At 41.0% G+C, this 57,090-nt stretch overlaps 2 protein-coding genes across 2 annotated transcripts; one reads left to right on the forward strand and one right to left on the reverse strand.

The window, feature by feature from the left end:
- Nucleotides 1-8,952: 8,952 nt before the first annotated feature.
- On the reverse strand, nt 8,953-19,520 carry LOC121297127 (proline dehydrogenase 1, mitochondrial-like). Its single transcript, XM_041223191.1, has 14 exons — nt 19,067-19,520; nt 18,067-18,275; nt 15,366-15,400; nt 14,710-14,859; nt 14,372-14,436; nt 14,124-14,240; nt 13,751-13,830; nt 13,538-13,619; nt 13,072-13,164; nt 12,261-12,407; nt 11,819-11,994; nt 11,570-11,668; nt 11,319-11,407; nt 8,953-11,205 (listed from the first exon to the last, which is right to left on the reverse strand). The coding sequence occupies exons 1-14, from the start codon at nt 19,412-19,414 to the stop codon at nt 11,015-11,017; spliced, it is 1,881 nt and encodes a 626-aa protein (XP_041079125.1). The 5' UTR covers nt 19,415-19,520; the 3' UTR covers nt 8,953-11,014.
- Nucleotides 19,521-21,391: 1,871 nt separating this feature from the next.
- scarf2 (scavenger receptor class F, member 2) lies at nt 21,392-43,614 on the forward strand. The gene is made up of 11 exons (XM_041222932.1): nt 21,392-22,302; nt 27,871-27,923; nt 28,788-28,889; nt 29,209-29,728; nt 31,160-31,378; nt 31,538-31,666; nt 32,726-32,829; nt 34,098-34,212; nt 34,655-34,779; nt 39,736-39,888; nt 40,353-43,614. Exons 1-11 carry the CDS (start codon nt 22,148-22,150, stop codon nt 41,495-41,497), a joined length of 2,820 nt encoding a protein of 939 aa, XP_041078866.1. The 5' UTR covers nt 21,392-22,147; the 3' UTR covers nt 41,498-43,614.
- Nucleotides 43,615-57,090: the final 13,476 nt, after the last annotated feature.

The raw sequence follows: 57,090 nt of genomic DNA on the forward strand, positions 1-57,090 counted from the left end.
TATTTGGATCTACAGTACTCTGTAACTGCAATGTCTCAGGGAATGCAGAGGTATTTGGATCTACAGTACTCTGTAACTGCAATGTCCCAGGGAATGCAGAGGTATTTGGATCTACAGTACTCTGTAACTGCAATGTCCCAGGGAATGCAGAGGTATTTGGATCTACAGTACTCTGTAACTGCAATGTCCCAGGGAATGCAGAGGTATTTGGATCTACAGTACTCTGTAACTGCAATGTCCCAGGGAATGCAGAGGTATTTGGACCTACAGTACTCTGTAACTGCAATGTCCCAGGGAATGCAGAGGTATTTGGACCTACAGTACTCTGTAACTGCAATGTCCCAGGGAATGCAGAGGTATTTGGATCTACAGTACTCTGTAACTGCAATGTCCCAGGGAATGCAGAGGTATTTGGACCTACAGTACTCTGTAACTGCAATGTCCCAGGGAATGCAGAGGTATTTGGACCTACAGTACTCTGTAGCTGGCCAGACTTGTGGAAAATAAACAGAGCTCAAAATGACGTCTTTGACCCCAGACTGGCTTGAAAACCAAAATTGGAGGACATTTTTAGTTACACAGATCTAATGTTACAGCAAGGTTGCATAGACAGGTTTCAAGTGCAATGCGACAGAGCAGATCTGCAGTCAAGCAGTAAATAATTAGTTTCGATAAAGGGCACAGTCAACTATCAGAAACGTGATGTTTCAAGCCAGTTATGCACCAAATAGACAAGCTTGACAATCATCATTTCTGTAAAGAAATATATATTGGTTGTGAAAATGTAGGATACAAGTACGACATGAAAAGGACTTTATTATTCATAGATACCTGTAAAAGTGTTTTTGTATTTCTATGACAGAAACTCCTGAACTGATTAGGAAAGCACTGGGGACAACTATTGCGGCGAATGTGTTTGGACCATGGTGAAAAGTAAATGTCTCTTTGCAGTTAGCCGTCTCAGTTTACCGTGCAGCTGTAAAAGAAAAGTTATTTCTGTTATGTTCACTGCATTCTCACTGGGGGAAACACTAAGACTTCCTCATCCTTCTGCAGGCTCCCTCATGCATTCTGTGTATTTATACTGGACATGTAGAGTTCCTGTCAGCAGTTAACATGCCATAGCAATTAAACTCTGCTGACCTTCCTGGCCAGATTCAAACCAGGCCCTAGCATTAAGATTAGTTTAGTGCTGGAATATTTACACAGAGATGCCCACGTCTTCCTGAGCCATTGCTTGATTCCTCTATAAAAACAAGATACAAATGTCAATAGTCCTACACACAGATTATTAAGAATACAGCAGGCTTTCCCAATTCAGTTTTCTGTAGAAATCTTTATAAATATTTGAAGAAGAAAATACCTTTATGTTTTCCTAGCTACTTTGGCAAACTCTCTTGTGAATGGAAATGAAAAGTAGGTTTAAACACAGCTGTGCTGGGCACTGTTAAAAACTGATTACAAATCTTCAAAGGCATAAAAACTTTCAGGCAAGTTTGGACAAAACCAGTTGTTGGTGACATTTTCAAGCAATCTATCCTAAAAACAAAAAACAGCTTGTCACCATTCATTTATTTCCAATAACAAAAGATAGCGAATTCATTATCTTTAATATTGTATAGGTTTAACATAAATCAATAAAATAGATTGTGTCAAAATTCCAGAACATCTTATACATAAATTAATATTTAAAAGAAAACTCAGAAAATAAGTTTCACACAGTACTGTATATGTATGTGCCTAACTTTACATTTTAATAAATTTGTATATTACAGTAAGAAAAAAACAAACAAACAAACATAAAAAGCCACTGGTTAAGTGAACCTCATGGTTTATTTTAAAATTGCAATCATTCATTCATTAACATTCAGGTAACTGCCTTGGGGCTTATAAATATACAAAATTCATGGAAGCTTTGCTTGCTGTTGGGCATTACAAAGCATACTGATGAGGCACTTATCTGAATTTATTTTCCCCAGATCTCTGCTCTGGTGTTGTAGAGAGCAATATTAGTCAGCTTTGACTCTTGGGACAGACTGGGCCTTACAGCGTTGCATCCCCAAACAACCTGAGCGATTTGAAATTGCTTCTACTAATAAAATACAATAACATCCTTTCCAGATGATCTTCAGTGTCAGTGATGAGGGTTCTGTGCCAAAGCGGATCCAATGGAACGAGCTTTCAGCTGGTAAACGATTGCTCTTTCACATCAGTAGGAGTGTATCGTTTTTGTTTCGAATTCACTGTGATGGTCTTTCCGATAATGTCTGTTCATGGTTTCTTCACAGTGGTACACTGGTTTATGAGAACATGAGAAGGCTTGGTTTTCCACTATGGGCAAATGTCTCATGTAATACATTTACTATGTTGTCGCCATCACAATCCAGAAAGTTTTAGGAACATGACAAAGTCTGTTGGTCGAAATCTTGGCTGGTTTCACAGACTCTGATAAGCACTATTATTGGATTATATTACCTACTGTGCTAATCTGGGTGTGTACTGTAAAAACCAGTCGCTGCTTTCAATATGAGTGGAGCTTCCTTAAACTTAGAAAGCAGTAGTGTAGGTGAGTCTGAAATGCGTCTGGACAACTTGTTGTGTTACCCAGAAAAAGGTTCCTATTACTGTCGGCAACTGTTTCTTTCCTGGAATCTGCATTCCAACAAGCAGAACCTCGCATTACTGCTTTTCAGACAGAAATACAGTGCAAGGTTTATCAAGCTGTGTTTATTAAAAAAAAAAAAAAAAAACTTTTTAGTGTTCACACACACCAAAAAACTCTTCACATTCCCTACAGCCTCTTTACTCTCACGTCACTTCACATCACACAGAACACGGGGCATCAGATGAGAAAAGCGAGAGCTTCACCTGCAAGCTAGCATGGTGCAAAGACTGCTGGGTGAAGCTTTGGCACAGGGCTGAGATAAGAACATGACCTTCATGACACTTGCCGTTTTGTTTTTGTTTGTTAGTTTGCATTGTATCCTTCATAATTAATGTATCAATGCAGGGGGGTGAATAAAACATGTTCATAGTTGCAATAGCTGATGTTACCAATAATATTGTACAAATTTTAAAAAATCTAAGAAAAAAATGAACAGCAATTTTAAGTAATGCAGCATGTAGAGTTAAAATTGGATTTAACTGGGCAGCACATATAAAAAATAACCCTTTTTTTTTTCAATCTGCAGAATTAAAAAGATTATAAAAAGCTACAACATACAGCTTGGCAGCGTGTTACAACAGCATGTTGCTGCCAAAATGCATCAACTCTCATTCCATATTTATACCTCCAATAGACTATTCAGCACTAATTAACCTTTTTCACTATATACATATTTTTTAAAAAACCAGGATGCAAAGGACTGAACATGCATTTAATTAACCACCTTAAAAAATAAAAAAACACAATTGAAAAGATAAAGAAAATCGCAGACTCACACACCTCAAACTGGAGAAACCTTTTGCCCTATCTGTTCTTTTTCAGAATGCATTGATGTGTCACGCTTGCATAAGTGCCAAACTCGCCCAATAGGGTATCGCTGCAGTCTCTCTCAGAACTCCAGTCATTTTGTATTGCTTTTTAACACTGAAAGCAAAGCTGGCGAATGTATAAATAGAATAGTATTTTTTGTGGTTAAATGCAGGAGTTAGTATATAAAAATGTATTTTCACTTATAACGATGCAGTGTGGTTAGTTTTTATACAAATGTCTATTATTTAAAATTGGCAGTGCCGCTGTTTATAAAAAAAATTCTAAATATAAATATGCAACAAGTACACTTCCAGTGAATATTTATTTTATTACTGTTTGAATGTGGTGCGTTGTACTGTATATGACTATTTCTGGTGCTTCCCTTACAAATGTGTGTAGATAACCCATAAGAGTCTGAGACAATTCATATCTCCAATTTCAATACTTTTTATGTCAACCATTCTAGGATTTCACTGAAAAGCTTCTCCTACCTACTTAAGTTTAAGCACCTTGTAATTACTTATTTGTGAACCCTGTAGTTACGCTCTACTGCAGTGTGTGACAATGATGAGAGCCATGGAACCAAAGCAATGGGACTTCGTCATAATCACATCTACTTACTACACATGCTAACTGTGTGCATTACCCCAGGGAGATAGAGCCTAGATACAAACAAGCAGAAACAATGCACAAAAAAAGACTATTCCAGCATGCCTTTTTACACTGCCAGTTTTTACTGCTTTGTGTAACACTGTGGTTGGTAAGATGTTTTTAGATAAAACTTCATTCAGCGGCTGTGCTAACTGAACTCTGCAGGTTCGTTGCAAACCAAATAAATAAACTACAAATTACAGTAAAGGCACTCTCTGTCCAATTAGGAACACAGGTTCCGTGCTCTCCTAATGTTCATACACCAATGCAGAAAGAAACTAACTATCAATTTCCTGCTTGTTAATCCAGTTAATGGGGCTATGGAACAGTGTCATTACGCTATTGTACCGCAGCCAAAATCATCTGCCACAAAGAATAAAAAGTTCATTTTGAGCTCTCAGGTAGTGAGGAAACAGTCATAACAAGTTATATTGCCTGTTTCACTAATGGAAGACCAATATGAAAAAAATGGGCTCCGCCCCTAGCAATAGTTATAATCTAGTGCCCTTTACTGCCTACATAAGTAGCTTGGGCACTGATGACCTGGAGAGGGGATTACTTATTTATTGGATCCACAGTCCAGGTCTGCAGGCATTTTCATCAATTTGAAATGGATTCACATACAGCAGTGAAATGGCTTGTAGGTATCATGTCAGACATCAGCATTATTGATTTATGAGCAGCTACCTTGTTAAGTTGGGTGTATCCTTCGGTCCTAGGGAGCATTTTCATGAACGAAGACGGCCACATTGAAAATGGTTGATAAGCATTATATGTGTCCTATAGGAAGAGTAATTTAGAATCTTCTTGGTGGATAGCCTTACATATTTAAACACAATAAAATTCACCACTAGAGGGAGTCTATCACAAAACCATGAGCCATTAGCTACGGTGTAAATCTAAACTATCCTATCTAAAGCGAAGGAAAGCCCATTAATTTAGGGGCAAATAGAAAAGAAGGAAGGGGATTTAAAATGCTAATGCACCATAATCCCTGTATATAAGTGGTGATAAGTAGCCACTCTATCTATCAGTTTGTCTGGTAAACTATGAATAATGTTCATTGCATGCATGCTGTTGGAATTCTAAGTGTGCAATTGTTGCTGCTAATATGTCTTGATGGGGACAAGGATCACAATTAGAACTAAAGAGAAGGGTGACACCTTCAAAGCGAGTCCTTTTCTTTTTTCTTTGTTTCTTTGTTGTACATTGTGTGGAAGTACAGCACTGCAGATGCCTCCATCATATCAAAGTACAAAATAAAAGGTGGATTTTGTTCCTCTGTGACATTGACCCGTCACTGTCCATCAGCACTAAATTCATCATCACAAGCACAAAGGAATGAGAAACAAGATCTAGAGCTGGCTAACCCGCTGACTCTCCAGTATCTGCAGGCACTTGCTTCAGGCCACAGGGACGAGCTTCATTGCTCACATGAAAAGCTGTCAGTATTGTGGGGATTTCCTTTACAATCAGAACTAGGAGCTACTCTTTAAAATATGATTGCTTTTATATTCTAAATGTAGCTGTACTGAGACTTACAGCTCAGATGTTATGCTCTGTGTATGTGTGCATGTATGGGTAATTTAAACACGTACTATATGTATGCATGCATGGGTCCTTTATTAGGACCGGTCTACCTGATTGTATTTGGCATCTCCCTGGGTAGTGCATGTACCCTGGACCCCTTGATTACAAGGACGGAAATAAGATTCTGATTGCATAGCAGTTTGATCCATTCCTGGTTTTCCTATGAGCTGAATAAGACACCCCTGAGCGTGTTAACTATACACACAGTGGCTAATCAAGCTTGTATTGAAACCTGGAATGGGTGAAACTGCATTGCAATAAGAATCTTATTGCCATCCCTGGATCCATCTGCAAGGTGAACGAATGTTCAATAAGTTCTAATGGAAGCTAAAGAAGGTTCCCGGCGATCTCAGCTTATGAAAGCTTTATGAGGCTTGCAGGCACTCTGATGGTTCCATGAAGTAAACACAATCGGACAGGTAGCTTCTAAATCCAGGAATGCATTCTTCTTGCTGTGTGGTTGATGAATTTTATGAGTCCATAAAAAAAAAAAAAAATTGCTTTAAAAAAATGTTCCCAACACTTGTATCTCAGACAGACAGTCCCCTGGTGCCCGCGTTGAAATTGTCATTGTGGAATTCATTCAGAGCCGATGACAGGGCGAACCGCATTGCTAAGAAGATGGCCTGAGTTCAGCTGTTTATTTTTCTGTCTTTTCCACACATTGCTTGTATTCTGTGAGCATTCTCTTCGGGACAGCCTCATTCGTGGAATAATGCTCCAGGAGAATCCCAGGTGTATTTGTTATTTGGGATTGATACTGAAAACGTCCACCTTCTAGAATATATGACTTGCACACTGATTTCATCCTCATAACTACTTCAGCAATAGTGACAGAACACATAAACTGTTCATTTTACAGTCACATGTATCATTGCCTAAACTGGCCTTGGCTAACGCTGGTTTATCAAGTATGATGCTTCTACTATAGTGCATTCCAAGCTCTTTCGTCCTCCTTGAAGAGACATGCTGTTCTGTACAGGGTAAAGTCCTCCTGGTGGAGACGGTGGGTAGTGGATAAAGCAACAGCGCCATCTAGTGAAAAGAAAATTAAATTACATTTCCAGAGCTGAAAACTGCTGCCGGCCTGCTGTACAAGGAAGCAACAAAACAATGAGAAAGAAAAAAATAAGTGATAGTATCTTATGTAATATAATAGTGAAAAATATATATTTCGGGGACTATCCACAAGTCAGGCAACCAAAAACTGATTTAGAGTGTGGAATAAACATTTCACTTATTGAAGTCAAATGCAAACAATACTTTCACAGTAGAAACATTTTTGTTATAAAAGTCAAGACCTGTAGTTCCATACACCACCAACAGGAGTCACTGTGCAGCAGGATAACAACCTCATAGCAAGTGTGGCCGGTAACTGGTACTGGAGATTGTGTTATGTAAGACTGTTTCAGGTAAACACTTGATAGCAGCTTCCAAAGATATGAATCTACGATTCTCAGACTTTATATAAATGTAATGATGCTGTAATAAAAAATTTAAAAAAAGGTCAAAACAGATTGTGATTGTAATGCCTCAGCATTAAAGCAAGATTATGTGTCACTGTAGCAACTGATTTTGAAAAGGGTTTTAATAGTCTCATCAGCTCCCACTGAAAAGCAGGCACACAAGAAGGGATAGACAATTAATTATTAATAAATCTGTGTACTGTGTGCGCCTCTGTCACCATCCTTCTAACTAATGACCGTTTTGCTGCGATCAATAGATAGACAGACAGACAGACTCACAGCCCTGCTAAGAAACCCTGCATTGTTTGCATTGGCTGTCGCGATGCTGAGGCCTCTAGAAAGGAGCTGATCGAGGTAAAAGAACAACTTGACATTTTACCAAAAGTGCAGAGCAAGCAGTTTTTCTTAACCTTTGGGGAAAGTGAATCCTTCTGGTGCATTGAGCACCTTGAATGTCCCCTTGCCATCTGTCTTACTTGTATATATTTCTTTACATACAGTACCACTCTAATATAACCCTACGCAATGTAGACCAGATCAGCCTGAACTCTCGGGAAAACACCTGAACAGACAGATCCAAAAAAGTACATCCCGATATTGAGGAATTGCAATTGGAAGCCCTCGGGTTGATTAAAACCATCATAAAGAGGTAAAGGAACACCACTAAACATGACTTACTTTAACTGTGCTGATATGCCCAAAAAACATCTGGCCTTGTTCCTGTCCACTATTATGATCACTGCCACTGCTTCCTGTGTCAGCTGTTCCATTATCACTTAATCCAATGGCAGCTGTACTCGATGTAAATTTATATAAAGGTGCCCGATTCATCAAGAGAACAGGAAAACAAGGTGTCTGTACAGTGTAATGCTGTTTGCCTACTAGCCACACTGGGAAAGGTGAAGACAGTATCCTTTACAAACTCGGTGAAGAGTAGATCCTTTATCCCTCGCACAGTGTAATACAGTATAACCACAGTCAATGGAAGTTACTCATTTTTTTAATTTTAATTTAAAAGCTCAATATGCAGTTAGTTTTCCACTCAAGATGGTCAGGATTAACAGACGTTATTGCTACAGGCAGGTTAGCAGCGGACAGCTTCCTTTCCCTTGATGTCTATAATACCAAGGTAAGAATGGTGTGCTCAATACTGCTTAATACAATCACAAGGTACAGTACAATGGTAAATTCAGTCAGTCAGTCTGTACTAGAGTTGGAAGTGGAGGGCTTCCTTTCACAAGAACAGTATATCACCTTGCAAACTGACTGACAGGCTGACTTAAAACTCTGTGAGGAAGCTTCAAACACTCCCACTTTCATTTACCATGCTCTGACCAAAATACATCTCTTGGCATTTAAACATCCTTACTACTTCTAAACAGGAGAATTCACCCCATCAAATCTTCACCACTAAAATTCCCTTTTAAAACAAGCGATTTGCATTTACAATCTGCTCCTTGCCCAGAAACTGATCACCGTCCAATTTGGCACCAACCCCACCTTTGAGAGTTAAACGAGGGGTTAGGAATTGACTTGTCATGGAGAGAGAACTGCTCTTGTAACTGGCTTTCCAAAACATATTACTTATTTGATTAACAGCAGAACAGGAACTGTGTAGACGCACGACTAAAAGGCTGGCTAATTAATGAATTGCCGCTCAAGATGAACAGTAAACAGAAAACTGCTGCTTCACACTTAATTCTTAAATATAACCAATTTAGAAGATGCCACTCCGGTTTAAATGATACATCAGACTGAACACACGCGATCTGATGGCCTTGTTTTGCCAATGGAAAGTGCTTTCTCTGGCATATTGGTTGCCAAGGTCGGCCTTTATTTAAAACAAACACCATTAACACAGTTTGATTATTTACAAAAGCAGCTTGCGTCTGCACAACATGGAAGCAGAACTAAGCACAGCAGGTTAACACCAAACTACAGAAAGAAATATATAAATAAAAAATATATAAACAGTAAAATCATCCTCATAAGGAGACATTTGAAGCAAGGCTAGGAACTAAAAAGACACATCAAGACAGTGCTGGCAGCTGTGGCCACACCCACATTACACAACAAGTGGATTCTCTCTGTCAATCACTTCCACTTGGATCCTGGTTATCCTGTGATAATACAGTACAGTTTGGATAAACATGCTTCCCAAAGGACCTGTAGCAACTGCAGCCTGCAACCGAGCTGTATGCCAGAGTCAGACTCACAGCAAAATCAGCACTTTGACGATTTTCAACCAGGATCCTAAAAACAAGGAGAGAGCAAATCACTTGCCATGTAACAGCCATAGCTGCTGGGCACATAAAGTGTACTTGGAGACTACAGTCTTCCTCACTGGTGGAACAACCTGAACCTTTTGCTTTTCATTCACTCAGAAGACTGTCATCTCCTCTGTAGTTATTTCTCAAACAGTGCCACAAGACAATAACATTCAAGAGTATCCCCAGAACTATAAGTCCTACAGCCCACTGTTTAAAACCAAATAGAGCTTCTAAACAAGCCAGGTTAGCTATATTACTGCTCTACAACACCCAAGAAATCCAAAGGGTTATATAGCACCTGGAGCAGAAGAGCTGGCTTCTAACTCTCTCCCCAGGTAGTAGTGATCACTACAGCATACTGAACATCATGCCCTGGCCTACAGGGGCAATATGAAGCATGTTATACTGTTCATTTTAAATACTTTTGTATCTCTGTTTAAAAAAAAAGACAGACAACACATCACATTTTTAAAAGCAATACAAAGGACAGCATTTTGTTTCCTCCAAGCAGCACTGGTCATTGTGTATGGCTCTTGTCTGCAATGGTACATGTATTTAAATACTATAATGGGGCGGTCAATAACTGATCACACAGGATATCTACCAATTAATCCAAATAGGCTTTCCTGATATCAGTTCCAATAACACCCTGTTTGGAGTGTGGGATCGAAAGAAACTAATTTCCCAGTACAGCTTTACTGGTTTTACTGATCCCTACTTTGTCCTCTGCTCTGTGGATTAGCAGTGAAACTGCAGGGTTTCTGAGCTAAGTTACACTGCAATGTAATTTCCCTCTTTATCAATACCAATCCTTTGCAGTCACACATTATCTAAAACCAATATGCTGGCTTTATCTTATATACTTATATCGGATAATGTGGACATCAAAAAAGAAGAGGGTGTACGTTACCAAGGAGAAAGAGCATTCAGCAGACTCTCAGTTAATGGACTGCAAAGGTTTGCTTAACTGGTCTGTCCCAGACACTTTAAAAGCATTTAGCGCCACCTCTCAATTCTGTTTTTTTTTTTTTTTTTTTTTTTTTTTTTTTTTAGCAACCATCTGTTCTGTGATAATATCACAGGGATTTCTAAGCATACCTGTGTAAGAGTCCACGTTAGCTTGTCCAATCCCTGAGCAAGCGTTCAGGAAATGAGTTTCATTAAAAACTGAGAAGGATCGAACTGATTCAGTGGTTTCCTTAAAATGTATCAAGAGCTCTTCAAATCAAGTCTGAATCCTTCGCTGTTCCTATTGCACCGGCCTAAATCTGGGCACTGTGGGCAACGCCACTCAGGGTTTTGTTCCAAACGAGGCAGTTCATTATTTTTTCATCTTTCCAGTGTACATAAATCCTGGACGTTCAGCCAGTGGTAATTAATATACCCAACAAGACAGGCTACACAACTATTCATATCCCTACACAAATATCAACAAATGTCAATTAAAATAGATTTAATTATTTAAAGTATTACAATTATCCGGGACTCTTGGAGGAAACTCAGTGCTGGCAAGTTTACAAGGAAAGGAATGATCAGCAGTGCTATCTCCCCCAGTGTTCTCCTCAGTAGACAGGCTTGTAGAAGATCTCTCCGCTCAGCAGCCGGCGCTGGAGCTCAGTCCAGAGCAGCTGCCTCTCCTGCTGGGACCCCTTCATGATCCCTCGATTCTCCTGGGCTCGCCTGGACAAGTAGGGCAGGACCTCGTTCACAGGGCCGTACGGCACATACTTGTACACTGGATACCCAGCCTGGCCTGTTACAGGGAACAAGAATACAGCAATAACTGTACGATCCACACAACTTTCACACAGTACAGCCTCGTTCCCCAGGACCAGGACTCCACGACAAGACATTTCATCCACTTACCTAGAGGGAAGCTGATCTGATCACACATTCCCAACAGCTGGCCAAAGTAGACCTTGTTTTCCGACGGGTGGATCCCCAATTCATTCATCCTGTTCAATAAATAAATAAAATGCATGCATCAATGATTTTAGTATCATGTGCAGTAATTAGCATGAATAGAATGATGGAATATTGCATTTCTTCATTTGCTTGGCTATATAGTACATGATACGCACAGTTTTATATATATATAAAATGTATGCCTGCAGTACCTCTGCAGAGTGAACTTGACAGTGTTTTCATTGTGCGACGCCACCATCACATTGGCCTTCCTATGGTGCTTGATCTCTTCGAGAACATAATCCAAGCACCTGAGGGAAACAACAAAGAAAGAACCGGGTCTCAGCGAGATGTTTACAGGTGTAGACACAGTGGGGACGTAATAAATACTGTACTTCTTGAATAAGCTCCAAGTGTTTTCTTCACGGTGCAATTTGCCGTCACCACCACCGCCGCCTTACCTGTGGTACATTTGGTTGGTCGCCTCGTAGTCTGGGTTAATGGGATCTGCGTAGCCAATCTCTGCCGCTCTGCTCCTCTCCTGGTCCATGTAGGCACCTCGTACCAGCTTGGCACCAAAGTACCAGCCCTCGCGGCGAGAAAGCTCCACATCCAGCGACACATTATCATAGGCCTCCTGCGAGAGCGAGGAGCGGGTCATTGAAAGAACGCGCCTAATTCCCATTTATATTCGATCACAAGAAGTCTTTACAGAGTTTGGTGTGAAAGAACTTAATTCCCCAAAATCTAGCTCACTGTTCTTTAAATACGTTCTCACAAGACCCGTCGGCACTGATCATTACACCTGAACTACCTCACGCTGTATGAAACTGTTTGGACTATGTAAGGACTGTCCAGTGCCAGGTCAAAGGGCTGTGTACTGGTTCTCTCCAGAGCTCTTACCCTGAGGTAGCACTGGTAGGTGTTGAAGATGGTGGGTTTCTCCGTGTTGAATTTCCGCTGCATCTCCAGGGTCAGTCTGCTGATGGCCGGCTGGAAATAGGTCTGCTCTGCGTCCACCATCAGCCGCACACCGTGCTGTAAAGCTTTCTGGAGCAACGAAGAGCAGCAGGACACGTTTCAGCACTTTTACTTGTCTATATTCATTTGGCTATAGTTAGCTAGCTAGTTATCTTTTTTTATATATATGTAAAAGTCCTTGAACACCCTCCTCAGTCCTAGAACACCCATCCTCCCTGGCCTTTCCCAAGCAGATACTGAAAATGGTGTTCAATTTATTGTTGACTGCTGTCTAATAAGGACCACGTGTCATTGCTCTTGTAGAAATACGGTCCAATATAGGAGATGGACAATAATGCAATTTCTGGAACTCCCATTAATTGTGACTCTCGCTGGTCAGTAGTTCTTCCTCTCACACTTTTGTATTCCCCTTGAAATAAAAGACTGAATTAAAAGGAATTTCTCTTCATGGACAAATTGGTTGTCTACAGGAACAGAGAAACAAAACATTTTGGCGTCAGTGATACTGATCCTTTTTAGCTTTAGAGGACTGTCAAAAACACTTCTTGCAGATAACATGATTATCAATACTAACTGTTTCAGTACAATAAAACAGTTAAGACGAAACAAGTTCTCGATCGCAAAAAACAGTTCACTGTTCCAACCTTTGTCCAATGACAGAAAAGTAAAGGTGCCCGTTCCTGCATTCCAGCCCTTGGCCCGTGTAATCACAGACTGTAGAGTATCACCTCACCTTAGCGAGGACGTCCATTCTCTGCAGCATCCTTTTCATCTGCATCTCCTCCTCGTCAGTGAACTTGTTGAGCAGGGGCTCCAGCTGACCAGTCTGAGGGGGGTGAGAGCTCTGTCAACACTAGAGCCGAGTACAGGTCAACCAAAACACCACATTAGCAAAAGCACACTGCTAAACTAATCCAATATAGCTATTAGTATCTGTAAACTTGTATGCATTTGTGAATATGATACTAAAACCATGCTTAGACCATGACATAGAGGCCTTTCTTGATAAAACTACTACATGGACATCTACAGGAGGCATATTAATTTACAATACATAGATTAGGTCTTATATCCTGGTTAAGCAAAATGCTGTGGTGTGTCTAAATAGTTTCAAATGCAATTCCTTAATTTGCCAGCAGAGTCCGTCATGTTGTTTTCAACAAAGAACAAAACAGGAGAACACCAAAGTCCATCATCACCTCCAGGTTTGGGACCACCAGCAGGTTGGAGATCTTGGTCCTGCTGTCAATCAGGCTGTTCCAGTCCAACAGATCTACAGTGCTGGGGACAAAGCAGTGGAAAGAAAGAGAAGCGCTTAGTGTGCCAGAGGAAGCAACAGGAGAGCATAATGGATCTCTTGAAATCTGCAGCTCTTTAATGTCAAAACAAACAGCTATATCCAGATTCCTTACCCAGACATGCCCAGATCCTCTCCAGTGAACCAGTTCTGTGTTTCATCTTTAGCTCCCAGCCCAAGTTTTGCAAGACTCTCCTACAGGGAATGAAAGCAAAAAATGTTTTTAAAAAAAGGCTCTAAAATGGAAATATAAACATCTAGCTATGTTGCCTCCATTCACAAGCATAACTCTGATTAAAAGCCCAAGTAATTCATCTTCATTTATTCATTCCTTCAATTCAAATAATGTGCTGCTGGAAAGACAAGCAAGACTAAAAAGTGCTCCCTTCTAACTTGTGCGATAAGCTAACTCGCCAGAAGGATAAGATTAATTGCATTTAATCAGAATCACCAATAACTATTGAAGGTCATTAGCAGCAGAACTCTACCTGCAGCTGCTTCATCTCCAGCTTGATGTCTAGAGCTGAAAGCCCTGCTTTCCCCTGGTCTGCTGCCAACAGGTGAAAGACCCGTCTCCATTTCACCAACACCTCAGAAAACTGGAGCTGAAGAAAAAGAAGAGCAATCACATGGTTACCCTGTGCTGTCCTGCAGTGTTAATTGGGAACATTTTTCAAGTGCAATAGCCAAATGTGCAGCCACCAGCATCAGCAAGCACACACACTGAGGAACTTACCAAGAACTGCGGCCTCCCCAGAGCAGTCAGCTTAATAGCAGAAAAGCCATCTTCTGAACTTCCACCTAGAGGAACGAGAACATATCACGTACCTTCAGAAAAACAAAGCCAACGCTGAACTACAGAGGTCTTTCAGGCGACATTAAGAAGCTATGCCGAGTACGCAGAACCTTTCAAAGTTCAGGTCAACCAGGACCACAACAGAAAATGTACGTGGGTTTATAATCATTCAGTCTTGTTGCCTAGTTCTCCCAGAACAAAGCCGATTGTGAGGATGGCTTATGGAATGTAGACTAATGTCCATGGAGAAGGAAGGCAAAGAATGGTGCCATACATACCCGAGGCTTCGATGCACTTGAGGAAGGTCTCCATGTGTTGGTCACACTTGGCCTCGTCTGCGTAGAAATAAGTGCGGGCGCTTATAACCCCCCCACGCCGGTCGCCAAACCGCCGATAAGCCTTGTACTTCTTCTCTCTGTGATCCACCCCTGAAAACAAACCGAAACCATCAGGAAGACCAGGAGACAGCAGCAGCAGCAGCATTAACAAGACAGGGTGTCTCTCCACGCCTTGCTGATGGAAAGAAAGGCACAAACTCAAACAAGCAAACATTTTCATTAGGAGCGACGTTCACTGCACACATTTCACACAGACACAACAAAGGTCCATTGTTCTGATGCTCTGGTAGGCTGGCATGTGTTATTTGTAAACAGAAATCTCAATACAGCAGCAATATAGATTAAAAATGTGGAAATGACTTGAAAAAAAGACAAAACAGAAACTGCCAATACCCTGTAAAAAGAAATTAGAGCCATCAGTGGAAAGCAAAGGACCAGAAGCAACACGCCCGGTGTGTCCATGTCAAATTGTAAAGGAGACAGGAGGTAGGGATGTCAGAACGACGTCATGTTGGAGTAAAAAGAAAGGGAGTGGTCCATCATTTTAAAACTCCAGATTACTTCATATGTGCACCAATGCTAGTGTAAGGACTCACCATGGTTTTCTTTTTCAGCCTCAGAGACACACGACCTGAAAGATCAGGACAGAAAAAACTATCAGCTTCAAAACAAAGCTGAACAGCGATTATGCACAGCGATCATTTGTAGGTGAATCAGTTGAAACAGATGAATAAAAAGCACTGTATCACAAATCAGTAATCTATCAGGAGTAAAGCACTGCACACAATCAAATAAACTTTTTTTTTTACCAAAAAGTTAATAATCTTTTTTTTTTTTTTTTTTTTTTTTTTTTTTTTTTTTAAATATTCAAATATTGGTCCTATGATCTTAACTTTTATAAGCACATGAAACAATACACATGGCTAAAATTTGAAAGAACAAACGTAAGAAATTCTATAACGAGAAAAGGCAATTCGGCCCACCTATGCTCGCTTGCTTTGATGCAAGCGTGCACACTGATGAAACTAGTTGTTGGTGACATTAAGCATGTCTTCCTGCCTCCCAAGTGCAAAGTTCAAGCAAAAAAAATATACAATCTAAGAAACGATGGGGAGTCCAGTTACAGCTTGAACCAGGGATAGGCATCTCCACCCAGCAGCTGACTTTCCATCGTCCTGTCTGGAGCCCTGCCGTGATCTGTCAACCAGATTCAGGTGCTGGCACAGGCTGCAAACATCACGCTATCACTACAGAGGTCCCATATTTATACAGGGAAAACCAGATCAATCAGGAGACAGCTGGCACCCAGTAACTTCAGTGTGTCCTGCTGAGCAATCCAGACCCAGCAATGTTGTACACATGTCTCTCTTTGAATTGGGCAAACAAGAACACTTCAATAGTGTAGTACAGGGACGGAAATAAGGCTCCCGTTGCACAGAAGGAACAAAAGCCCTGTAGGTTAAAAACAATCAGCTGTTCCTGACTGATCTTGCTGACCCGTACTTTTACAAAGCCAGTGGAACACAGCGTGACTCTGGTCACTTTGTCTCTGCTGAAAGAGTGTTGATCTGCACATAACCAGTAACAATCTCTCAAGATACGGAGTCTGCCTCAGACCTGGTTTTACTAGGATTCTAACAAGACACACCTGAGCTTGTTACCTATACAATGCAATAAGAGTCGTATTTCCATCCATGCACTTAGTCATTCGGGCTGCCTGTTGGAAATGTATAATGCATGGAAGATTTCGGTTTTATACCTGAAGTAAAGGGCTCAGACTAACAGATGACACAAAAATAACAGGAGATCCTTCACAGTTAATCTTACCTGGCAAAACCTTATTTATATTTACTAATAGCACAGGCCATCCATGCTGGCATGTTGTATCTTGTGACACACAGACGGACAAGTGCTAAAACAGTCCCTCTTCAGAGCTTCATCAAACAGTACTTAAAGACCCCCAGATTGCTACACCCCTCAAGCGGAAGGAAGCATCAAGCTAGGATTGGGTGGCCCGCAGTAATCACACAGAACAGAGTGAACTCAGTGGTGTCATATAAAAAAGGTCTGGGTCACATTGATACACTATTCAGGATTGGGTGAAGCAGGCTGGTCAGGTTACTGGGAGGCAGGAATAGAAACTCTCCAGTTTCATGTTGGACAGTACGGCACTCTCCCAGACACTGCAGCCTCTTTCAATGCACTTGTGTCTACCTGTGTCTATCAGGACACACACAATCCAAGCGAAAGATGCTACATAAAACCCACTCTGCAAGAGAATCCTCTGATAACGTTTTTAATTGAAGGTTAACACAATGAACAAATCTTCTTACAGCTTTTATTCAAAAAGCTTTTTTCAGAGAGTGCTTGCCAAGCCTTGTTGATCTGATCCAAGGAATGCATCTATCAAGCCAGCACGAACACTTTGCGTAACTTTCATTGGCACCCTGGTTATTTCACACACAGTACTGCTTGCGACTGCGTTCTTTGCCAGAGCAACTGGACACTGCAGAGGCTTGCCCTCCCAGACAGCCAATCACAGTGCAGGCTTGGTCTCAGGCAGCCAGTAGCACAGCGCCCATTTATATCTCTGCTGTGTGAATAACCTGCTCAAAACGGAAAAATCTGTACTCACTGTACAAGGACAAACTGAAGGGGTCGTTACATAATATCTAAAATACTCAAAGGGACTCGTCAGTACCTGCGGCTGACTCAGACTTCAGAAGGCATCATCCATTAACTAATAAAAAGCCCAAGCACTAATTGCTGGGATTTACGGCAGGATAAAGGGGAATGTTAGCAATGTAAAACCGTGCATGTGTTAGCAGAGTCAAAACGCACAGCCTACAGTACCTATATCCAGAGAGTCTGATAATCGAATATCTAATCTAAAAAGAATGTCCTTACCAAGTTTCATTCAAACCGGATTTTCTAAATGTAAACATTCACAAGCTGGGGCGCTACTGTATTCCCACTATTTGGGATACTAATCCAAATTTTTTTACAAGAAGAAAGTGCCTGTTAATTACATTTTCATGTGTGGTGTGCCTAGAGTATGCCACTGTGTTTACGGGGAGCTACACACATTTAAGGCAGCTCACATGATTAACTAGTGGGATAAAGCCAACACAGCTCCAAAGCAGGCATGCCCATGCACAAGCCAACGCTGTACGAACCTTTCTGAAATGGAATGTCCACAATCTAACTACATTCTTGATACCTTAATTCCCCCCCCCCCCTCGTTACCCACTCTTGTGCAGCCCCTGAAGAGAACTCAGAAGAAAAGCTCTTTCTTACTCCATCTCCTTCTTCTCAGCCTCCTCCTGCGTCAGGTCCTCCTCCACACCGTAGTCCAGCACAGAGCCCACCCCGAATGCACGGTTCTTCCTGACCAGGGGCTTGATGGCTTCCTGGTCCTCTCCGGCCACAAACTGCCCGTAAAAGGTCATCTTCATCAGCTGCTCAAAGAGCCTCTTCCCCATGACCTTTTTGCTAAGGTTTATCAGCTAAAAGAAAGGAAGCAGAAACTTCTACTTCAGCTACGGCCAGTGCAAGATGACATCAGTGTTATGTCCTAATTTAAACATACATAAGAGTTCACTGAATTACCTATTAAAGCCAGTCCTGAGGCTGAACATTGGAGCTACATGGGGAAAATGTTGTGGTACAGCTAAATATTTCAACCCTGCTGCCATGTGGTGCTTCAATTAAATATTTTAAGCCAATACCAGCCAAAAAAGCTTGGAAGCCTTTTTGAACAGCTGGGGGAAAAGGCAAAATATATATGTGAAACTGTTTAATATATCAGTTTCTGCATCATTTCCCCTCTTAATTTCATGTCTGCCCTCCGGCTCCTCATCCACATGATGCAGGCATTGAAAGCAACAAGAAAATGCTGTATATTCAATTCGCGCTAGATGAGATTGCAACATGCTGTATACGACAATATAATAACCTTGGATTTAGGTTTCTGAGCAACATGTCACGCGTTTGCACGACTTTAGACGTGCAGCTAGATGCTGGCAGCGACTGTCACTCGGACCTCCGGAATTGAGGATGATACGCGGCATCAATAATTAGGAGTAGGCTTCAGGATTCGTGGAAATAATGCAGAGCCTAAACGAACATGCTTATAATTTAAATTACACTAACTTTATAAATAGTATTGCTGCGAAACATATATGATGTAATATTTTGGCAGTTTGTTAAAGGAACCGTCAGCCACCTGGCTAAACTCAATATATAATTATCTTGCCAAAAAAAAAAAAAAAAAAAAACACGTCGCTTGAAAACTTACCTCCTTGTTCTTCTCAACCAGGAAGTCAAAAGAGCACAGCCTAAAAACCAGCAAACTTCTCAATAGCTCCGGCGTCTCTTTGCTCTTGTACGCTTCCTTGGTATTTGCAAAGTCGATAAACACCTCAGACTTGGACCACGCATTTTCTGTCTGGGAAATGTGATCTACCTGGGCTGCCGCCTTCTTCAGCACCGAGCATGTTGCATCAGCCGGCTGATCCTGACTCTCAGAGCTCGGTTCGGTTCGGGGAGACGCGACCGTGGAGCGGAGCCTGCAGGAGATTACTGCTCGGGTCAAGCAGATATCGGAACCCGCTCTGAGGGCTGGAGCTAGTTTAGTGTAAGACATTAAGTTTTAAGATGCTGTCCTGTACAGTTATAACGAAGAAGTACCCACGTGGACTGATGCTAGATTTGCGCCGACAATAACCGGTTTGGACAGCTTAGTCACACCTATGTAGCAAGAAGGCACGCCCACATATATTCAAAACAGTGGGTTAGAAACGCCCACGACGAGCAGACCACGTGATTTGTAAAACGGCTGAGCGGGTGAATCTGCATCATTACCACTGGTAAACAGCATCGCTTGACCCGCAATGGCTACAGTGTACATCTCATACACTTTTTTTGTTTTCTTTTTTACTGTATATGAGGTTCCGTTGGCTGCCATTCTTGCTGTGTACAGGCCACTCAAATAGCTCATTCAAAATGAATATTACATGGAGGAGCTGTGTCTACCATAATTGCTGTCACGTTTGAACACCATTTGCTGGACGTGCTGTATTAGCTTCATTGTAGGTACTGGATAGCAACACCTGCACGAATATCATTGCAGTGTAACCTCAAGATATAGCATACTGCTACTGCAATTAACTGGGGCCCTAAAGCTAAAGGCAGACAGATAGTGTTATCTCAATGAGTTCTAACTGTAGATAGCATTGCAGCTGCTTGACTCATTGAGGGCATGAGGGGAGGGGCGACTCAAGCTACCGTACAGTACTGATTAACCCTTTGTGCATGAAATACTGACAAATAGGAAAGTAGTGTTGGTCACATATGAAGTTTTCATGCGTTTGTATCTTCCATGAGTGCCCATGCATGAAAGAGGGGTAACATTGGGATTACAGTTAACATTTTTTTTAACTAGTATAGATTTAAGGACTTGAACCTCCAATTTTTAAACTGTGTGATGAACTAAATACTGTGTACAGAGCGTTGCGTTTCAGTTGTGGAAGATGCAATTCACAAAGCCTAATTTTACAAAGTCTGCTGACACCTAGTGGCAACATTTCACATTTTATGTGTTATGCAATAGTTTAGCATTAGTATTATTAGTAGTATCTATAAATAATATCAACATACAATTACTTAACTAAATCAAATCAAACAGAGGTCATGGCATTAAGCCTTTGTTGTTCAAAACAAACCTTCCGATTTATAAAAAAAAAAAAACTCCTTTAAGATATATAACACACTCTTATAAAGTATCGTATAGTATTTCGGCGCTATATTAAATATAATAGGATTACATAGGAAGAAACCTACATAGTGCTTCTTCATTATGTACATTTTCATTTATGAGTCTCTTCGTATTTCTGAATCCAGGCTGCCACCCCACTGTAAACACCAGGGGGCGCCAGGTCTCAACACGGTTAAAAATAATATATATAATATATATATTATATATATTATATATATATATATATATATATATATATATATATATATATATATATATATATATACACACACACACACACACACACACACACACACACACACACACACACACACACACACAGGTAACCTAAAGTATAAAGTCAAAGCTTTAATTGTTAACATTCTGAAACGTTGTGGCAATTTTCAGAGTTATTTAGTTTTGGGAACAAAATTGTTAGGTATTATACTAGTACTCAATTTTCAGAACCCTAGTTTTGGGAACAAAAAATAATAATAGTAGTATTAAAAGTATGTGGATAAATATAATATATTATATATTATTATTATTATTTATTATAATTATGATTATTATTATAATTAATAATAATAATATAATAATAATAATAATAATAATAATAATAATAATAATAATAATGCATTGTGAATTACTATCCAGGCTAGACAATGTGACAAATAACATTTCATAAAATAAATCTTAATGTTAAATGCTGACAAGTAAGCAAACAGAGCGGACAAAGGACTACAAAAGTGGAGCGTGAAAGAGTGACACGTGCAGCAGACAGCAGGAAACGAAAGAGCAGCGAGAAACTCCGGCTGTACGAAACGCAGACTGGCTTAATTCCCTGAAGCCTGGGCCAAGGAATAGGGTAACAAATCAGGAATTTCCTTTTGCCACTCCTGCTGCTAGGAGCAACTACCAAGCAGCTCGACTTGCATGCTCCCGCTTCCGCGCTGAAAACGCTGGTCTGGGTTGCTAGAACCAGTTCTGTAGCATTTCTGCACATTCCATTGGGTTATTGAAGGTTTCTTGAGTTTTTTAAATCTTTGTTTCCCTAGAGCAAATTGCTAAACTACGCCGTTGCTTTTTTATTTTTGTTACCCCTCCTATTCCCACCCAAACACAAGCCTGTGAGCTGCTTTTATAAAAAAAAAAAAAAAAAAAAAAAAAAAAAAACTCATGACGTTTACAGAAGTGGGCAAGCTGCGTTTTCTTATTCTGGATGCATTTGGGTACAACTTTGTAACTTGACTTTTAAAAGTTGCGCGAAGCTGTTGTGCTGCTTTATCTTTGACGCCGCGAAGAAGCGAGAATCCCAAGTTACACTTACACATGCGAAAAGGAGCAACAGGCAGCGGCTCTAAGAAGTTTGGATTGCTTTACTGTTCTGAGTGTACAGAGACCAAGTCCCGTTATTTCTTTCCTTTGGGGTTGAATCGGAGTCGGGTTGTTCTCTGCACCGCTGAGATGCGTGGATGCTTTTCAGTGTGGGGGTCTGGATTACTTCAGCACGTCCTTGGATTCAATTGATCTCTCTCACACACACACACATACACACAGAGATACACACAGCCGTGCGTATTTAGAATTATAAAGCGAGCGTCTCCTTTCTGAAGAGGAGGGATGAACGCGGTAAGAAGAGTTTGGAAGGATGTTCTCGGTTGTAAAATGGAAACGAAGAAAACCTTGGCTGTTTTTCTGGTTCTGTGTTTAGGCGTTTGTCTGAGTTACAGCCAGGATCTAAACCCTAAAGGGAGAAACGTGTGCAGGGGAATGGGGTAAGTCAAATGAAGCAGCGGGGCACGTTAGGGAGCGGGGCATGTTGCGGTAAATTGTGCTTACTTCCACGGGATGTGTAATAAAGAGATGTATATGGGCCAAACTCTGGTCAAAAGCTTTTTGTAACTACCTTCTCTTCAAAACGTTAACTGTAACAATGTCACAATCGTACAACCACCCATACAGATGTTATTTCCGGGGCATTTGTACATTTATTTGTTTATTTATTTATCTATGCATGTATTTATTTAATAACAACGGCAAACAACGCATTTTTATTATTAATTAGGTAGTACAAACGGATAGGTGAACTCGCTTTTTCTAGTCTGTTTTCTGAGCTTCTCGATGTTGTGACACCCTGGTTTGCTGTCAATCACGGATGAGGTCAGAGCTCTGGTCCATGCCTCCAGATGTTCACAGCTGTCTTGTTTCCATGTCTATAAGGGCCCACACGGGGGCGCTCTTGTCACTATTGGGGTACGTGTGTAGTGCAAGGGGCAGTAAACCAATTCTTGTTACTAGACAACCTCACTACCCAGGACCAGTAAGAAAACACTACTGCTGTTCATCCACATTCTGAGCAGTATATATAATAATAATAATAATAAAAAAGGCATTATTATATTAATTGTATATTATTTTAAACACATGGCTAATTCTTTCCAGTGCTAAATAAAGTATTCCCAACTCTCATTGGTCAAGCTGTTGGAGTTTACAATAGGGCTACCCTGTTAACAATGACCTGTAGCAGTGCTGCAGGCAAAGAATCATGTTAAGATCTGTAGATTGTATTGGCTCCCAGTCACAAAGCTACAGAGCAGATTGTTATATTATAATACTGTACAGGGTTGCTCCATAAATTTGGTTCTAAATAGGGGCCCCGGTAAAGGATACCCCCAGCGCGCTGTAATTCAAGATATACCCCCTCCCCTCACCCCTGCTTCCACAGGCACTGGAGTTTCCACATGTGTCCTAGTTTGAGGACTCACGATAGTCTCTGGAGGGCGGCTGGCACTGTGATTAAATGGAATTCTAACTGGAAAGAAAGCAATAGGGAACTCTGCCAGGTGTGGACCAGAGTACACCCAGAGTTCTGTCAATGTATTAATAATAACAAGTCAAACTGCACAAAGGAGATGACCACATGTAATAACGGTCAGTCCTTAAAAGGCATCAGGAAAGACATTTGAAGTTATTGAGGAGCCTCAAGTGTGCAGAGTTCGTATTACTTTTCAGAAGCTCCTTGGTCCTTTAGTATCTCATCAGTCTTGTGCTGATTGGAGTTGCGAAGTTCCTTAAATAAATACATTGAGCCATTGAGTGGAAGAGGCTGTGCTCCCCAAGCTCTACATTAACCCTAGAGTACATCTCCTTGTTATCGTTCCATTGTCTTTCTAAAAATAGATAGCCTTGAAGGATTTTGCAGTGCTGTACAAAGCCATTGACTTTCATAGGTGGGCAACCAATGACACTCCTTAGAAGACAAAGTTTTTAACAATGGGATGATTGTGCTTAATTATTTGCCTTTTCTGAATGCCTTGTAGCCAAAACTCATGTAACATGTAACCCCTACCTCTGGCACCAAATGGCCTTAGGAACACAGCCAGAAGATAACAGAGTAGTGAGAATTAGTGGTCTAGTTTACTAGTACAATTATACAGGAGCTCTGTGTCACTGTGTGTCCGGGTTGCATTTAGGAAGATATCCGCTCCACCACAGAGAGAGTGCATTAACCCCTTCTTGATGAACATGTGTCTGTTTGAGCTGCTGTTCTGCATGAGCTGCAGAATTCTCTCAGGACATGCTTTCAGATGCGACTGAGCGGTTTGTTCATTTTGCAGAAGATAAATGAGCAGGATGAATCATTAGAGAAGAAACTTCTCCGTTCCAGGGCAGTCCTGCCCCTGATTCCAGGATTTTCTGAGCTACAGTACCAGCACTTAGAAGTACACTTTTGTTTGAAACGTTGCACCATACTGTGTCGTACTGTTCTCGCTGACTGTTTTTCGTATAGTGCTTGTTTGAGAAGAAGCCAATCTTTTTCACTGCAACTTTTCCCCAAGGCCAAATTTTAAAACATGCAATTTATAGGAGTTACAATTGCATTTAAATGATTCAGTTAAGTAACATACTTTCTGTAAATAAGTATTTACCAATTTTTTAATATTATGCCACCTTTTTGAAGTGTGACACTAAGAGGTGCCCTGAGTCCTAACTCTGTGCTGTATGGAGCTGCACTGTGCTAGCACTGCATGATAAAAGAAGACAGTTAAGAGTGAGATAAAGTTGTAAACATGTTGTGAAACAGCCCAGGTCTAGACTACAGCCTCACAGAACCCACATGGCACTGGTTTGGTGTGGTGCTCACATCAAAGCGAGCAGGCTGGCGTGCTTCTCCATTCATTTTACAGCGACTTGACTCTAAGCAACATGTAACGCATTGAGGGTGCGGAGCGTGTCTGCCAGAGTCGCTGTACCTGCCAGGGTCGCTGTGCGTGGTGGACTGTCTCATCCTGTGTCTGAATTTCAGATTACGTGTATTAACAAGTTAGCTGAAAGCTAATGCAGTTTGCTCTGCAACCCTGCAGCTCCTTTAACTCAGCTCAGGACATTGAACATTGAGAACCACTCCTCTTCGTTAAGTCAGGAGACAGTAACATAAGATAATGGAATGGGAAGCTACATACCTTTTCATATCGGGTCTTTGTATTTTAAGAGTTTTGAAAACCAAACTCCCAGCAATGCATGCGACTGTGTATTTCTGTTTATATAAATATATCCAATATCAGGAAGGGTCTTATCTGAATGAATTTCAGAGTACACTGTTTATTTAGATCAATGGAACCAAGGGCGCTGGAGCTAGGGGTGCTGGGGGTGCGGCAGCACCCCCTTGGCTTTGCATGGCTTCCATCATATACAGGGGTTACAGTTTTGTTCAATGGCTTTCAGCACCCCCACTTTAAAAATCGTTCCAGTGCCACTGATCGGAACAGACCCTAACATTTTATTATGTATTAACCCAGGCTTTAGGATCCCATGTAACGTGTATTACATGCCTCTGAGTTGTGTCTTATTAGCTACATTAACATCCTTTTGTAAAACACAACTATGCACAGTGGGGCAAAAGCACATCAACCCTGAGAATGGCTGTCTGCACCTCCATCTGAACGGTCTGCCTGTAGTTCTGTCCCTGAAGGCAGAGTGAGGCATGTAGACCTGCAGTAACCCACTGGTCCGGATCCTATTGGCTCAACTGCAGCATGCAGTGCACCAGCAGTCTTCACTAGATTGCACAAGCATACTTTTAAAATGGGAATACTGACAGACATAGCAGATGTGTTAAATGTGTCTTGATCACAAAGCAGCGGGAACATCGATGTTTCAGCTTTGTAATTGGCATTTGCAATGTTATCTCTGGCCCCACTTCTCTTCTGTTGAAGGTCAGTTGTACTCTATACTGTTCTCCAATTTGAAACATGTTGTAATTCAAACTCACTTCATCCTAGGTGGTACTGGCAGAAAGGTCACATTGTCACCCGATTTGAATGGAGTGAGGAAGGGGGTTCAGTCAGGGCAGTTAGGATTCTCCAGACACGCTCAAAGCAGTGCAGAATGGTAGCAGCTCAGTATAAGAACTGCAGATCCCAGATCCCTTTTAAGAGCTTCCCACAGTAAAAAACAAGTTTAATAAAGCATAGTGAAAGCATCGTGAATCCTAGAGAGGTATGGTAAAACAGGGTAACCCATGGTAAACTGTGCACAGTGAGACCATGGGAAAAGCATGATGGTAAACTCCTATAAGGGATGCGTTACAAAGAAACCGTTCATCATGTGTCGATCTGCTGGGGCTAGCACTAAACAACATTGTTTTAGCCTCAGACGCATTTGACCCTTTTTTAAAGTAAGAAGCGATTTAATCAGCATGTATAAAAAGCTATTTAAAGAGGAAATGACTCAGTGTATCACAAGAGCAACCATTTCAGCTCTGGACAGGCTCCATCTGTTTTAAAGATGCTGCAATACACACGAGTTTCCTGAAGTAATAGGAATAGAGAACATTTACTTAACTGTTTATTGCACTGACAGCAAAAACTTGACTTGGAGTCACCCAGTAAGTATTGTGGAACTTCACTTTAGCACCCTTCTGACTGCTGCCTTGGGTCCACATTTCAGTGGGCGGGAGGCATGTGCAGAGCAACATATGAGTGCAAAGTACCTCTTTTAGCAGTGTGTCAATGTTAATTAATGTCTCTTTCATGCTGTAGTTTCAAGTCCCCTCAGTTCGCTGTGGGAACATATTAAACAAAAATAGATTATGGGTACAAGGTTGCTTGCTGTCTGTGCTCACTTTGCTAGAAAGCTTTTTGAAACTGACCAGGAACCCAATCTTCAGACATTATTTTAGTACACTCTGTGTGCCGGCATGAAGGTGCATGAACACATGCATGCAGCTGTGTGTAGAAGCATCAGATTTAAACAAGGTGATGTTTTAAAGCAGATTCAACACGTTGGTTACAGCTGTCCATGCCCTCATTCGAAAACAAAAATGCAAAAAATACAGTTTGCAAACTCTGCCAAAATCTATATTTACGTTGTTTTATGTGTAGGTAGCGGAGCGATAGGATTTTTGGCAGCACGAGGTAAGATATATTATTTTTTTCGTATTGGAGATGCAAGTGCACAGAAGCAGAGGTTATAGGAAAATCCAAATAGTCTTGGCTTGTCTTTTAAGGAAAATTATGTGGGAGGTCAGACAACTGGGAATGCAGACCTCTTGACTGCTTGCTGTTAAAAAGATGGTAGCAGTTAAGGATGCCGTGGAGAGACCCTTTAATGCTTAAAGAGCAAAAAGCAGCGCACGTGGAGTTCAAAGTCAAGCGCGCCTCTAATTGTTCTGTAGTGTTTACAACTACTGGGTGTCTTCTCATTCTGATGTTAAGTAATAGATTACACCATGATTGCTCTTGGAGTGCTCTAGTTATTCCACAGCGTAGCCAAACAACCCACGAGCTGCTGAACAGTGAAATAACTACCGCGCTGTGTGAACATTCGTGGACTGTGCTGTTTGTTTAACAAGGATCATGTATGGAAAATGAAGCATATTTAACCCTAAGCTAACTGTATTTGGAGGCTCGATTTCCTAAGATCAGGCTCCACAGCTTAGCAATGTCATTCGGAGCAGTGTGATTTGCACGGCCTTTCTGCCGTTGGGTTTGAAGGAATGCATGGCAGGTTCCAAAATGAGATTCGTTTAAAAAATAATAATACAAATCACTCAGCACCAGCAAATATGAAAACGTTATTTTTTGCTTGATCTCTCAACGCTTGGTTGTTTCAATCAAAGTTTTTAACAGTATGTATCACCCATTACTGAGAGAATAATAATAATCCAACACACAAGCTGGTTTCACAGACCAGGACCAGCACTTCTCGCACTTAGAGTTCTTTATCTAAGGAACCACTGACTTGATTTTGAAACCAGCTGGTCGACAGTTGACTGATTGTAGCTCAAGGGTATATGCTATTATTAAATGAATGAGTAATATTGGTATTTTCTTCTTGTTCAGTTCATTTGTATGCTGCCCTGGATGGAAGCAGCACGTGGATGACTGTATTACATGTAAGTACGTTAAGCTCATATACGGTGCGTTCTACAGGCAGCCTACTATAGGCAACTGCTGAGCAAATTTTTCTGTCAGCTTATGAAGCCAGCTGTTGATGGGATCATTTTCAAGCAATGTTCACTGTAGTAGTCCAAGCCAGAAATCTGGATGAATCTTGATTTGAGCTACTTTGGGAAAGTTGCCTGGTGTCACATGGTCTTAAGTTATTAGCACAGCTGATATCACTGTTATCTTAAACAGTTTTCATAATGATGGGTAAGAACTGGACAGTAATAGGTTGACCCATTTTAAAAAGCATAATGAAGCTTTCTTGAACCAGGACAGAACTGGTGTATATACCAGTCTTTTAGTACTAGTGATCCTCTAACTCACTAGTGATTCTAGTGATTTAGAGGAGGTAATCATAAACATTCCCCTTAGCAAAAGCATAGCAAAGTGTAATAAAGCATCGTGAAATCATGGAAAAGCATAGGTATACATTGTAAAGACCAGGAAGGTATAGTAAAGCATATTAAAAAACACAGCAAACCAGGGTAAACTATGCTAGATGCACAGTATAGCCATGGCAAAAACTTGGTAAAGCTGCAAAAATACCTTGCAACAATACTGTGGTAAACTTTTAGAAGTAGACAAAACTCATTTGGCTGGGACTGTGGGGCGGTTTGCTAGAAATTAGTTGTAGCATGTTGTTATAACAGGTTTTCTATTTTAAACAATAATAACGACCAATCAACATGGAAGTCAGGCCTTTTTAGCTAAAAATGTTGACTGTTATGCACGCTGCAGAACAAGGACAGTAAATGTTCACATACTACTGAGTGACGTTTTCTCATCTGTCCTCTCATAATGTCTCTCTGCAGCCGTTTGTGAAGGGAATTTTACCTGCAAAGAGAACGAAGTGTGTGTGAGACCCAATGAATGTCGCTGTCGCCATGGATACTTTGGAGCCAATTGTGAGACCAGTAAGTGCACGGACCTGTTTTATTTTAGTTGCTTGATTTGTATTTACCTTCCTGTGTAGTCGTTTGTTTTCCTGAAGTTTTCTCAGGGGAAAATCAGATTTCACTTTTTTCTCTATGTATTCATTTAGGAATAATTATAGTTCCTGACTCAACACACAGTGTGTGTGTGTTCAGTGAAGCAGTCACAGGCGCACACACCACTAAGCAGAAACTGACTAGTGAGACATGGCAGAAAATGTTGCAATCGCACGCCTAACTTCAATACACCCTGATCTTTACAACTGACCAATTAATACCTGGTGCTTTTCTTCCCCTCCAGAATGCCCTGGTCAGTTCTTCGGCCCGGACTGCAAGGAAATGTGCACCTGCCACCCGAATGGGCGCTGTGACGACGTGATCGGCAAGTGCACCTGCAACCCCAACCGCTGGGGGGTCAACTGCGAGAACCAGTGCCTCTGCCAGCGGGGGAAGTGCGACCAGGACACGGGCAAGTGCACGTGCGACACGGGCTGGTGGGGCCCCCAGTGCGCCAACACGTGCTACTGCAGCAGCAGCTCAGTGTGCGAGCAGAGCACGGGGCGTTGCATCTGCCAGCCGGGCTGGTGGGGGCGTACCTGCAACAGCCAGTGCCCCTGCAGCAACTCCCCCTGCGAGCAGTTCAGCGGGCGCTGCCAGTGCCACGAGAGGCTGTGGGGCACGCGCTGCGAGAGGTACTGCCAGTGCGTCCATGGCAAGTGCAACCAGGCCGACGGCTCCTGTACCTGCAAGCCAGGCTACAGAGGAAAGTTCTGCAGGGAACCCTGCCCCGCGGGCTTCTATGGGCAAGGCTGCAGACGCAGGTGGGTACTGCTTGTATCAGAACCGTGGTAAGTTTTTATTGGTGGAGCTGAGTGCAGTGTATCAGCCCAGTACACTGTGATGGGTTTTTATTGGTGGAGATGAGTGCAGTGTATCAGCCCAGTATACTGTGATGGGTTTTTATTGGTGGCTGAGTGCAGTGTATCAGCCCAGTATACTGTGATGAGTTTTTATTGGTGGAGCTGAGTGCAGTGTACAGCCCAGTATACTATGGTGGGTTTTTATTAGTGGCTGAGTGCAGTGTATCAGCCCAGTATACTGTGATGGGTTTTTATTGGTGGCTGAGTGCAGTATATCAGCCCAGTATACTGTGATGGGTTTTTATTGGTGGAGTGCTGAGTGCTGAGTGCAGTGTACAGCCCAGTATACTGTGATGGGTTTTTATTGGTGGCTGAGTGCAGTGTATCAGCCCAGTATACTGTGATGGGTTTTTATTGGTGGCTGAGTGCAGTGTATCAGCCCAGTATACTGTGATGGGTTTTTATTGGTGGCTGAGTGCAGTGTATCAGCCCAGTATACTGTGATGGGTTTTTATTGGTGGAGCTGAGTGCAGTGTACAGCCCAGTATACTGTGATGGGTTTTTATTGGTGGAGCTGAGTGCAGTGTACAGCCCAGTATACTGTGATGGGTTTTTATTGGTGGCTGAGTGCAGTGTATCAGCTCACTACACTGTTGAGACGTGCAGCTTGATGTGTGTTTATGTTTTTTGACTTTAACAGTGGAACAAAAGAAAAGAACATACTTTTTGATAATATTTTGTCAAGAGATAAGGCACTATCATCATCAATATCGATGACTTAGTTACAAAACCAGCCCGTACAGCACCATTTCCTTTTTCTTTTTTTTTTTCAAATTTCATAGGGAAGTAAAAAATAAAAGTAAAAAAAATAGACCTAAAATGTTTTTGGTGTTTTCATTCCATACATTTTAATATGATACACTGGATAGAAGATGGATTACTTTTGTGTTGATTTCTTCCCAGAGAAAGTCATTTGGCTTTAAAAAGCTGCGCTGTCCAGCCAAAGTGACGCCAATTCAAGGTTCAATGAATGAACTCGTGAGGCTGATGTTATCATGTAATCACAGCATGTTTGTAGTAACTGCAGGATCTGGCGTTCTGTCTCAAGCTTCATTTGAATTCATTTTTTAACTCCTTGTTTATAATTATCACTTTTTCCCAGCACTGTTACCCAACGTTGTTCTGCGTGCTGAGTAATAAACATAGGTTAGGTTAGTTCTCGTGTGTAAATATAGACAGAACAGGGATGATTATGGCTATTCAATAAAACTACAACTGAGCAAAAAAATCAGGTGCAAATATATGCTCCAACGCTCGTGGGCCTAGATTTGTAAGTGCAAAGGACTATGGGAGTTGTAGTTTTCGAAAGCACTCACTGAGTTTCTCTTTTAGATGCGGGCGGTGTAAACAGCAGCAGCCGTGCACAGTTACAGAGGGGCGTTGCCTGACTTGTGAAGCTGGCTGGAACGGCACCCAGTGTGACCAGATCTGCTCCCCTGGTTTCTTTGGGGGAGAGTGCAAGGAAGTGTGCCCGCCCTGCAAAGATGGCCACCCCTGCAACCACGTGGATGGGAAATGCACACACTGCAACCCTGGCTGGATCGGAGACCGGTAACTGGGTTCATTCACTTCAAATGGGTTTCAACTTATTTTGTGGCAATGGGACTTACAGCATATACTGTGTACACACACACACACACACACACACACACATATATATGTATCTAAACTCCGATCCACAGGGACCAATTAAATTATGTGTTTTTGTAGGTGTGAGATAAAATGCCTCAATGGAACATATGGAGAGAACTGTAAAAACATCTGCAATGATTGTTTTAATGGGGAATGCCATTTCGCCACTGGAGAATGTCTCTGCAATCCGGGCTCTTATGGGACCAAGTGAGTATGAATACCTTTCTGTTCAGCTCGGGAAATATTCTGCATTGGTGGGCTCGCTAAAAGCTATTGCCAGATAACTGTGAAAGGGCTTAATAATCATCTGTATACACAACACAGAACTTTCAAACTACATTGACTAAGCAGTGCACCCATAAGCATAATTCGACGTTCATTATGACAGACAGGCGCAATGTTTGCATAAGTTCTGTTTTAAACGATAGCTATAAGGCTACTACCACCTTGCAACAAAAGTGAAATCAGTGAAGCCACCTTAAATGCTTTCAAACAGCTGAGTTAGTATTGTTAATCCACATGTAAATAAAATGTAATGTCACAAAACAGTGTCACACCTCAGTCTTTGGGCCTATAATATTGCATTATTTTATGCAGAAACACCAATATTAAAAACATTGACAATGGCTTATGATTTAAACTACACAGTAGTTGTTTTTTTCTTTTCCTATCCAAGAATCATGTTGAACATGTGTACACTGTCTGAGTATATCACATATCCAGCAGAACAGCCCCATTTATTATTGGCCATGTGTATGTTAGCATCTGAAACCGAACAACGACAAAGAAAGTGCAAGGAGGTCCCCCCCCCCCGCCCCCAAGCTGGGGACTCAGAGACAACACAGTCACATTGAAAAAATAAAGCTGTCTAGTCTTTCATCTAGAGCTCACATAATTTACATCCTAGAGGACGGATGATTGTTTGTTATGTTTTCCAGTCAGACACAAGCTATTTGTCTCGCTGGTCTTTTATAACTTCTGCTGGAATCTCAAGGGCATAGCCACTTCTCTCGGGCATCTCAGACAGTGATGAGTCAGGGACCCCCCGAGCCAGTCTGCTCTAGTTATTTATTTTAGAAATAGTCTTCTTCTTCTTCTTCTTCTTCTTCTTCTTCTTCTTCTTCTTCTTCTTCTTCTTCTTCTTCTTCTTCTTCTTCTTCTTCTTCTTCTTCTTCTTCTTCTTCTTCTTCTTCTTCTTCTTCTTCTTCTTCTTCTTCTTCTTCTTCTTCCCCTAAGCCTTGTTTTTGTTCTTTTTCCTCTCCACAGCTGTAACATGACTTGCCCAGCCGGTCAGTATGGCGTGAACTGTGCCCATGCTTGCTCCTGCCATGAGAGTACCTGTAACTCCACCACTGGGGAGTGCTTCATGCGTGAGCTACTTTATTAATTCATTTACTGTGCTATCATTCCCTCACTGAGATTGTGAAGTCTGCTGTCCCTTATTCAGGGATACACAGGGGGGTCTTTAGAGCCTCTCTTTATACAATAGTGATCCATTTAAGACACATCCTCAATTACCCTTGAGAATGAAGCTTAACTTATTTCAGCTACTCTTCAGCTAGAAATTTGCACTTTTAAATAATTGTTTTCTAAGTATGACCTGGTTAAAGTAGGTAAAAACTAGGTATCAATATTATTAACTTGTAGTAATAGCTTGGCATGTACCTATATGTGAAAGCTAATCTATTTAGATGGCTATGAGTGGCATTTGTTACAAATCCCAGAAAATCCAAGTAAATCGGGTTCATGCTCAGTCCCAAAAACTTGTATATTTAGATTTATCTATAGCAATAACTACAAAACCACAATGACGTCCACATGTGCTTTTATAGATAGCTGTAGCTGTGAATACACACCCAGCAGACTTGACGTTGCTACCAGAAGATCTCCCCTCTTTCTCAGGGTTGTGTTCGTTGGCAGGGCTCCCCCTGACCGCGAGCGACGGTGGAAGGGGATGGCTCTGTGTTTTCTCCTACTGAAAGGAAGAGGGGATTTATTGGGAAGCAAGGTCAGCTGAGATCATGTGGGCGGACGTGCAGGGAAATCCAGGGCAGCAATGATGATGTCACAGTGTCAGAGCTTAACAAGCCCTTCCTTGATCCAGCTGTGAACACAGGCACTGAACTTTAGCCTTGCGTAACAATTAATTGACAGGAGCAGAGCTTTGTGCCAAGTTGCTCAATGAAGCCATATTCTTCCTGACTGTAAAGCATTCTCAAGAGCTTTTGTTGCACTTCCATTGAAATGCCGACCAGCTGCCTTAGTTTAATTTGAACTGTAACAACTCTTAATAGAAATCCTTAGCACCAGTAAACAGGTAGTATAAAATCCATTTAGCCTTGCAACTTCTTCACGTTCAGTTTTCTACTACAGGATGGATCTTAGGATGCAAAGGGTTGGCAGTTTAAAAATAATAACTGTACACAGTAAGGTTGTGGCCTTTTAGACACAGGTGCTTGGGACTGGAGTTCATTCTGTTATTATGAATCACTGGACTGCTGTATATGTTGTGGTAAAATATCCATTAGCTAAATTCAAGGAAAATACCAATGATTCCCACAGTAGGTATCACACAAATGATAACTGTGAGTAATCGTCGAAGTTTGCTTGGCTCAGTAAACGCTTCTGTTTTTTACAGAACCCAATCAAAGAATGGGTGTGATTGCAGCGGGGGCGCTAGTGATCTTCCTCCTCATCCTCCTCCTCTCACTCCTGTGCTGCTGCTGCGTCTGCCGCAAGAAAAACAAGAACGAGTAAGTCCGGGCTGGGTGTCTTGAGAACATCACAGCGCAGGGAGACCCAGGGTGCAGGAGACCAGCATTCACATATCAGCTTGCTTCTTTAAAACATTTTAAACAGTTGGGCAAAAAGTATTTATTTTATCTAAATGTGCACCAATGTCATGAACACATCACTGACAATGTAATACTCCAGTTAATAAATGATTGCTCTACGCTGATTGTGTATTGCATGAACTTATAACTTCCTAAAAAAAATAAAAATTGCTAAAAAGTTCAAGTATTTTGATTATGAAGGAATAGCAAAGCAGCCATGTTTTTACGCAGAGATGACGAACATGCACAGAGATGATGAACATGTACAGAGGGCGTGTACATTTTATGTTCCACATTTTAGTGAAGTGTGTTCCTTTTTATCGTGGGTCCTTATGCTTTAATTATCTTCATTTCCTTGCAGTCCAGAGCATGAGAACTCTGCGAACAGCAAGAAAACTCGAAGACAGCTTTGTGGCAGGTTCAGTAGGATCAGCACCAAATTCCCCAGGATTCCACTGAGACGCCAAAAACTGCCAAAAGTTGTGGGTGAGTCCAAATGATTCCCAATTGTCAATTCCTCTGTTCCTCAGAAAATCTCTGGTTTTAGATCAACTCTGGTTTTTCATGGCCATCCGAGTTCTGATCTCCATTATAACTCTGTCCAGGGCTGTTATATAGCTTTGGTTTATAGCATGATATAATGACAAAACCAACATAAAAGTGAAATGACCCTTGTTTCATCAATGGGCCATTTAATAAAAATACATGCAGTTCGTTGTAGAACAACTATTGACACTCTTGGTGCTACTCTTTCATGATCCAGACAGGCTGGAGGATATGGCTAGATTAATCCATCACCAGCACACACTAGGTACTGCAAGCTGTTATTGTTTGTTGATTCTGTTTTCTCCAAGGCTGATCTATGTCAGTGATGCCCAGCATCCTAATAATTGCTGCCTTTTGCTCAGTGATTGAAGCCTGGCATGGGAGGTTTGCCATTGAACTGAGTCCAGACTGAAATGTCCTGAGCCTGCTGTATGCGCTGCACATTGTTCTGCACTGGGATGTATTTTGATGCTATGGAATGATCAGAGTATTTATCACTGGCTACAGAACCTGAACCTTTACATCTCCTGTAGGGAGAGTCTAACACTTTGCCTTCTCCCTGGCCATCAAAATGAATAAGCATTGTGGGGAAGCAAACTGTACATTTCTGGCTGAACTGCTCCCTCTGTCCATGAGATGTGATTGCATTGAGCCTCAGTCTGCCTGACCTCCAGAGCTCAGTCCAAGCCCTATGGGATGAACTGGACAGACGTCTGGGGTCAAGGCTATCCTAACCCATAACACTGCACGCACTGTTTGTGGTTTTTGAAGACGAATGGTCCCTGAGTTGTGGGTACATAAATATTAGTAGCTAGCTAGCTAGGTATATTTATTAACGCAGCATATTTTGGATGCAGCTAATGAAACGTTTTCATTGTAGAGTAATTGTTCCACTGAAAAGAGAGTTGAAAAAGTCTGTTTTTATCGCCAAATGTTATTTCATTTGAAAGGAATGCTCTGGTTGCAATCCTTATTATTCTTGGCAGTCTGCACATGCCATGTGTTCATATTATTACAAGCTTAAACAGTCCCGTTTTCAAAAAGGAGTCGACGAGCGAAGAGCTATATTATTAAACGATGGGGGGGGGTTAGTGGCGAGGAGTGATGGTTTATCAAAGGCTGCTGTGTTTGACCGACTGCATAGCTCCTGTTTGGGGCACTTCTGTATTTGTGTGTTATTGGTTGCTGAGTTTTCCTAAAGCAGATTTTAACACCTCGCGTGGCCGGTCGGTTGTTCGGATTTCGGGTATTGGAGGGAAGTCTGGTGCTGGTTTGGTTTCCCCCAGTGTTTTAATTGCGATGCATTGTCTTTATCACACCCCGCCCTTGCTGGTTTACCAGTCTGTTCTCTAAACTCTACAGTCACTGTCGCTGGGAATTATACTGTCTGATTTACACCAAATCCACAGAGCGCAGGACTGCAGTGTAGCTTTCAAATGGGATCTACAAAGCATATGGAAATGCATGGCAGTTAACATTGATGGGATTGTTTCGTTAGCTATAACCCCTTTCACTGGTTTCTTGCTGCCCAGCACAGGGTTTCAGCAGCTTCTGGGCAGTATTTGTTTAACAGTAAACGTCAATATAAACAGCAGTTAATTGATTATAGAATTGTACACAGGGGACTTAACCAGATGCTGAACCAGCATTATAGTTTCTTAGATGAGTACTCTGAATACGTCAAGCAGTATAATAATTAAAACAGATAATAACAGTGGAAAGGGGTGGGTTTTTTTCTTTTCAACAGCTAGCAAATGTTACAGATTGCAAGTTTAACACTTCATAATAGAAAGAATGAGACTGCAATAAAATGTTGGCCAGAAAGAAAAAAAAAAAGCTTTTGTTTCAAAAAATGGTTACAAGGTTAAGAAAACAATGTGTACTTTTGTAAAGCCTTCAGGGTAAACAAAATTATAATTGACCACAAGTCAGTCAAGTCAGTCTAGCCATTGTGCCGCGTATTACAAAATACAGGAGCGCTCCATAGCTGCATACAATTAGTGATCTGACACAGAAAGGAAAACCTGGTGAAGAAGTAAGGGCTGAGCATCAGGTATGATATGCTTCTTCTGAAGAGCTTGGAATTGCATATGCAACGGCAGCTGGAAACACAATGTGCTTGAGTGTGTAAATGCGTTTTAGAGATCAAGTATGCAGTGCTAAGATAACACCATACAGAGTTCTTACTTGCACCTTCATTGTTTCTTGCTAGTTTTGTATCATTTTAAGTTTATTTCACCTTTTAGAAAATGGTGGGAAACTATTGCATAATAGCCCAGTAACTGCACAAGCTATAATTACTATGCACAAGGAATGGACATAAATTCTAGTATGTGCATTTGTTTTGTTTGTTTCTGGCAGTTGTTGGGAAGTATTCATAAAAACAATTTAAAAAAAAGTATAATAAATAAAACATTTGTGGGAAAAATGGAACTAGTAAAAGTAATCATGTCAGTGTAATCTCTCTGGGCTACCCGTCTGGCCGGTAGCCCACATCCGCTGAACTGAACGCCTCCTCCCCTGTCCTGCAGCCTCCTCATCAAGAGGACCGGGGCTCAGTTCTGCTTCTTCTCTAACTGTTTTTGTCGCTCTGCTTTCCTCATTCCCTGCCTCTGCACTGAACTCTCCGTTGTTTGAAACCCTACCCTCTCAGGGAACCTGAATCCCACGCATTCCACAGTGGGGCCTCCGGGCCTCCCACAGGAAGTGGCCACATTTATCCCAGCCTGTGTCAGCCCCGTGATTTATCCGGCACAAGGTCAGTGGCAGCAGATGTGTCGAGACAAAGGGAGGAGGCTGGAGGAAACGCTGCACTCCTGGGAGCTTCTCTCCAGTTGCTCAATTCGTTCTCCCCTCCTGATAAACACAACCCCAGCTTTCTTTCTTTGTTGTTTTTGGTTAAGCAGCTGGTATTTTCACTGTGATAGTTTTACCGTGTGGCAAGCTTTGAGTTCCACATTGACACCTCTTTCCTCTAAATGAAATATCGGAGGCTGATCTCCCTGCTCATTGGACCAGCCTTCCCTGTCACAGAATTCTTCGAACAGCACTGCCTAATGAGGACACCTGCTGTGAGAGGCTAGGCTGAGCAGCTGTGTTTCCCCATGGCTGGCTCATGTCAATGCTTTCCATCAGTATATATGTCTAGTGCTGTATTAAAGGGAAAAGGACAAGGAGGGGAGATAGTTGGTACAATTTCAGACACTCCCCCTTCAGATAGTAAAATAACTTTACATTCAAAACTAATGCATTCAAGTTTGCTCATTCTTGTTTTCAAACTGGATTTGAAATGGATGTCAGTTTCATTCTTTTTGCCTTCCAAAACAATCCAAAATAAATAATACTGAATGGATGCATTTGTGATACAAAATGCAAAAGAATCAATCAGTTGGCTTGCTAATAACGAAATAATGTAAATAAACTATATTTTGAACCCCAGTCAGTGCAAGAAAAATGATTTCATGCACAATGCAAAGTTACAGTATGCACTGTTTTCAAAGGCTTGAAACATAAAAAAGAAAAAGAAAAACTTCCCAGTTCATATAATGTCTGAGATCAACCAAGCAATGCAATAATATTTACTTTAGTTTAGTGACAGTAATGAAAAACAGCAAACAGTAAACCTTCAGACAAAGCTGCAATGACAGCACTAGGCAAATGTGGATGCCGTTATGTGATCAGCAGCATCCCAAATGTGCATCTTCTACAACCGTGAACAGGGACCACCAGGACGCATTTCACTTAGGATTGAAATCAGGTCTAGTTAGGGAATCCATGGGTGTCCTAAACAAGGTAATTTCCACTGTGCCACCCAGTGTAGTGCTGCCAGACTAGGAGCGGAATGTCAGGGGGCTACAACACCCCCACCCCAGACCCTGATAGTTGTTACTGACCGCCGCTAGATAGCCCGGCACTGAATACGAAATGAAACAAGATAAAACATATATATCCCCCAGAGAATTTTCACTGCAGGGTTTTCAAAACAAAAGAGACATGTTTCATGCTATTGCCAAGTTTACAGGCATGTCATGTGTGGTCACGGCAAAATATGGGCGAATGGCTAGTCTCAGGTCACTATGAAACATCCACATCAAAGAAGCTTTGCAGGAACAGAAAGGGCTGCATGCGGTCCCAGCTTATGCACAGTGTCCAGCCCTGCTACCCATGCAATCTTTAGTATCGTCCTTGCATGTTTTACAAGCATTTGTACAACAGATGGTATGATTTCTTTATAATGTTACTGTTCAAAATGCACATGTTACCATAGGAGAATGCTTGTGTAATGTTGGTCTTCTGTTTCAATTCTAGGGATTTAAAAAGTTGAGGGTCCCCATTTTGAGCAAGTACGAAGGCAGTAACAAACTACAGCAACAGCATAAAGCCAGCAAGCAGGGTGTGGCAGTTGAACTGCTGTTCTTGCAAGTTGTATACAGTTTCTTCCTAGTTGTATACACTAAAGTAAATGTGTTCCTATGTGAAAATTTGCCAGCGAGCTTGATTGATTCAAAAAAGGGTCTTGTATGAAGTGTCTGCTATTGAGAAGCCAGGGAAGCTGTTGCTCTATTTATGTTTGAAAAACTATATGTTTTAATTGTATCGTAAATTATGCAGAGTACAAAAAAAACTTGGGTTTTCAGAAGACAAACTGTAGGTCCTTTGGTCTTGCAGTTTATGGCAGCTCTTCATCTCCTTGCTTATGCATTCCTCTCAGATAATGGACTCCCCAGACACACTTTACATAGTGTCAGAAAGTCAAATGTAGTTATGTGTCAACTAAAACACTATTCATGAAAGTAATGATCGGTTCATGATCAGTGACACATGGTTGTAAAGTATTTGTATTAGTGGTAGTATCTCTACTAATGTTTATGTTGTTTTTTTTTTTTTGTATCTCAGTTGCTCACCATGACCCTGAGAATACGTTCAACTGCAGCTTCATCGAGCCTCCTTCTGCGATGGAGCAGCCCTCCCCCTCCTGGTCATCGAGGGGCTCCTTCTCATCCTTCGAGACCAGCGACGATGGACCCGTCTACTGCGTCCCCCATGAAGGTAGAGAGACACTCCCCTGTTTGAGTCATTCTCGCAGCTCAGATTGCTAAAGAAAGACAACAGCTAAAATGACTCCTGTTAATAGATCATTTCTCCACAATCACAATGCTAATTAACTGTACAAACAAAAACAGGAAATGTTACTAAGAGCAAAAATGTTCCTGGGCAACCTTCCAAAAGTGGGACTGAAACAGGAAAGACTGGAGGAAAGCTTTGGTCTGACATAAAAAAATATATATATGGGATCTTGCATCAAATACTTTAACCTGACTAGTGGGAGGCTTCAGGACAGACAGGAAGATGTAGAGATAGAGCTGGGGGTTAGTCACCACACACTGCTTGCAGGGCATTGCACGATTCAGTTCTGCAGCCACCAAGTTCACATTGTTCTAGCTTGTAGTTTCTGTCGGTAAACTGGCTTATATGTCAAGAGCTCTTTAATACGATGTCTTTTCTCTATTCAGAATCTATGTCTGAAAACAAAGAGAAGGGAAGCTCCAACGTGGTGGAGAAGGTAGCTCCACCGATCAGTGAGGAAGATGCTGGGGAGTACACCTCTTTGAAGGACACAGGGAAAGCCTTGCCAGGGGACACCAGCGAAACTCCCTTGCTGAAATCCTCTGATAGCGAGGGATCCACAAGCGGCTCCGAATCCACCAGCGGGGCTCTCTATGCTAGGATCGCCAGGCTCTCCAAGCAGTCCGAGGATGAAAACAGCAGCAGCAATGTCAAGGGCAACGGCAAACCTCCGTCACCAGAAAGAGCCAAGCCTCGCCCTCCGGACCCTTCCACCAAGCCCAAAATCTCCTGGATCCATGGCAAGGTTGGAAACAGCCAGAATCCAGAATCCAGCCAGGGCCCTGTGCCCACAAAGGAGAAGAGAGGAAGCCACAGTGAGACCTCAGGGAAGAGTGAGGAGAAGCACAGCAGCAGAACCAAGGAGAAAGGAGCCAAACACAGCAAGGAGCAGAGCTCCCCTGAGGGCAAGGGCTCAGAAGAAACACACTCCCCGAGCAAACACAAATCGCACAAGACCAGGGCTGGCCAGGAACAGATGGAACACATCAACGGGGCCGTCCAGAATGCTTTAAAGAAGATCGGGAACTTTCACGGGGACAAGAAAGGCAGCGAAACCAAAGAGGTGCCCAAAAGCCCCAGCAAGTCCCGCTCTGAGGTGATCCACCCTCACATGAATTCTGAAGCTGCCACTTTGCTGGCCGCCCAGTTGAAGGAGAAGACCCAGAGTATCAACCGGTGCGAGGGCGTGACAAAGCAGAATGGTCTGGCCTCTCCGCATTCCCACAAGGAGAAGCCCACCCCTCCTCAGAAGACCAAACGCTCTGCGCCCGCTGGGCCCAACCACAATTCCAGCAAGCCTCTGCTGCCCACTTCCAGCAGCCTACAGAAGATAGTCGCCCCTGTTTCAGAGATGATACCTTCAGAAGCAAAGAGCCCAGAAAGACAGGACTTGAATAACCTCAAACAGGATGGAGGAGACCCTACACCCAAGAAGACTCCCATCAAAAAGCCTCCTAGAAGGAAAGATAAGGAAGGAACCTTGGACTCTCAACCAAAGACCGCAATCATGCCACCTCAGATGGTCAAGTAGAGGAAATCTGCAGACCTTGGCATTCTTCCAAGGTTAGCGGATGATTTTTTTTTTGTCTCTTGTTCAACTGACAACATTAACAGCTCTTTTTTTGAAAGACCAATGAAAAAAAAAAGTTGTTCAAAAGTATTTAATAATGTGGAGGTGATTTTTTTTTTTCCCCAATGTGTACGCCATACACGTAAAAGGACCAGATCATGCAGACTACATTGCCTGCTGAATTAAGCAGGGATTGTTGGACTACTCTTTTTCATTATTTTTTAATCAATAAGATGTCAGAGAGATGGATAAGGATACGCAGACCGTTCAGTATTACAAGGACTACAATGTCAGTACTATTTTTGTTGTTTGTATGGTTTTTTTTGTATTTTTTTTTTTTTTTTAGAAAACTTCTCTTAAACCTGTAATATTCCAAGCATTCACCTGTTATCGTGAGGTTTCGAGAGGCACGTCGAGGATAGTAAACGAACAGCAGCGAGGAATCTGCAATGTTGGACATTTGTTTTATTTTTGTTTTCAGTTTTGTATGTAATATATCCACAGTCACATGCTGGTTTCAGAAATATGATATTTCATACATCAACAATTATCTACGTGCATCTAGTGGCCATGGTTTTGGTGATTATTGGTTTTGAAGGCGTTGGAAGGCTGTGCAGGAGTGTTTCTGACACAGGTTAGAATTCCCTCTGTTCTGGTAATTTTATTTAGTTTTCTTTATAGTGAGATTATTATTATTTGTCGGCAAATTGGCGCTCCACAGGCCTCCACATGAAGAATGTAAAAGATAAAATGCTTAGCCAACAGCCTCAATGATTATATCAGGTTATTTCACAGTCCCAATGACTAGGACTTCGACATTCAGTTGGGACTAATGGATCATTTTTAACTTGCAATTTGGAGAGCAGAGTTTCAATCATTGTCTGTGTCTGTGTTTTTCGATCATTGTCTATACCAGTCCTGCTTTATTCCAAAAGCAGTGTGAACCTTAGGCTTTACTCCATGCTGGGGTATTTTAATCAAGTCCAGAATGCTTAACCATGTCAGTTCAATTCTAAAAGGCAATACATTTTGCTGCTTTTACATTCACCTGAGCAAGGCACCTAGAAAACCGCTGATCGCATTTCGCAAAGGGTCCCATTCTAACAGTGACCTTAGCCAAGAGCCTCATTACTGCTTAGACACCTCTCAGCTGTGAGAAACGTTTCTGTTCGTAGGACTTCTACCATCGTCATTCCCACTTAATGTGTTGCGTTTGCAGTGGGTGGCTATAGAGACTGAATGACTCCCAATGCCCCTCCATTGACCTAATGTCTGTATCCATCTATTGCTCCATGTAGGTATGTGCTGGTCACTGTACAGATGTGGAACACTGTTCTTCTGTCTATATAGACACCTGCTGCAATGGACACTATAGGATAACCCAAATGCCCTTAGCCACCTGCAGGACAATAAATGCATTACAACACATTACATTCTGTGAAATTAGACCCTGATCGTTTCCTCAAAGGTCTCACTTTGAACAAATGAAACCTATAGAATGAAAGCCTGTATCAGGATCTAACCCTCCCTTTGAAATACCGTGCAGCCGAGGACACTGTATGATCAATATCTTGTATCCTCCGTACCTACCCAGAATACCAAGCAATATCAGAACACAAAAAGAACTGATATCTCCATGAGTGTCCTGTCAGTAAAATGCAGCTGTCAAAATGCTAAGTATATTCTTTTAAGGATGTAAGGATCTTATATGTCTTTGGGTACGTCAATACGGCTCCTACTGTACACAAAGTAAACAGAGGAACTACCCTGTTTCTCATTTTCGACAAGCTTTGAGTGCTATGTGAATGCTAATTGAGTGTTGTTGTTTTTTTTTAAGGTACATTTGTTTTCTGGACTATAAGCTGTCATATGTTTCTCTGTATAAAGATGTCTTTTTTGTTTGTATCAGTATTATTATAAATGTGCATAAGCAGTGCTTATTAATATAATTCCTTCGCCATTCCTTCTTCTTTTTGTTCCAGTGTTGATAAGCTGGCTTTGGTATTTTATTCTGATAACTTGCATTATTTACATTTAAACTCCTGATCAAAGACAGTAAAGGCTGGAAGTTGAAAACATGCTCTGTTTTTTGGTTTCTGAAGTGGTATTTGAAAAGGATCAACCCGTCAACAGGGAACTGGGCGTTTAATAGCAGATCAAAAATACTGACATATCAGTTGGCCCCACTGTTATCTTAAATCCTTTGGGCCATATTCATTAAAAGTGGAACATTTTAAAAATGCGTACCCTACCAAAAAATATTTTCTTGTTCAGATCAAGTCTTATCTTATGATTTTGGAACCAGGTGAGAAATCAGTTGTTATTTTAACGTTATTTGAGAACTATATTCTTTATTTGTTTTCTCGTTTTAGGAAATCATCCTTGTTTTTTTTCTCCTTAATAAGAAAGCTCGTTTTTTGGCAGTGGAATATAACAAAAAATAAATAAATGTTATTATATTCAGGAAGAGAAATAGTAAAAAAATCACACTTTTCTGGAAGTTGTTTGATTTCTGTCAGCTTTCTCAATGGGTCCTTCGGTGCCATGGGAACCAAACCACACAAGGCCGTCACCAGAGAAATGCATTCCAGCTCTTGATGGCTGGCTTAAAACAGCGTGCTTCAATGTGATTATCGCATGCTTATCAATTCCAGTGCCAAACAGAGGCCAGACATAGAAAAAGAATTACTGACTGCCGCATGGTTTCCCCTTCAGACCATAGCAAGTGTTGACAAACAGCCCTTTAAAAAGCTAAATTACATTTTGTGCCCCTTTTTGTGCATACAGTGTTACAAGATAAAAGATTACTTATTTCTTCAACATGGACAGTTTTATTTTCCTTTCACAAAAAAATATTGAGAAACGGTTAAACACACATTTAAAAAAAAAAAAAAATTATCTTATTACAACAATCTTATTGACTCAGATTTACCGTGCTGCTCTATAATGACACTTTAATTGAATGTGTATGTTATAATTACAGCTTACAGCACCAGGTCCGAGAAATATTGTGTTGATAGAAAAGCCACACTGGCAGTCACAAGCCTTTTTAAGCAACTCCGCTCTTAAAGTAATTGCTGTTTTACAGCTTCCAGTCTACTCCTGCCTGCCCCTTTGGAAATAAGAGCATCTATTTAACTGGAGTTTGCTGCGGTCAAACCAAACCAGCAGAGAAATTGGAGCCAATGGCCCACTGCTGGGCATCACATCAGGACAAGAGGCCTATTCATTTCCTAACAGTCAGAGCTCTGTACACTTGTATCATGTGCCCAGTATTTGTACTCTTCAGGGGGAAAAGGGGCATGGCAGAAGGGAAATAGAAAATGTGGATCGTGTGGTTTATAATTGAGTCCAGACCGCGGTGTGCAATGCTGCTGGCAGCATGTTTTTTGATGCATGTTTTTTTTGTTTTTTGTTTTTTGTTTAAACACAGACTAAACAAACCAAAAAGTCCTCTTCATCTTGGTGCTCAGGCAAAATCCGAGGTATGGAAACAGGTCAATTGAATGGGGCTGTCAGCAATCTTCCAAAATGTAATTGCCTTGACACTTCTCAACAGCCATTTTAGATACGCTGCTGGTCGGACTTTGGATACACTTCAAAATACAGTTGTATGAACTCTACCGTATTTACCACTTATACTGACTAGAATTCTCTAATGGACAACATGTGCAACTTTAACCCTGCCCCAATCCTAACAGAAACCTGCACTCGGTGGACCTCAGGGTGTGTTTTTCGCGTTTTTCATAAGGTCCAGTACATGGTCATTTTTGCCTCTTGACTTTTTACAAAAGTCTACATGTAAAGCATAATTAAATTAAAATACAGATGTATCAAATGGCACAAGAAGAGAATAACAGCACACAATAGCAGATTACCCTTGTGCCTCCACTATTGCATCACTATAACAGCATTAGTGTCAGTTGGCATGACGGCACAGCTTTAAGGACACTGCTTTAGTTTAACCATTCAAATAATTCAGATATTACTCTTATGAAAGCCTATTAAAAAAAAAATCTCAGCCATTATTATACTTAGAGAATATAGAGAATATTTTCTTACGAGCATATTAACCCACAAGCTGTAAACATATAGAGAAAATACAGAGAAATAAGGCATTTCACACATAGGCACATGTGCTTTTATTCACAATAGTATCATAACTTGTATTTAAATCGTCACAAGGTTTTAGTTATAGAATGACACGTTTTTGGTAAGTACTGTAATACACTTAAATTCTGCAGTTAAAAGCTGTTTGTTTGTTTGTTTATTTTCGTGAGAAAACTTTACAAACTTAATTTTGCCAAGATACAGCAGTCAAATTTCAGTAGAAAGGGTGGAAATAAAATTGTTTGCTGCCAAGCGAAACATCCTGGAGCCTGGCTTGTAATCAATTGCCAGGTCTCAGAAACAACTAGGCCTTAAGAGAGGCCTGTAAGCAAGCCAGCAGCCTAATGAGATCTCCTGGTTGCTATGGTAGCGGACAGAGCATGCGATCCACATCTGGTAGCTATTTTAACTCCAAAAAAAAGGAAAAAAAGAAGAACTTTATGAGTGGAGAAAAAAGGCAAATATTTTCTGCAAAGCAAAGCAGAATCAAAGCCAGTGTAATTTAACACTTAAAAAAGACGATGAAAAAGATATTTAATTTAAGGCAAATTTTTCTGGAAAAAAAAATCCTTAATTTTGCTGTACTGGAAAGAAAACCAACATATATATTCTGTAGGCATTTGCTTGTTATGTGGGTCAGAATGGGATTGATATGAGCGTACGTAATAATGCGTAAGAAATGGGTAACAACGTAGACTGAGAAGGAAATAAGCAGCATTGCCAACCACACCTCTGCAGAAATCAGGAAACAAACTCTTAGAAATCAAGAGATTAGTCGTTCAATTTGCAAAATTTTATTTTTCAAAATATAAACCAAGATTTCAATGCTAAGAAACAACCAATATTTTCAGTTGTTCTTTATAACTTGTTAACAACAGCTTATATTGTGCCAATAAGTGTGAATTGCAGAGGATTCCCTTGTTTACAGACACCAAAGAGATTGGGTAAAATGGTCTCACTAGAGACCTGGTCCTGATAGTGAAAGATTTCCATTGATTGACAGAGTGCTGGTCGGAATGCGTTGCTGTACGGCAGCTACTAAAGCAGCTATTTATTACATGTGATCACTAAACCAAATCCATTCAATTGGATTGCTCTAAAAAACAATCAGGACCCATCAGTGATTCTGAAGGCACACCAGCCTCTTTCTCAGCTGTCCCAGTTCTCTCATTAAACATCTGGTTTGGATTATCCCACCTTCTCTAAGGGAGATCGCTGGTATGGAGTCTGACTTTGAGTAATGATGGTTCAAGGGTAGATTGGACAAGGAGAGGAGTGAGTCGGAGTGTGAGTCAAATGTATAGGTTATCAGAAATTAATCCCTGCTGATCTATAACTAATGCCGACTCCCTGCTTCAGACTTCACTGTTTATTACCGCTTAGACATGATCGTTTTCGTATAAGACTTCCTGTTAATTTTACATTGATTATTTGAAACCAGCTTTTAGAAGCATTCCAAGCTGCCAATATCCAAATTATATAGTTTTCACGCAATATTCACACATATAGTTTGAATATTATATCACACACAAGATCCAGTGTCCTTTTATTCTCATGTTTCATCATACTAGAGGTGGCATTAGCACTGCAGTGATCATATAGTTTCAAATGCAACCTTTTCTCTAGTCCTGAATCTTGAGCTTGCTTGTATACAATATTATTTGATCTGCATACAAATGTGTTTATCGTTCAGGAGGAGCCCCTTGTCAGCAAGATGATGCATCTCAAGGTTTATATCCTGGTTTTAAATACTGTACATGCAACAGCAACCAATAGCAAGCGTTTTAAATACTGTCCATAAAACAGCAACCAATAGCAAGTGTTTTAAATACCATCCATGCAACAGCAGCCAATAGCAAGCATTTTAAATACTGTCCATGGAACAGCAACCAATAGCAAGCAAGTGTTTTAAAAGCCGATTGGAAGCGCAAGATATGCTTTTGCCCTGAAAATGTGTTTCCTTTAAACCCCAGATCGTCAGACCTACTGTACATGCTGAATGGCAGTGAACTTCACATTCTGGAAACTTTTCATTAGCATTACAGGTTCTGGCATCAGAACACCCTGGGTAGCCCAGATAGGGATCAAAGCTAATCAATAACACCTTGAAGGGAAGTGCAATATTAGCAGTTTGCTATTTGAAGTTTTTGGAAGTTTCTAACACTATGCCATTGCTCGGATTATCCCATTGAGAGAAGCCATTGCAGCTTCCTGTCAAACAGATCCATTCACTGCGCAAAGCCTTCATTTACTGAAAACATCTGGAAGAAAATTCTCTAGCCCCACATGAAAGCCAAAAAATGAGGCAGGAAGTCACACTGCTTCCTGAACCCTGAACTTCCTGTGAAATTACTCTTGAAGACAACAAAAGGTACTTGTAGGCAAAACAATGTGTAATAACTTCCTATTTATATCTGCCAGTTATAATAATATTGCTACCAGTAATGCAAGACTTAGTCAATTATTGTTAGTACTTTTGTTAACCTTTTCCGAGTGTAAACCAGAAACTTTTTTTTTTTTTTTTTTTTTTATGTTTCAAACCTGATTTTAAAATGTTATTCTGTGCCTCGTTCTCTTCTGTGAACCCCTTTGTAATTGAGATGGCTGTATATCTCAAGGGCTCTATCCTGGTAAGATAGCTACATTTGAATTTGAAATCTGAAGGCAGAGAGAAGGGCCTCATCTCTTCCGTTTCTAGTACTTTACAGAAGTTGCTAAGTTTTAGTTTGGCGATGTGATCGTACATGCAAGTGTCTTCAATGTGACCCTAAATGATTAGCACAGAGTTAACCAAACACTTGACTCAACCAAAATAACAAAATCCAGACACTTTTCCCAGTTAAAATTAAACTAAAAATATCAGCACAGAGATATCTTTTGTTTCTTTACTTAAACTGTAATATTATAAGATACAAAAGTAAATGTTTATATTTTAATATGACTAATCCTGTTAACAACCAAAAAAAAATAGGTGTCTTAGATTAGGGCTGTGATCCACCCTGAAGCCATTTCCTCAATCTGTATCTCTTAAATTGCTAGCAGCGCCACAGTTACAGAGGGCTCCACCCACAGATTCTGAACTAATCACAGCTTTCATCAGCTTGTCAGGGGCTGCTACTGCTGCCATGCCTCTGCTATCTGCTATCCTCTGCAAGGCCTCATTCTTCCCACATCAACACACAGCCAAAACAAGCCGCTTTCCCATTGGAACTAACTACCGCTTCCAAAAGCATACCTACAACAAACCCAGTATCCCTGCCCAAGCTTTCAAAAGGGAAGGCATGCACTGCCGTGGTTTGGTAGTAGATTGACTTTGCAATGCCATTTTTGCATTTGGTATTACCAACCCTTGTGTCTAGAAGTAGTTGATAGCCGACACAGTACACCTCTATGGGCATGCTTTATAGAGCATCTTGTTTTAAAATGCCCCTTTAACACCCTTGTGACTAAGGTCTCACACACTGGAACACTGGAACATTGGGACACTGGAACACTGAAACAATGGAACAATGGAACATTGGGACACTGGAACACTGGAACATTGGAACATTGGGACACTGGAACATTGGAACATTGGAACACTGGAACACTGGAACACTGGAACACTGGAACACTGGAACACTGGAACACTGGAACACTGGAACACTGGAACATTGGGACACTGGAACACTGGAACACTGGAACACTGGAACACTGGAACACTGGAACACTGGAACAATGGAACACTGGAACGTTGGGACGCTGGAACACTGGAACACTGGAACATTGGGACACTGGAACACTGGAACATTGGGACACTGGAACACTGGAACAATGGGACACTGGGACACTCTCTTAGATCACTTAGACTGATCTGAGAGATCTGATTGGATGGGGTATTCTAAAAATAAATTTTAAAAAAAGAACTTCCAGCTTTGGAGTAAAAACATTGCAAGAAAAGATAAAGTACTAGAGTACCAACAAACCAAGTCAAGATAAGTGTTGACACAAGAGATTTATAAATGATTCAGCCAGCACAGCTCGTATCCACCTCCCTGCATTGTTACATTATCACTATACATTGCCAACACAAGTCAAAACTGCCCTCCACAAAATACACACTGCTCCACATCAAATATAGTGGTTATTTTTGTTTGCATGTTTTAAGAATAATAAAGTCAGTAAAGCAGCTTTAAATGGAGTACCTGATTACGATAATGGAGTGGCCGATTGGGTAATGATGAAATATTACACATCAGATATTTTGATTGCAAGGACTGGGAGAAAATAAACAAACTGGATACTAAACAAAACCTGCATTTAATTAAAAAAGAGTAAACAGGAGACTAAAAAATAGATGAATACTCTGCCACCTAACCCATCTCTAGCTCTTCTCTGACATAAATAGTTAAAAAAAAAAAATGCTAATGAATTGCAATCTCCATTTCCCTCTTGTCAGCACTATTCAGGGTTAGGGTTTATTAAGGAGGATCTCTATTTAATAGAAAACAGGTCAGGATCACTCTGCAGAGGAAATTCTGTGGTTCAAGGTTTCAGTTTTCACATACTTTGGTAGCAGACTGTGGGCTTTGCATTCTGCACAGCCCTGACACAGTGTTGTAATTACTGAGGGTGGGAGACCCGGATAAGCGCAAATGTTCAGTTTGGTTCCAGCCAAGAAGAGGATCAGCCCTCAGGTAACTGGGTCAAACCCTAGCATGCAATTGTGACTCCCTTTTCAAAGATGAAGAAGATGCCTGCAAAGCTGACGTTCTCTCGTTCTTGTTTCATTAATCTGTTACACTGTACTTACTGGAAAACCAGAGAGAATTAAAGTGGACATTCAGATTGGACTGTAACTGTAGGATCCTAGCTGCTGTTATAACTGCCAGCCACTAGGGGGCGCTTGTGTTAAGGTAAAATCACTTTCAGTGTTCTTTTTTTTTTTTTTTTTTTAGCATTTGCAATATGGGCATGACCACATGGAGTCAATGCAAACCACACCAACACTCATTCTTTCCTAAAAGTTTGGACTTGGGAGTTCGAAAACATAATTTGGCTCCCAGAAAAGCAGTTCCATTCTTTGGAATTTTAACCAAAACCACAGCATATTGTTGTCTTTTAATCCCAGGAAGCATCTACCATGCATTGTCTGTTTGATCGCCTGAGAAAAAGGGTGAACACGTTTCCTTTGAAAATTGCGTATAGCACAACAAAGAGCTAATATGGATTTAGACTGAGCCTGACAACGAATCATAACCCCAACACAATAGCTATACAAGGTAAAGGAAAGTTTTACAAAATTTCTCAACATGAATCTCAAACTGTTTCTTTTTCACATTATATGGGGGTGCCTCATTATAAAGCAGCCCTTTGTACCACGGAACAGGCGATAAGGAAGTATGGCCAGAGCAGCTCCCATTAACCATTCCACTAGCATTTGTATTCTTGTTATAAGGCGCAGCATAAATAGCATGGTCTGGTCTCTTAAGTGCTCTTTTACTGACTTTGTATTTACTATTGCAATTGAAGCATCATCTGAATTGCATTGCTGACTTTACACATAGCTACGAATTTAAAAATGCAACCTTCTTCCATTATCTTTAGGACTGTGTTTCTCTGCTGTGTGTAAGCATAGGGATCCAGCAGCATGCTTAACACTTCAATATAGCAGACTATGATAAAAACATTTGCTAATTTTGTGGGAGTACACATTTAATTGTTTTTCACTGCAGACGTGTCACCAACTTTTGCTGGGAAATATACATAACTATTGCTGCAGCCAGTTCCAAACAGCATGACACAAGGCAGCAGACGCTTGAATAGCAGCGACCCTTTTGCGGGACAGACTGAAGATACAGATTGAAGCTATCAGCACAGACATGCAATGTTGCTTTAAATAAGCTCTCAGGGAGTGTTAATTGGTTGTCTGTGGACAATTGGAGAGAACACTAATTATTAGAAAGGATACTTTGTACTGTGATATTTTGTAACAATGGTAAGTCGCCCTGGATAAAGGCGTCTGCTAAGAAATAAATAATAATAATAATTATTAGGGGGGAAAAAAATCAAAGCCTTTATAGCATGCTTTAACACTTTTGCAAATGCATTCCGTGATAAGCTATAAACAACATTATTTCAGACCAACAGAAGTGAGTTCTGGCACAGTGTCCTTTTTCTTAATATACTGTTCAAATTGCCACTCATGGAATCTTCATATACAAAAACAATATAACAAAAAAAAATCTAACACAGCTGCAGACAACTACTGCATTGTTCTGTAGAAAGACAGAAGCCAAAATATTATACATCCTAATATAGTGAATGTGTCTGTTCAACTGTCGTCTATGTTCTCTGCATCTATCGATATACAGATTTCTACTGCATATAAAGCAACACTTAGATACAGCTATGAAAGGACTCATTTTCACTTGAGTTCATATGATAGAGATATACACTCTATAAGTTTAATATTGTTTAATGGATTTCCATATAGTGAAGAAATTCAATAATAGGGCTTGATCAGTTTCTCTAATCTTCCTCAAGGATCATTTTAAAGCACTTCTCAATCCCCTTTAAAAATCCTGATCTTACTCATCTCACAGGATATTTCCCAATCAGTTGGAATTCCTGGAGCCCTTTTCCCCACTTGGGGCAGGGCATTACAGGTCTGCCTAGTTGGCCTGATTGTGATTTTGAGATTTCCTGGTGCCGACCAGCTTGGAATTCCTCCTGCTGTTTTCAAGGCTTACATTGTGTTTCACAGCACTGAGCCACCCTCATAACACACAGTCCTATTCAGCTCCAACACTAACTGTGAACCAGACCGTGCAATAAAATCATTTGTTTTTATTAGTTGAAGTCAAGAACGTCTGACTTCTTTCAATGCGTGGAGTCCCACAAAGTACAGCAACTGCCCACTTACAGTACTTTGAAAGTGGCTCTTTGTAGCCAAACTAGAGCAACGCACTAAGTCTGGTTTCCAGACTAGCTGACTGCTAGAAGTTTTAAAGACAGACTCACTTACCCATCGAGTCTGAGAAAATAGACTTTGATTCTCTTGTTTTGCTTTAAGCATGAGTTGGCCTGACTGTGGCCTTACGCTAGATAATTATTTTGGATTTCTAACACTTACTAGCACATAAACATGCACACGAATCTCTCATGAGATAACACAATACTATACAGATACGCTATTTGTTCAATTCAAATTGAAATCTGAACACATGTAATAAATAACTATGTACTGTACCATATATATATATATATATATATATATATATATATATATATATATATATAATTTGATGAGTACTGGAAAAATGAAAAAGAGGAAGTGGGAATAGCTCTGGGAGTAGTAAAAAAGCATTTGCTGTTGTGGTCAAGAGCCAGTTCCTTCTATTTCACAAACCCTGTCACTGTTCTTATCAGCAGTCTGCTTAGAGGTTATGAGGCACTTCTTTACACAGTGGGCGGCGAGTTTATGGGGTGGGTCCCCAAGCCATGTTCATGACAATCAATCATTAGGATCCTTTAAGACTCGACTTGACAAAGTTTTGAGATCAATCAGCGACTAGGAACTGGACTAGCACTGATGGGCCTTCACTTGTTCGTAAATGTTGTTACAGTAAATTCCATGCTTCGGTTTTGATGTCGGTTCTCACAATGGAGAGAGACTGGCAGTCTTCCACCTCAGCAGTTACACTGAAATGTAATTGTATATGTGTGTGTATGTGTGTGTGTGTGTGTGCGTGCACTTGTGTGTGTGTGTGTGTGTGTGTGTGTGTGTGTGTGTGTGTGCCCCATGTTGGTTTTGGAGGCATCTTTAAGCCTCTTCCACATTGCAATCCAGAGCTTTAACCACAGAGCTTCTCATGCCCCCGTTACAGAATGGTATGTTCTCAATTCACAGGAAGCTGCACTCACTGACGTCATCGCTTTCTCCACTGCTTTCCAAACTATTATTACGGACGGGCGCTGCTTATTAAACCAGGCCAAGAAAAGAAAGCCTTCATTTTCAGAGATAATTACTCTCATACGTTAACCCATGGACGGTCACGGTCAACTATTTTACTGTTATTGTTTTGTTTTTAGTATTCAAAATGTATAGTTTTTAAAATGTTTCATTTTGTTAAAGCGAATTATAATGAATTAAGACAGGTTGAAGTTCATAAATCCTTTAAACTACTTTTGAGAGAATTTTTTTTTTTAAAGTATTGTGTAACCTAAGAGAAAACTTGAAAAATGGCCCTTAAAAAGAAAAAAAATGTAAAACAGTCCTTGAAATGTTGCAGTTCGAACAAGTTTTCTGTGACCGTCATGTATTTTTACTTGTGAGGGCAAACCTGTATCAACCAAATGAGTTCCAGATGCAGAGTGAACGTGAGCTTTGCAGGGGATAGATGTGTTACTGTGAGCGGAACATGACAGCACTGAGGACAGTAAAGCACCAGGTAAAGGTAAAATTGGATCATTCATGCAATTAATCCAAGACCCTTTGCTTTTTGCAAAAACACAGCTTTTATGTGGGTTTGTATGGAAACTGTCACATCAGCAAAAACTGTGCATATTTTATGAATACACCCTTACTTCGAGTGGTTGGTGGTTTCTGTTGGTGGTTTCTCGAGGGGGGCTGTAAGCTTGTGTAATTCAGCATTGTTCAGTGTTCGTGCAGCCTGCCAAATATTTAGGTTTATTATAGATGTGGCAAACTCTATGAAACATACAGCAGATGGCAAAAAAAAAAACATTCTGAGACTGCCAGTAAAAGGGGATAAAGACACTTTTAAGTCTTCAGAACAAACCAAAAATTTAATTTCCAAAAAACATGTTGAGACTTCAGCTTTGGGCAATACCTCAAAGTAATCTATAATAAGTGTCTATTCAGAGCAGCATTTGTTTTTGAAAATTCGTACTCTATTGAAATACAGAAAGCCGCAAGTATTAAATGGGCTTTTTCCAAATTGTGCACCTTTGAAATCTATGCAGTATTTTTGATGTGGTCAAACCCCAGTGTGGCAGCCAAAACTGATTACACACATCATTCCACGGTGCCGTGCTGTTCACTTTTCTGTGCCCCACAGGAAATTAAATGCCGCAATTCCAAACAAGAATATAATTTAGTTTGCTGCATAAACAGTGGGTTGCCAACTCTCCACGCATTCATGGTCTTGCCCATATATCCAGAACTGTTCCATTTCCCAGGGTGCCTTTGGCCTTTGAGGGCCGTTCCCTCCTTAGGGCTCACCATGGAGACACAAAAATGAAGTGTGTGCTGTCTTACTTGTTCAGCAACATTTTTATTGCACATATGCTGTATTACTGGGGGGCCCAGCCAGCAGTTAGTTATGCAAATGACATTCCTGGTCATGTATAGTATCTGTGTAGAAGTTTTGAATCAGGCAGTAGATCAGATGATTTTCACACAGGGTTGATAGTAGGCCCTTGTTTGGCTTTGTTTACTTCATCATTCAGCACACAAGGAGTTAATGAACTGTGTCTGTGAATGTGATGAGAATTGCAGGTGCTAAACCACCACCACACCAGCTTTCCTTAAAGGGTACCCACCTACGTCCATGACACTGGCAAACAAGGCTTATTCTTTACACTTTTACAGGGTCTCAGTTAGCCCATAGGATTATTTCCAGACACTGGAGATCAAAAGAACCACCTTCATTTAAAGAGAGATCTTACATGTTAATGAAGGGAAATAAATTGTAAAAAACATTACCTGCTGACAAGGACAAAAACAAGCAAGGCACAAGGAAACTTCATGTAAAATAATTCTGTTTTTGACTTCAGGTTGTAAAAGCTCACTTTTTATTACCCTGGCTAAGCCCCTCTTTCACAAGGAAACTTTTTCTTTAATTTTATTCATGAAAATTTTTCAAGCCACTCCCCACCATGCAAGCTAAGAAGTGGAGGAAAGCATTAATATTGCATTGAGTGGTACCGCTGTGATAATGTGTTGCACAGACGTGGTCTGTCTACGGACTCATCAAGGACATTTTAGCAGTTGTCCTAACCATGCTGGCGTGGTCACATGATCCATGAGCCACACGTTCACAGGATCTCTTGTCAGAAAACCTGTTTACTCAAATGGAAGTCAAGACTGCTCTGGTAAATATGTTTGCTTGATTCCTGAAACTAGGAAGCAGCCAGCATACACAAGGAAACATGTTTAAAAGACGCTGCTGGTAAGATTCATCGTTGTGAAGGCAGGGAATCATTTGAAGCAGAGGGGGGCTGTTAAACAAGCAGAAGAGCTCCACAGGCACAGCAGAGAGGTTTTTCAAGCTGTTATGCTCCCAGGTTACAGCTACTGTACACACTTAGGTAATACTTTACATTAAGTGTGCTGATGGCTGACATCTAAGACATTAGAGGGAACATCTTAAACGCTGCTTATATGAACTGTCATGTAGTCTATCATTTATCTAAGGCCGTTTGTTGCCTTTAAAAACACATGGCACACAGAAACATACAGAAACACAAGATAAACATGACTGAAGCCTGTTTGATTGAATTTGATCTACATCATGGGAATAGCGTCAGACAGTGCTCGGAAAATAAATGCGCTTTCCCATATCCATTAGCAGGATGGGAAGAAAGCAGGTTCAGATCGCATCTGGAGCTGTAAAGGGTTTTTTGTTTTCCACTCTGAGAAGACGGGAACAGAGAGTTCTGTTACACATTAACTCCATGGGGACTAGTTACTGCGACCAAATGAACCGCCCTCCGCCGCGTCTCCAAGTTTCCACTGTAACGTCAGCTGTGGAATGTGAGTGTTATTGCGTTCTCTGCAGTCTGACTGGAACCATGCTGACAGACTTGTACAGGCTCGTTCTCCCCCACTGTCTCTGCACCTCTGAGTGATAGCTGTGTGTATATATATATATATATATATATATATATATATATATATATATATAAGGTATGGTGTGTTGAAGGAAAAACAATTAAGTGATTACAACTGAGACACTGTTACCCTTATGAAAGTTTAGCACAGTATTTTGGCACGCTGTTATTGCAGTTTTGTCACGCTTTTCTCATGGTTGTACTATGCATTTACCATAGTTTATCCTGGTTTCTCTTAATTAATATGCTTTACCATTCCCCTCTGTGCTTTACAATGCTTGTCTATGCTTTACCATGCTTTCACCATGCTTTATTACATAGTAATAGTTTTTATTATGGGCAGCTTTTATAAGGGTAGCTCAGAAATGTTGCATGTGTGAAGCTCTTGGAGAATAGTGGTGAAGTGGGCTTTATCTTTGCTAAGCACACGCAAGCTTCACAGCGGCTCACTCTGGATTTTACAGTTCCACAGTATATTACAAACTGGCTGTGACCCTGAGGAGTGAGGCTCTGGAGCACCTGCCACCCGGCAGCTGTGCTTGGCTTGTAGAGAAACCATCAGGACTTATTTGAAAAGGCAGAGCTGCATTCCAGGATCCATTGTTGAT

The sequence above is a fragment of the Polyodon spathula genome, chromosome 22, assembly GCF_017654505.1.
Source record: "Polyodon spathula isolate WHYD16114869_AA chromosome 22, ASM1765450v1, whole genome shotgun sequence".
NCBI classification, from domain to species: domain Eukaryota; kingdom Metazoa; phylum Chordata; class Actinopteri; order Acipenseriformes; family Polyodontidae; genus Polyodon; species Polyodon spathula.

Bases quoted from the DNA above. Each gene is read 5' to 3' on its own strand.
- LOC121297127 (XM_041223191.1), bottom strand. From the start codon at position 19,414: ATGTCTTACACTAAACTAGCTCCAGCCCTCAGAGCGGGTTCCGATATC. The intron at 14,241-14,371 runs GTAAGTTCCTCA...CTTTTTCTTCAG, and splicing joins TGGGGAGGCCGCAGTTCTTG to CTCCAGTTTTCTGAGGTGTT. The intron at 13,831-14,123 runs GTAGAGTTCTGC...CATTCCCTGTAG, and splicing joins TGGAGATGAAGCAGCTGCAG to GAGAGTCTTGCAAAACTTGG.
- scarf2 (XM_041222932.1), top strand. From the start codon at position 22,148: ATGAACGCGGTAAGAAGAGTTTGGAAGGATGTTCTCGGTTGTAAAATG. The intron at 28,890-29,208 runs GTAAGTGCACGG...CTTCCCCTCCAG, and splicing joins TGGAGCCAATTGTGAGACCA to AATGCCCTGGTCAGTTCTTC. The intron at 34,213-34,654 runs GTAAGTCCGGGC...ATTTCCTTGCAG, and splicing joins CGCAAGAAAAACAAGAACGA to TCCAGAGCATGAGAACTCTG.